This window comes from Erythranthe guttata, chromosome 10 (assembly GCF_056151865.1).
Source record: "Erythranthe guttata isolate IM_541 chromosome 10, IM_541, whole genome shotgun sequence".
Lineage (NCBI taxonomy): Eukaryota > Viridiplantae > Streptophyta > Magnoliopsida > Lamiales > Phrymaceae > Erythranthe > Erythranthe guttata.
In genome coordinates this window covers 16113995-16186083 of record NC_142542.1, presented here as the reverse complement: position 1 = coordinate 16186083, position 72089 = coordinate 16113995, and the positions used below count along the sequence as shown (strand labels likewise).

The window sequence follows — 72089 nt, the reverse complement described above, 5'->3', positions numbered from 1 at the left end:
AGAATAAAAACGAGACCCGTCGTAAATATCGTGACAAGGCACCTGCTGAGAATTAAAATCAGGGCTGTTGGGAAATTGCAGCCAATCAAGGTACAAGTCAACGGCATCTGAAAATACTAGTTCGAATTCCGGAAATTGATATTCTTCGGAAGACACATCGAACTTGGCAATGAATAGTTTGGGATCGAAACGATCGTCCTCGTTTAGAGGTGCCGCCACATCACCGCTAGTATTATCACCGCGCAAATCCAAGGCAGCTACTTCTTCGGGTTGTGGCTGCTCGTCTTTTTTATCGTTAGCTTCTTCAACAACAACAACAACTTCTTGCACAACAGCTTCCTTATTCGCACGACGAGCTTTACTCTTTTCCTTGACCGGATTGTCGGCCGGTTCACCCGTTTTTTCGTACACACGGCACAGCACAAAATCGTCCAACTGCAAACGAAAAAAAAACAAAATTAAATAAATAATTTTAAACATATCTAGTGAAGAAAATTAAATAAAATAAAAAATGAAATAAAACCCTCATGTCAAGTTTGTCGGTCCTAGGTCGAGCTCGAGAGGGTTCGTTAGATCGGTACTCGTGCATGATCCAATTAGTCTTGGTGCCAGCTGGCGGTTTTCCTTCGAAGAAGACTAGCGATTTCTTGTAACCAACAATTTCGCCGTTGGAAGAACAAATAGATTTATCGGAACCAGTTGCTTTCTAATAACCGGTGCCTGCAGATCGACTAGGGCGGGACCCGTTTTTGTACTTTCGGTCCCTCGGCGTAAAATAATACCACTCATTTTCTCCAAGTTTAGGATAGATAGCTATCCAAAAATAAAAAAATAAAAAGAAGGGAAAAAAATAGATATAATTAAATTTGCATGTGTTAAGTTAAATTCTTTAAGAATATTTCAGATATGTTCTTCACACATATAAAGTATCTATACTAAATTTGCATGTGTTAAGTTAAATTCTTTAAGAATATTTCAGATATGTTCTTCACACATATAAAGTATCTATACAAGATATTATGTGAATGAATGAACTCAATACCCACAGAATCTAAAATCTCAACTAAATAATACAAAATAATAATAATAGAAATAATAATAATAACTCAACACATGTTAAATTTTCAATGATATATTGACTGTATTTATAAATCTCCATTTAAAAAAAAATCAAATTTGTTGAATCTAAAATCTAAATCCTCAACCAAAAAAAATAAAAAATAAAAAATAAATATGAATTTTTACATGTGTTAAATCTTCATCTTCAATGACAAATCCGACTCTATTTTTACACACGTGTGAAACCTTAGTAACTCATCATGTAGAATCCACACAAAGAAAAAAAAACAAGACTCTAAATTTTGAATTTAAAAAAAACAAAAAAAAAAAAAAGAAAACAGTAGAAAATTTCAACATGTATTAAATATATCAAGAGTATATCGATTCTGCACATCGACGGATACTACGAAAAACAGTTGAAAAACCCTAAAAAAAAACACATCTAAATTTTCAACTTAAAAAAAAAAGAAAAAAAGGAAAACAGTAAGTACATTTCAGCACGTGTTAAATATATCAATATATCGATTTTTGCAATTCGTCACACAGACGGATACTACAAAAAAACAGTTGAAAACCCCTAAAAACAAAAAACACTAAAAAAGAGAGAAACAAACCTCCCAGTGTCTGATGATTGGCCTGGTAAAGATTGACGTTGCTGATTTCCGGTACGGGGATATACTCGTCTCGGATCCGCTTCAGCAGATAATCGACAATCAGCTCTGTGTCTTTCGGCGCGAACCGGTATCCAGGCGGGTAGGGTTTCGTTGCGTAATTACCATGCGGCCGCATCGGAATCACTACTTGAGTACTGTTAGTTTCAGCTGGGGATAATTCCGCCGCCGGAATATTCTGCTGCTGGTCATTCTCCATTGTTGTTGTATATATATGGAGCTGAGGGTTTAGTAGTTAAGAGCCGTGGTGGAGTTGAAAATAGTCCTATTAGGGTTTTATAGAGAGAGAATGAGTTAGAGAGAGAGATGTATTTGAATTAGTTTGAATCTCTTTGATTGTTATCGGATAGAGGGAGTTTGTTGTGATTCAGAATTCTATTTGGATTTGGATGAGGTTTCTACGTAAATTGAAATATCGTTTACTTTTATAAATAAATTATTAAATAAATACTTGAAAAGTTTATAACAACTTAGATGCACTATTACGATGCCGATACGCATCTCAAATATGTCTATATTGTGACACTTATAATCGTCTCCATAGGTCTTATTTATATGACAATTAATGTCGTATGTAAATGTAGATATAATGACCGCTTTGTTTGCCTCAATAAACTTAATTAGGTGACAAGCTAATATTCAATTTAATAATGTTTTTACAATTCACATATCCTTTACAGCTCAATATTATAAAATTATCAGATTATTAGTTTGGATAATAAATATCATAAATAACAACATAAATAATGTATTCACATCATATAAGAAACAATTGTTGTACATGTAGACGCATAAAATTAATTAATTGGTTAATTAAATTAGCCAATTAAATTGTGTCGAAATTAAATTATACCTTGTCTTGCAAGGCAAACCATGGGGATAATTATTAATTAATTATTGACCAATAGGATAATTTCTTCTCTTCCAAGTTATAAGAGATAAATATCAATTTAAAGAGAGCCAATCAAATCGCGCCACGTCATCAAGTAGACTTTAAGTAGGACTCTTATTCTACCACTATAAATAGAGACCCTCCCTACACAATTCAAAACACAACTCAAGAAGAAGAAAAACCGTAGGAGAAAATTCTCTCTACAATATTCAAGTCGTTCTTCATCAAATTCAAGGCGTTCTTCATCAAATCGAAGGAGTTCATCAAATCGAAGGTGTTCTTCATCAAATCAAGGCGTTAAAGCGTTTAATTCGAGATTACGGTGCTAAACCCTCGAATTAACGTTATTAACATCAAATCAAGATCGAAGGAAGATTGAAGGGCCAAATCCATCAAGAACTCCAAGATCTTCAAGTCAAAATCCGTCAAAGTTCAGCGTTCGATCCGAGATTCAAGTCGCAAGACCCTCGGAAGACGTTATTCAAATCCAAATCAAATCCGGAGAAGATCAAGTCAACGACTCGTCTCCGCAATTCAAAGTCAATCATATATTTTTCTTGAGAGAAGAATCAGAGGATTAAATTAGAGTTTGTAACCCGCAATATTTTATTTTAATTCAATAAATTATCTTTGTGCAAGTATTTTCTTGTTTGTCTAAATCGCAGATAAGAAATTTGTTGTTACAAATTTTGGCACGCCCGGTGGGACATCTCTACCTCTCATCTCTTCTCTCTCTCGAAAATCCTCGAAGTGTTGCAGTGACGGCTCTACGTTCACAATGAAGATTGCTACTTCGGATTCATCAAGTGTGGGCTTAGGTACAAGGAGTATGGCTAAGAAGCTGCAAGCATCCTCCGAGACTAACTCGACGCCTCAAACCATTCAGAAAGGCTTACCACCTCTTGTGAACACAAGCGCAGACGTGGAAGGTTCAAAACGAGAGATTTCACAGCCCACGCCTCGTTCAACATCAAGCTACTCAGAGGTGGCATCCGTCATGACAACAAACGCTACAACCATGGAGGAGCAAATTGCAAGTTTGACAAAGGCCATTGAGGGACTCGCAAAGCATGTTCAACAACGAGATTCTCAAATTGCCGAGTTGATCAACAAGATGGACAAAGCCGATGCTAGTCAAGCTGTAGAGAATCAGATAGAGGTTCAAGACGAAGTCGAGACATCCACAAAGCAACAACCAGTTGAAAACGAGAAGGCTCCAGCTCAAGAACTTCAAGTTTCTCCAGAAGGGATGATTCATGTAGATCAAGTGATGACGCTGATCAGTGGAACCATCAAAGACAAGTTGGAAGGAAGCTCGAAGTCTCCATCAACCTATGTCAAGCCATAGACGCAAAGGATTGATGATCTAAGGATGCCAATGGGCTATATACCTCCAAAGTTTCAACAATTTGACGGCAAAGGCAACCCCAAGCAACATGTGGCACACTTCGTCGAGACTTGCAATGATGCCGGGACGTGCGGAGATCACCTCGTCAAGCAATTCTTCCGGTCGCTCAAAGACAAAGCGTTTGATTGGTACATTGATTTGGGGGCAAACTCCATCGATAGTTGGAAGCACTTAGAGGAAGAATTTCTCAACCGCTTTTACAGCACTCGAAGAACAGTCAGCATGATTGAGCTCACCAATTCCCGCCAATGGAAGAAGGAACCGGTCATCGACTACATCAACCGTTGGAGAAACTTGAGTCTTAATTGCAAGGATCGACTGTCTGAGACATCAGCTATTGAACTGTGCATCCAAGGAATGCAATGGGGACTCCGATATATCCTTCAAGTAATTCAACCTAAAAGTTTTGAAGAGTTGGCCACTCGAGCACATGATATGGAGTTGAGCATACTTGCAAATCAAATTGAAGAATCACCATTCCAAAAGCCGTACCAGCTCAATGAAGAACATGTCGAAGAAGAACAAGAAGATCATGAGGATGGGGGCAAGTCTTTTGAAGAAGCAACACCCTATGCAATATGACAAGTCAAATCAAGTGAAACACTCCTTGACACGAGTTTAAAAGGTCTACATGTCCAAATCAAGTGAAGTACTCCTTGACACGAGTTTAAAAGGTCTACAAGTCCAAATCAAGTGAAACACTCCTTGACACGAGTTTAAAAGGTATACATGTCCAAATGAAATCAAGCACTCATTGCCACGAGTTTAAAAGGTATACATGTCCAAATCAAGTGAAACACTCCTTGACACAAGTTTAAAAGGTCTACATGTCCACATCAAATCAAGCACTCCTTGACACGAGTGTAAAAGGTCTACATGTCCACATCAAACGAAGTACTCATTGACACGAGTTTAAAAGGTCTACATGTCCAAATCAAACAAAGTACTCATTGACACGAGTTTAAAAGGTCTATATGTCCAAATCAAACGAAGTACTCCTTGACACGAGTTTCAAATGTCAACATATCCAAATCAAACCAAGGCTCCTTGATACGAGCATAAACTATCTATATATCCAAATCAAGTCAAGGCTCCTTGATAAGAGCATAAACTATCTACATATTCAAATAAAGTCAAGGCTCCTTGATACAAGCATAAACTATCTATATATCTAAATCAAGTCAAGGCTCCTTAATACGAGGATAAACTATCTATACATATCAAGTCAAGGCTCCTTGATACGAGCATAAACTATCTACAAATCCAAATCAAGTCAAGGCTCCTCGATACGAGCATAAACTATCTATATATTCAAATCAATTCAAGGCTCATTGATACGAGCATAAACTATCTACAAATTCAAGTCAAATGCTCCTTCAGCACGAGCTTAAACTGCAAATGTTTCTCCTTGTCCACATGAGTATAAACTGTGCATGACATCCCTCAAAAGGATATATTTTGAACTACGTTATGACTTGATCCATTTATAGGGTACGTAGGCAACTTAGAATCTCTCTAAGTTCAGTCATGATTTCAAAAGATATATGTGCTTTGCTAGATCAAGCTGCAATTCAAGTTGAGTAATTATCGAGACTCATCCACTCCAAGATGCATTGTCCGTGAACAAGTCTCGAGGGGGCATTTGTAGACGCATAAAATTAATTAATTGGTTAATTAAATTAGCCAATTAAATTGTGTCTAAATTAAATTATACCTTGTCTTGCCAGGCAAGCCATGGGGATAATTATTAATTAATTATTGACCAATAGGATAATTTCTTCTCTTCCAAGTTATAAGAGATAAATATCAATTTAAAGAGAGCCAATCAAATCGCGCCACGTCATCAAGTAGACTTTAAGTAGGACTCTTATTCTACCACTATAAATAGAGACCCTCCCTACACAATTCAAAACACAACTCAAGAAGAAGAAAAACCGTAGGAGAAAATTCTCTCTACAATATTCAAGTCGTTCTTCATCAAATTCAAGGCGTTCTTCATCAAATCGAAGGAGTTCATCAAATCGAAGGTGTTCTTCATCAAATCAAGACGTTAAAGCGTTTAATTCGAGATTACGGTGCTAAACCCTCGAATTAACGTTATTAACATCAAATCAAGATCGAAGGAAGATTGAAGGGCCAAATCCATCAAGAACTCCAAGATCTTCAAGTCAAAATCCGTCAAAGTTCAGCGTTCGATCCGAGATTCAAGTCGCAAGACCCTCGGAAGACGTTATTCAAATCCAAATCAAATCCGGAGAAGATCAAGTCAACGACTCGTCTCCGCAATTCAAAGTCAATCATATATTTTTCTTGAGAGAAGAATCAGAGGATTAAATTAGAGTTTGTAACCCGTAATATTTTATTTTAATTCAATAAATTATCTTTGTGCAAGTATTTTCTTGTTTGTCTAAATCGCAGATAAGAAATTTGTTGTTACAAATTTTGGCACGCCCGGTGGGACATCTCTACCTCTCATCTCTTCTCTCTCTCGAAAATCCTCGAAGTGTTGCAGTGACGGCTCTACGTTCACAATGAAGATTGCTACTTCGGATTCATCAAGTGTGGGCTTAGGTACAAGGAGTATGGCTAAGAAGCTGCAAGCATCCTCCGAGACTAACTCGACGCCTCAAACCATTCAGAAAGGCTTACCACCTCTTGTGAACACAAGCGCAGACGTGGAAGGTTCAAAACGAGAGATTTCACAGCCCACGCCTCGTTCAACATCAAGCTACTCAGAGGTGGCATCCGTCATGACAACAAACGCTACAACCATGGAGGAGCAAATTGCAAGTTTGACAAAGGCCATTGAGGGACTCGCAAAGCATGTTCAACAACGAGATTCTCAAATTGCCGAGTTGATCAACAAGATGGACAAAGCCGATGCTAGTCAAGCTGTAGAGAATCAGATAGAGGTTCAAGACGAAGTCGAGACATCCACAAAGCAACAACCAGTTGAAAACGAGAAGGCTCCAGCTCAAGAACTTCAAGTTTCTCCAGAAGGGATGATTCATGTAGATCAAGTGATGACGCTGATCAGTGGAACCATCAAAGACAAGTTGGAAGGAAGCTCGAAGTCTCCATCAACCTATGTCAAGCCATAGACGCAAAGGATTGATGATCTAAGGATGCCAATGGGCTATATACCTCCAAAGTTTCAACAATTTGACGGCAAAGGCAACCCCAAGCAACATGTGGCACACTTCGTCGAGACTTGCAATGATGCCGGGACGTGCGGAGATCACCTCGTCAAGCAATTCTTCCGGTCGCTCAAAGACAAAGCGTTTGATTGGTACATTGATTTGGGGGCAAACTCCATCGATAGTTGGAAGCACTTAGAGGAAGAATTTCTCAACCGCTTTTACAGCACTCGAAGAACAGTCAGCATGATTGAGCTCACCAATTCCCGCCAATGGAAGAAGGAACCGGTCATCGACTACATCAACCGTTGGAGAAACTTGAGTCTTAATTGCAAGGATCGACTGTCTGAGACATCAGCTATTGAACTGTGCATCCAAGGAATGCAATGGGGACTCCGATATATCCTTCAAGTAATTCAACCTAAAAGTTTTGAAGAGTTGGCCACTCGAGCACATGATATGGAGTTGAGCATACTTGCAAATCAAATTGAAGAATCACCATTCCAAAAGCCGTACCAGCTCAATGAAGAACATGTCGAAGAAGAACAAGAAGATCATGAGGATGGGGGCAAGTCTTTTGAAGAAGCAACACCCTATGCAATATGACAAGTCAAATCAAGTGAAACACTCCTTGACACGAGTTTAAAAGGTCTACATGTCCAAATCAAGTGAAGTACTCCTTGACACGAGTTTAAAAGGTCTACAAGTCCAAATCAAGTGAAACACTCCTTGACACGAGTTTAAAAGGTATACATGTCCAAATCAAATCAAGCACTCATTGCCACGAGTTTAAAAGGTATACATGTCCAAATCAAGTGAAACACTCCTTGACACAAGTTTAAAAGGTCTACATGTCCAAATCAAATCAAGCACTCCTTGACATGAGTTTAAAAGGTCTACATGTCCAAATCAAACGAAGTACTCATTGACACGAGTTTAAAAGGTCTACATGTCCAAATCAAACAAAGTACTCATTGACACGAGTTTAAAAGGTCTATATGTCCAAATCAAACGAAGTACTCCTTGACACGAGTTTCAAATGTCAACATATCCAAATCAAACCAAGGCTCCTTGATACGAGCATAAACTATCTATATATCAAAATCAAGTCAAGGCTCCTTGATAAGAGCATAAACTATCTACATATTCAAATAAAGTCAAGGCTCCTTGATACGAGCATAAACTATCTATATATCTAAATCAAGTCAAGGCTCCTTGATACGAGGATAAACTATCTATACATATCAAGTCAAGGCTCCTTGATACGAGCATAAACTATCTACAAATCCAAATCAAGTCAAGGCTCCTCGATACGAGCATAAACTATCTATATATTCAAATCAATTCAAGACTCATTGATACGAGCATAAACTATCTACAAATTCAAGTCAACTTGATGTTGTACTGAAGCCTTTTGGAAAGGAGAAGGTTTCACCGAGGGATACGGCTATTTGGCTCGCCAAAAGTCTCAAAGGAATGATTATAGACGAGACCTGTCGCAATTTGTGAATCACAGAATGTACACTGCTATTCGTTCCTTGATTTTTTTTTTTTTTTTTTTTTTAAATTTGTGTAATAATTTTCAGACATTGATACTGTATATAGTTTTATAATTCATTATGTTAAAGAAGAGAACAATTCAAGAGAACAATGTTAGCAACTTCATCATTTGAAAATTTTGTGACATTCAGAATCATGTTTAAAGATGCTGTTAAAAAAATAAAGTAAATATTTTTTTGAAATAGTAAAATAATATTTTAAAATATATTATTTTTAGTTTTTTTTCCTCAATAAATCCAATTTAAATACTAAGAAATACATGTGATTTTATTTTAAAAATAAATAATAAAATAGGACTTTTAAAACCGGGTGAAGTGTACTCATTCTTCTTGTTTTGGCCCAACATTTGACTTTGACCTCGAAATATATATTAATATAATAATCATAATATGTATAATTTTCAACTGATTTAATTCATGTCAAATTCTAGGTCGACCCCCTAGTGAATCGCACGTACAAGTACAACTAAAGTCCAACCCATATAAGGTAAAACAATTAAAATTTGTTTCGTCAATAAATAATGATATAACTAATTTTTTCTATAAATTATGGTGGTGAATTTAAGTCATTCTAGTACAAAATTAATTTTAATTCGTTGACGTAAACTGAGTCAATTGTACTAACTTAATCAACTCATTTAATTTAGTTGAACTTTAAATCGATTGAATCAACCAAAAGAGAAAGAAGAGAAAAATAGGAACATTATTAGAAAAAGAAAATAGTACGAGGGACTGTAATTAAATTAACAAATTATGTTTTCTTACTCCAAATAGTAAGAAGATATCTCAGGATTTTCCTCAAATTATAATTTAGAAGATTACAAATAAAGGTATATTTTCTGAATATGTATGTACTAGTAGTATATAACATTTTTGAAGATAAAGTTACTATTTTAGCCAGGTCACCCATTTATTTAATTATTATTATTATTATTTGTTTTGTTTGTTTAGGTCAATGAATTATGAATATCTCGATGGGAAACACCTATGTAAAGGTTCGAATTGAACTGAAGGAATTATTCCTTAGATTGCTTCGCCCTCAATAACAAAAAGATATCGATTAATGACGGCTTTGTTTGCCTGAATAAACTTAATTAGGTGACAAGCTAATATTCAATTTAATAATATTTTTACAATTTACATATCCTTTACAGCTCAATATTATAAAATTATCAGATTATTAGTTTGGATAATAAATATCATAAATAACAACATAAATAATGTACACATCACTAGTTTCATTCACAAAGAAATCATCTACTTACATAAGCTCTAATAAGTGTTCCTCTTGTTGAAGGTTTCAGTGAACAACACTTTACGTTCTCTTACCCAAACACGTGCAATATTGTAAGTGAATCATTCTTAATTCATTGAATTCCACTTCTTTACGATCTCTTCTCACCCAAACACCATGTAAATAAACTCCTTCTCTTCACATAAGCATCTTCTGAAAAAATAGATCAGATTACAATTAAAAATAAATTCATAACAAAAAGAAGTGGCAAAATATTTTCAGAATAGTAAACATTGTACTCCTATTTTTTGTATATATTAACCATAATTTTCATCTCATTTGAATGTGACTATGTTGATCATCAGTATAATAAGTTCGGTAAGTTGGAAAATTCTTAATTCTCCGGAAATTTGCATAATATTATGTCGTCCAACTCATATTTTAGCTATCAGCATGTTCCGTCATCCTGTTCAAATTAAACAATTGCAAATCAACACTAGTTCAGACATTAATCACTAGTAAGTACATTTCAGCACGTGTTAAATATATCAAGAATATATTGATTTCTGCGTTTTGTCACAGACGGATACTACAAATAACAGATGAAAAACCCTAAAAAAAAATCCTAAAAAAAAAACACTAAAAGAGAGAGAAACAAACCTCCCAGTGTCTGAGGATTGGCCTGGTAAAGATTGACGTCGCTGATTTCCGGTATGGGTATATGCTCGTCTCGGATCCGCTTCCTCAGATAATCGACAATCAGCTCTATGTCTTTCGGCGCGAACCGGTATCCAGGCGGGTAGGGTTTCGTTGCGTAATTACCATGCGGCCGCATCGGAATCACTACTTGAGTACTGTTAGTTTCAGCTGGGGATAATTCCGCCGCCGGAATATTCTCAATTGTTGTTGTAAACGTACTCTTAAAAACCACAATGTTTGTAAAAACCACAATTAACTTCATTCCATGTTTGTGAACTCTGTAAACATTGATTCATACATTCAAAACAATAAAGGAACGATAAAAGATAGCATAACCACGAAACCAAACCAACAATCGAATCCGAAAACTTCAAACATGAAAATTACTGTAAAATAAAATCAAACTAAACCCTAACAACAAGCTTATTCTCTCCAGTTTCCTAAACATTGGAGTTTGTTGTGATTCGGAATTCTATTTGGATGAGGCTTCTACGGTTAAATTGAAATATCGTTTACTTTTATAAATAAATAATTAAATAAATACTTGAAAAGTTTAAAAACTAAATAAAATGTGTAGAATTAAATATCTCTTTATATATAAAAGAAAGGTTTTGCCCCGAAACCCTAATCCTATTTTTGTGAAATATTTGCAACCTTAGGGTTATTTTTGTCCGTTTACTTGCAAGTCAATATATTTTGTTTTGTTTTTCTCCCGTCAATTTTCTATATATTCCCAGTTGATTCTTCCATAAATATTTGTGAAATTCTTCCCACAACTCCGCGCTTCATCGATCATCTGTCTCTTCTCTAATATAATGGCCATAGAGAATTCCCTTCCGTTTGTTGATAATTTTTTTTATGCATAATAACCTTCCCCATATGTGGAAATCGTGTTATTTGATTGGTTTGTCCATAAGCACTATTGTTTCATATGGTTTTGCAGATTTTGATCTTATCCAGCCTTAAGCACGATGACTTTGTTTAGCTACCAGGTTTCTTGGCTGATGTTTTGTATATATATATATATATATATATATATATATATATATATATATATATATATATATATATATATATACACATATATACTACTTACATATAATGATATATGTAAGTAGTTGTCAAGTAATTATATTTGCCTTTTTATGTGTTATGCTTCAGTACTTAACTAAATGATTATAATTCATTCGTTTTTATGTGAAAAGAAATTTGGAGTATCTTTACTTATTCTTTAAGATATATAAGCATTTAATTGTGGAGTAATTAATCTGTTTCTTTTGGGTGCAGTAAATAATTGCGATGAAGAAGACATACGACATATATGATGAAGAGAGTACGTAGAACCGCAGTGAGTAGTTCTTTACTACATCCATATATTAATCAGGAATTGTCTTGGGAGGTGAAAGTTCTTCAATTTAATGTCACTTTTTTTTATAGATTTGTATTCCTTGATAAATTAATTATATCTGCAGATAGATACTATGCATAGAGTGGGTGCATCAAAGTTATTTGGAATTGCTAGTTATTTGACAGGAATATTCTTAAGCAGCTGTGTTTTCATTCTTTCCCCAAAATAAAATTACCTTTCTAAATATTTTCAAAAACTTTCCCCAAAAAGAATTTAAAATTTTCTCTCTCTAACATACATGATTTGACTGCTACAGTGAAAATTGTCTTCACTAAATTACAAACTAAACAAATTTTTCTTTCAAAATACCCTTTTCCAACACCTTTTAGACATGATTTTACTTGCTACAGTATAAATTGTCTCCTCTCAAAACACAAACAAACTTTATTTTATTTTCAAATTCTTCTCCCAAAACATCTTTCTCCAGAATAAAATGGAAATGGAAGCCCAAAGGCTTGCCAAACACAACCAATGAGTTTTATGTTCTGTATAACATATCTACATCACTTATCGCTGGGGTGGTTTTATTTTCCATGATTATTTTATTATTGAGTTATGAATATTCTTTATAATATTTATTTTCTAACAAAAGTTTCCTCAATATGGTCTCATACAGTCATTTATTATTTGTGTTATTTATCTTACGCAGTTGTGTTAAGTGCATATGATTCATACACTACGTTTTGTTACTATGAAAGATTGTGTAGAATTTTAGACTGTGCTCGATAGAAACCAGGATTACGTTATGATCCATGTCCGAATAACTATTTGTTTATATAAGATTTGATGTGTTTTTCTTACTCTCATACAATGGTCTCAAATTCTATAGGTTTTACATTTTAATTGTTTTATGATTTTAATTGTCAGACATGCAACTGAATCAGTTTGTTATTTCTACAATAAATGAAAGATTTCGGCAGTGAAAAAAGTAATAAAAAATCTTGCACACAGTAAGATTTGCCCAAACAATACGCAATAGCACTTTACTTTGCTAATTTATTGTTTAATTTGCTAACTTATTGCCTTTTTTTTTCCTAATAGTTTCAAGCACTTAGTCTATGAATCTTGCCGTTCTCCTCAGGTGTCTCTACACCTTTCAAGTTTTCGTGTTTTCACTAATACTCGATTTTCAGTACTTTTTCATGTTTTCATTTCCGAATTTCTTTATTACCGCAGTTTACACATTCTTTATTTTTGAATTTTCAAATTTCTCTATTTCTTTATTTTTAATTTTTTTTTAAACATTCTTTGTTATTCAATTGTGTAATTTTTATTTCTCTTACATCTTTGTAACTATTTTTTTTTTTAATTATTAATTTTTCTTAACTCTATTTGTTATTCCCCTTTTTTTGTCAATGACGTCATTGTAAAAAAAAAATTAAACTTTTTATGTTTCTACGAAATCGGTGATGATATTTTTATAACTTTGTTTTCCTCTTCAAATCATACATGACTTTTCGCTTAATATTTTCTTCAAATATACTCATTTTAATGTCACGTGTTGAAGTTATTATTGTTTTTACTCTTTGCAATATCACCCCGTGCATCGCACAGGGATAAATACTAGTGGTTAGTAACAACTTAGATTCCACGGTATCTAGACCAAGAATCGGAGATTGTTTATAATATGTTAATAAGCGAATGCTTTATATACATTGGAAAAACGAGAGATTACAATTAAATCTCTACAAATTAATACAGTCGGGATTAACAAAATTCTATTTATTTAGTGAAATATTTTATTATCGAATTATTGATTTAGTAGGTTTTTACGGAGTCGGTATTAGAAGAAACTGTTATTTTAACGAGGTTATTAATTTATCGAGTATTAATATATCGAGTCGAGACTGGAAGAAACTGTTATTTTAACAAGGTTATTAATTTATCGAGTATTAATATATCGAACTTCTACTGTATTTAAATTTCATAACAATTTTCTTTGAGTTGGATGTTTTCGGTTTGCCACTAAACAAATTCATTTCAAAATAAGGTCATATTAAATTCAACATAAAATGTTAATGTTGAAATAGAACATACAAGTCAAATACAAACAAAAATGTATTGATTGCAAGAAATGTAAGAAAACAAAATTGAAAAAAATAATTAAAAGAATTTAGAAAATTTATAAAAATGAAAAATACGTAGGCATCTTATAAGAAATAATTTTTTAAACTTACACAATTTAGAATTTTTTTTTGATAAAAACGTACAAAGTCATAGTAATACATGGATTTTTGTTCATCCTTCGCCGAGATAATATCTCGGGGTTTGTAGCGATAACTTGGTATATCTATTGTACGCCCATTCACTAAAATATGTCTATGGTTGATTAATTGACGGGTTGCGGGAATAGTCGAAGCCAAACCCAACCGAAAAAGGTTGTTATCCAAACGCATTTCAAGTAATTGTAGTAAAACTTGACCTGTTGACCCCTTAGCTTCTACGGCGATATGAACGTATTAAGTAATTGTCGTTTTGTAAGACCATAGAAGATAAATAAATGATATATAAAAAGAGGAATAATCAATAGCCCCGAGTTCTTAGTAAATAATTAAGGGTAAAATACAGTTTGCACCCCTGTACTATCGAAAAGGTCGCATTTACCCCCTGTAGTATTAAAAACTACAAAAACCCCCCTCCGTTAGTGATTCTGTCAGTCAAGTCTAATATGGCACGTTGACCACATATATTTCACTATTCTGGACATTTTTACCCCTTCACTATATATATATATATATATATATATATATATATATATATATATATATATATATATATATATATATATATATATATATATATATATATATATATTTACTGTTTTATACAATTATAGAAACAATTAAAATACAAAACTTCAAGTTTCAATTATTGATTTATAAATAATTATAATTTTGAAAATTTTAAATTGCAAATTATAAATTTATTACAAAAAAAATAATAGGAATTACTAAATAATGAAATATTCTCTAATAATTTATAAAATGACAAAAAATATAAAAAAATACTTTGTTGTAGAAATTCAATAAATATTATAAAATAATATAAATATATGTACAAAAGTACAAGAATCCTCCTAGCCCCACCATCGGAATATAGAGAAAAAAAATTCTTCCCACCGTTCTTCAATCTGGACAAAAATTAAGCAACATTTATCTTCATCATCTTCTAAAAATCATCAAAATCCCATGCCACCACCAACAACTGTCCAAATCTCATCACACCACCATCAACAACATCCACCCATTCCAACCTAATCCCCGCTCGTAGTATAAGAACCCATCACCGGATTTCGTGAAATAGTGCTTATTTTTTTTTGTGTTTGAGGATTCGATGTGAAGGTAATCGCCTTATATGAATGGATTTTGTGGAGAGGGTCGTGATTCCCTGCGGAAGAACCCACCCTGGCTAGCCGGCGATGTCGTGGTGACGGGGAAGGGCCTCGGCATCGGAAGTCTGCAGCGGCGGTGGTCGAGGCAGAGGTGACGGCGTATTGAAGGGAGGGGATCGATGGTGGTGATGTACCGACGGCAGTGATGGCGTATCCTTTCGACATGAGGGGATCGATGGTGATGGGGGTGGTGAAATCATCGTCTCCGTACTTCTTGATTTTGGTGGTGGGTGACGGAGAAATTTTGGAGAAAGTAAAAGACAAAAAGAGAGGGTATAAGAGTAATTTCAATGCAAAATTGAACACCGTCAATTTTTTGTTGACTGGCTGTCAAAAATAGGGGGGTTTTTGTAGTTTTTAATACTACAGGGGGGTGAATGCGACCTTTTTGATAGTACAGGGGTGCAAATTGTATTTTACCCAATAATTAAAATAGAGAATTTATGCGAAGTATGATACCACTAAATATAACATACAACGGATTAATCGTAAAAACATCGAATTTAATATCCACAATCAAATACTTGCGAACTCCCTTCATAAATGTGAAATATACTTATATAAACAATATTATAAGGAAAAAAAAGAAAAAAAAAAGTAAATGATCTTCCCTATTATGATTGTATCTTACACAGATCCTTCGTACAATCAAGTCTAGCCTTCAACACAAACTAATTACAGGTTTTAAAAGTTATGTACTCGAGATGAGTTAATACAACAGACTCTACAAGAGATATTGAAATAACTCTAGTATATCTTTCTTTTCTCTCAACATGCTCTCATTTTCTCTTTTAAAATCCGTGAAAAAAACTTGCTTTGTGGACATGCATGTATTTATGGACTTCAGAACACATCAACTACCTGCATGTATATGTTAAGCGCATAAACAAGCACTAAGATAATAGGTTAGTGAGTTCGGTGGTGTTTGCAAATGCTTTTATAAATAGATTATGAACTTTTTTCTGCATATAATCTGTTTTTAGGTGTTTGCAAAACAAGCTTTTGCTTTTGCTTCTCTTAAAATAAGTTGCTTTAAACTATAATTTAAAAAGCACCCATGTACCTGCGTTTTCTTAACCATAAGAAAATAATTGTTATTACTCAAATTATAGTGTCTAATCATATTATTGTTTTTCTTATGTTTTACAGGAGTAGTTAATCGTTTGAGCTAAAATTTCATTGAAACCTTACATATATATTTAGGAGTTGTTTGATTTGATTTTTATTTCTTCTGCTTGGTTTGCATACATAGATTTGTTCATCCTATGTTATGAAATGTTATTGTTGAATTCAATTTAAAAATGACTTTGATAACTAGGGCGGTAAATAAAAGATTATTATAATCAATTTCATCATATTACATGTTATTGGCATGAATATAAGATATAAATATAATCTATGTACACCATATGTATGCGTTATCAGAGCTTGTACTTAATATTTTATTTATAATCAATTCTCATAGATGTAAAAACTTTGTTATGCACACAAGCAGTGCCAGAATTTTAAGTTCTCGAGGGTTTAATGCATTAAATTTTTTATAACGATGATAAAATGTTAATTATACACATTTTTTTTAAATCTCTACATAAAAAATAGAATTTCGAGAATTGTTGGAGGCCATGGCCCCTTCTGTCCATATGCTGGCTCTGCCACTAGTTATGCTTATTAGGATTGTAATTTATTGCGATGGCCGATTATAATTAAGTTAGTGTTCCGGTTGTAAACGTAATATTAACACTTGCTAAATTGGAAATTTACGATCTTTGAGATGCTACACCTGTTGAAATATACCTGGTAATTATTAATCATTGATATGGTGAAATAAATTCCCACTAACCTTACATACGAGTGTGTGTGATTGTGTGCAGATCAACGGTTAATAATCACCCGGTATATTTAACCTGATGTAGTATCAAACAAACCGGAATTTACTTCTTACAACATATAGGTGGAAGATGATGAAAATACAAATCAACTTTTTCTTTTTTTTTTCTTCTATTTTTTTTTTCTGATAATAATCTCCCAACCAATTTTTATCTCTGACATTTTTTTCTTTACATGCAATAAATTAATCATGTATCTATATTTATGAAATTCTATTCTTGTGTAGTAAACTCAACAAACATGCTTTGTGAAAAGAAAAACATTTGACTTATGGTTAAAACATAATTTATTTCAATTTGATCGGTAGTTTTACTCTTCCATAGTGTTAATATGTTTTACATTAATTATCCATAAATCTACATAATTAAATTGAGATTTTTAGGCAAGGAAAATAGAAATACAACATTGACAAAATTAATTACAGATAAAAAAAACAGTTGAAATAAAAATATAATATTACATATCTCCTTGTTCATGTAATTAATTCATTCTAAATCTCTAATTGATATTATATTCAATGTATATACTTAGTCCATTTGTCACAACTCTAAACATGGCTTTATACTTTGGTCAATTCTTTAACCCTATTCTTAACTATAAATATTGGCTTCAATTATTTGAGAAAATGTGCCAATTTTAGCTTCAATATATCAATATGAAGAAGTTTTATGGGATAATTGTGTTACTCATATTGGCGGTTTTCCTTCGTAGAAGACTAGCGATTTCTTGTAACCAGCAATTTTGCCGTCGGAAGAACAAATAGATTTATCGGAACCGGTTGCATTCCAATAACCGGTGCCTGCAGATCGACTAGGGCGGGACCCGTTTTTGTACTTTCGGTCTCTCGGTGTAAAATAATACCACTCATTTTCTCCAAGTTTAGGATAGATAGCCATCCAAAAATAAAAAAAATAAAAAGAAGGGAAAAAAAATAGATATAATTAAATTTGCATGTGTTAAGTTAAATCTTCAAGAATATTTCAGATGTGTTCTTCACACATATAAAGTATCTATACAAGATATTATGTGAATGAATGAACTCAATGCCCACAGAATCTAAAATCTCAACCAAATAATACCAAATAATAATAATAATAAAATAATAATAACTCAACACATGTTAAATCTTCAATGATAGACTTTATTTTCAAATCTCAATTTAAAAAAAAAATTCAAATTTGTTGAATCTAAAATCTAAAATCTCAACCAAAAAAATAAAAAATAAAAATTAAATATGAATTTTAACACGTGTTAATTCTTCATCTTCAATGATAAATCCGACTCTATTTTTACACACGTGTGAAACCATAGTAACTCATCATGTAGAATCCAGGTAAAGAAAAAAAAAACAAGACTCTAAATTTTTAATTTAAAAAAAAAGAAAAAAAAAGAAAACAGTAGAACATTTTAGCAAGTATTAAATATATCAAGAATATATCGATTTTGCGTTTCGTTACACTGACGGATACTACGAAAAACAGTTGAAAAACCCTAAAATAAAACACATCTAAATTTTCAACTTTAAAAAAGTAAAAGAAAAAAAGGAAACAAGTAAGTACATTTCTGCACGTGTTAAATATATCAAGAATATATCGATTTTTGCGTTTCGTCACACAGACGGATACTACAAAAAACAGTTGAAAAACCTTAAAAAAAAATCCTAAAAAAAAAAACACTAAAAAATAGAGAAACAAACCTCCCAGTGTCTGAGGATTGGCCTGGTAAAGATTGACGTCGTTGATTTCCGGTACGGGTATATGCTCGTCTCGAATCCGCTTCCTCAGATAATCGACAATCAGTTCTATGTCTTTCGGCGCGAACCGGTATCCAGGCGGGTAGGGTTTCGTTGCGTAGTTACCATGCGGCCGCATCGGAATCACTACTTGAGTACTGTTAGTTTTAGCTGGGGATAATTCCGCCGCCGGAATATTCTCAATTGTTGTTGTAAACGTACTCTTAAAAACCACAATGTTTGTAAAAACCACAATTAACTTCATTCCATGTTTGTGAACTCTGTAAACATTGATGCATACATTCAAAACAATAAAGGAACGATAAAAGATAGCATAACCACGAAACCAAACCAACAATCGAATCCGAAAACTTCAAACATGAAAATTACTGTAAAATAAAATCAAACTAAACCCTAACAACAAGCTTATTCTCTCTAGTTTCCTAAACAATAGAGTTTGTTCTGATTCGGAATTCTATTTGGATGAGACTTCTACGGTTAAATTGAAATATCGTTTACTTTTATAAATAAATAATTAAATAAATACTTGAAAAGTTTAAAAACTAAATAAAATCTGTAGATAAATATCTCTTTATATATAAAAGAAAGGTTTTGCCCCGAAACCCTAATCCTATTTTTGTGAAATATTTGCAACCTTAGGGTTATTTTTGTCCGTTTACTTGCAAGTCAATATATTTTGTTTTGTTTTTCTCCCGTCAGTTTTCTATATATTCCCAGTTGATTCTTCCATAAATATTTGTGAAATTCTTCCCACAACTCCGTGCTTCATCGATCATCTGTCTCTGCTCTAATATAATGGCCATAGAGATTTCCCTTCCGTTTGTTGATAATTTTTTTTTTACATAATAACCCACCCCATATGTGGAAATCGTGTTATTTGATTGGTTTTTCCATAAGCACTATTGTTTCATATGGTTTTGCAGATTTTGATCTTATCCAGCCTTAAGCACGATGACTTTGTTCAGCTACCAGGTCTCTCTCTCTCTCTCTCTCTCTCTCTCTCTCTATATATATATATATATATATATATATATATTATATATATATATATATATATATATATATATATATATATATACTACTTACATATAATGATATATGTAAGTGGTTGTCAAGTAATTATATTTGCCTTTTCATGTGTTATGCTTCAGTACTTAACCAAATGATTATAATTCATTCGTTTTTATGTGAAAAGAAATTTGGAGTATCTTTATTTATTCTTTAAGATGTATAAGCATTTAATTGTGGAAAAAATAATCTGTTTCTTTTGGGTGCAGTAAATAATTGCGATGAAGAAGACATACGACATATATTATGAAGAGAGTACGTAGAACCGCAGTGAGTAGTTCTTTACTACATCCATATATTAATCAGGAATTGTCCTGGGAGGTGAAAGTTCTCCAATTTTATGTCACTTTTTTTTATAGATTTGTATTCCTTGATAAATTAATTATATCTGCAGATAGATACTATGCATAGAGTGGGTTAATCAAAGTTATTTGGAATTGCTAGGTATTTGACATGAATATTCTTAAGCAGCTGTGTTTTCATTCTTTCCCCAAAATAAAATTACCTTTTTGAAATATTTTCAAAAACTTTCCCCTAAAAGAATTCAAAATTTTCTCTCTCTAACAGACATGAGTTGACTGCTATAGTGAAAACTATTTTCACTAAATTACAAACTAAAATCACTTCATCCTTCAAATTTTTCTTTCAAAATACCCTTTTCCAACACCCTTTAGGCATGATTTGACTTGCTACAGTATAAATTGTCTCCTCTCAAAACACAAACAAACTTTATTTTATTTTCAAATTCTTCTCCCAAAACATCTTTCTCCAGAATAAAATGGAAATGGAAGCCCAAAAGCTTACCAAACACAGCCAATGAGTTTTATGTTCTTTATAACATATCTACATCAGTTATCCCTGGGGTGGTTTTATTTTCCATGATTATTTTATTATTGAGTTATGAATATTCTTTCTAATATTTATTTTCTAACATAAGTTTCCTCAATATGGACTCATACAGTCATTTATTTTTTGTGTTATTTATCTTACGCAGTTTTATTTTGTGTTAAGTGCATATGATTCATACACTACGTTTTGTTACTATGAAAGATTGTGTAGAAGTTTGGACTGTGCTCGATAGTAACCAGGATTACGTTATGATCGATGTCCGAATAACTATTTGTTTATATAAGATTTGATGTGTTTTTCTTACTCTCATACAATGGTCTCAAATTCTATATAGGTTTTACATTTTAATTGTTTTATGATTTTAATTGTCAGAAATGCAACTGAATCAGTTTGTTATTTCTACAATAATTGAAAGATTTCGGCAGTGAAAAAAGTATTAAAAAATCTCGCACACAGTAAGATTTGCCCAAACAATACGCAATAGCACTTTACTTTGCTAATTTATTGTTTAATTTGCTAACTTATTGCCTTTTTTTTCCTAATAGTTTAAACGTGTTAACGATTTGTTAGACGACCCATACAATTTTGCCACAAAGAACATTTCAAGCACTTAGTCTATGAATCTTGCCGTTCTCCTCAGGTGTCTCTACACCTTTCAAGTTTTCGTGTTTTCACTAATACTCGATTTTCAGTACTTTTTCATGTTTTTATTTCCGAATTTCTTTATTACCGCAGTTTACACATTCTTTATTTTTGAATTTTCAAATTTCTCTATTTCTTTATTTTTAATTTTTTTTAAACATTCTTTGTTATTCAATTGTGTAATTTTTATTTCTCTTACATCTTTGAAACTATTTTTTTTTAATTATTAATTTTTCTTAACTCTATTTGTTATTCCCCTTTTTTTGTCAATGACGTCATTGTAAAAAAAAAATTAAACTTTTTATGTTTCTACGAAATCGGTGATGATATTTTTATAACTTTGTTTTCCTCTTCAAATCATACATGACTTTTCGCTTAATATTTTCTTCAAATATACTCATTTTAATGTCACGTGTTGAAGTTATTATTGTTTTTACTCTTTGCAATATCACCCCGTGCATCGCACATGGATAAATACTAGTGGTTAGTAACAACTTAGATTCCACGGTATCTGGACCAAGAATCGGAGATTGTTTATAATATGTTAATAAGCGAATGCTTTATATACATTGGAAAAACGAGAGATTACAATTAAATCTCTACAAATTAATACAGTCGGGATTAACAAAATTCTATTTATTTAGGGAAATATTTTAATTATCGAATTAATGATTTAGTAGGTTTTTACCGAGTCGGTATTAGAAGAAACTGTTATTTTAACGAGGTTATTAATTTATCGAGTATTAATATATCGAGTCGAGACTGGAAGAAACTGTTATTTTAACAAGGTTATTAATTTATCGAGTATTAATATATCGAACTTCTACTGTATTTAAATTTCATAACAATTTTCTTTGAGTTGGTTGTTTTCGGTTTGCCACTAAACAAATTCATTTCAAAATAAGGTCATATTAAATTCAACAGAAAATGTTAATGTTGAAATAGAACATACAAGTCAAATACAAACAAAAATGTATTGATTGCAAGAAATGTAAGAAAACAAAATTGAAAAAAATAATCAAAAGAATTTAGAAAATTTATAAAAACGAAAAATACGTAGGCATGTTATAAGAAAATTTTTTTTTTGATAAAAACGTACAAAGTCATAGTAATACATGGATTTTTGTTCATCCTTCGCCGAGATAATATCTCGGGGTTTGTAGCGATAACTTGGTATATCTACTGTACGCCCATTCACTAAAATATGTCTATGGTTGATTAATTGACGGGTTGCGGGAATAGTCGAAGCCATACCCAACCGAAAAAGGTTGTTATCCAAACGCATTTCAAGTAATTGTAGTAAAACTTGACCTGTTGACCCCTTAGCTTCTCCGGCGATATGAACGTATTAAGTAATTGTCGTTTTGTAAGACCATAGAAGATAAATAAATGATATATAAAAAGAGGAATAATCAATAGCCCCGAGTTCTTAGTAAATAATTAAAATAGAGAATTTATGCGAAGTATGATACCTTTAAATATAACATACAACGGATTAATCGTAAAAAACATCGAATTTAATATCCACAAGTAAATACTTGCGAACTCCCTTCATAAATGTGAAATATACTTATATAAACAATATTATAAGGAAAAAAAAAGAAAAAAAAGTAAATGATCTTCCCTATTATGAATGTATCTTACACAGATCCTTCGTACAATCAAGTCTAGCCTTCAACACAAAGTAATTACAGGTTTTAAAACTTATGTACTCGAGATGAGTTAATACAACAGACTCTACAAGAGATATTGAATTAACTCTAGTACATCTTTCTTTTCTCTCAAAATGCTCTCATTTTCTCTTTTAAAATCCGTGAAGAAAACTTGCTTTGTGGACATGCATGTATTTATAGACTTCAGAACACATCAACTACCTGCATGTATATGTTAAGCGCATAAACAAGCACTAAGATAATAGGTTAGTGAGTTCGGTGGTGTTTGCAAATGCTTTTATAAATAGATTATGAACTTTTTTCTGCATATAATTTGTTTTTAGCTGTTTGCAAAATAAGCTTTTGCACTTGCTTCTCTTAAAATAAGTTGCTTTAAACTATAATTTAAAAAGCACCCATGTACCTGCGTTTTCTTAACCATACGAAAAGAATTGTTATTACTCAAATTATAGTGTCTAATCATATTATAGTTTTTCTTATGTTTTACAGGAGTAGTTAATCGTTTGAGCTAAAATTTCATTGAAACCTTACATATATATTTAGGAGTTGTTGGATTTGATTTTTATTTCTTCTGCTTGATTTGCATACATAGATTTGTTCATCATATGTTATGAAATGTTATTGTTGAATTCAATTGAAAAATGGCTTTGATAACTAGGGCGGTAAATAAAAGATTATTATAATCAATTTCATCATATTACATGTCATTGGCATGAATATAAGATATAAATATAATCTATGTACACCATATGTATGCGTTATCAGAGCTTGTGCTTAATATTTTATTTATAATCAATTCTCATAGATGTAAAAACTTTGTTATGCACACAAGCAGAGCCAGAATTTTAAGTTCTCGAGGGTTTAATGCATTAAATTTTTTATAAGGATGATAAAATGTTAATTATACACAATTTTTTAAAATCTCTACATAAAAAAATAGAATTTCGAGAATTGTTCGAGGCCATGGCCCCTTCTGTCAATATGCTGGCTCTGCCACTAGTTATGCTTATTAGGATCGTAATTTATTGTGATGGCCGATTATAATTAAGTTAGTGTTCCGGTTGTAAACGTAATATTAACACTTGCTAAATTGGAAATTTACGATCTTTGAGATGCTACACCTGTTGAAATATACCGGGTAATTATATTAATCATTGATATGGTGAAATAAATTCCCACTAACCTTACATACGAGTGTGTGTGTGATTGTGTGCAGATTAACGGTTAATAATCACCCGGTATATTTCACCGGATGTAGTATCAAACAAACCGGAATTTACTTCTTACAACATATAGGTGGAAGATGATGAAAATACAAATCAACTTTTTTTTTTCTATTTTTTTTTTCTGATAATAATCTCCCAACAAATTTTTATTTCTGACATTTTTTTCTTTACATGCAATAAATTAAACATGTATCTATATTTATGAAATTCTAATCTTGTGTAGTAAACTCAACAAACATGCTTTGTGAAAAGAAAAACATTTGACTTATGGTTAAAACATAATTTATTACAATTTGATCGGTAGTTTTACTCTTCCATAGTGTTAATATGTTTTACATTAATTATCCATAAATCTACATAATTAAATTGAGATTTTTAGGCAAGGAAAATAGAAATACAACATTGACAAAATTAATTATAGATAAAAAAAAAAGTTGAAATAAAAATATAATATTACATATCTCCTTGTTCATGTAATTAATTCATTCTAAATCTCTAATTGATATTATATTCAATGTATATACTTAGTCCATTTGACACAACTCTAAACATGGCTTTATACTTTGGTCAATTCTTTAACCCTATTCTTAACTATAAATATTGGCTTCAATTATTTGAGAAAATGTGCCAATTTTAGCTTCAATATATCAATATGAAGAAGTTTTATGGGATAGTTGTGTTACTCGTATTGGCGGTTTTCCTTCGTAGAAGACTAGCGATTAATTCTTGTAACCAGCAATTTTGCCGTCGGAAGAACAAATAGATTTATCGGAACCGGTTGCTTTCCAATAACCGATGCTTGTAGATCGACTAGGGCGGGACCCGTTTTTGTACTTTCGGTCCCTCGGTGTAAAATAATACCACTCATTTTCTCCAAGTTTAGGATAGATAGCTATCCAAAAATAAAAAAAAATAAAAAGAAGGGAAAAAAATAGATATAATTAAATTTGCATGTGTTAAGTTAAATCTTCAAGAATATTTCAGATGTGTTCTTCACACATATAAAGTATCTATACAAGATATTATGTGAATGAATGAACTCAATACCCACATAATCTAAAATCTCAACCAAATAATACAAAATAATAATAATAATAAAATAATAATAACTCAACACATGTTAAATCTTCAATGATAGACTGTATTTTCAAATCTCAATTTTAAAAAAAAATTCAAATTTGTTGAATCTAAAATCTAAAATCTCAACCAAAAAAAAAATGAAAAATAAATATGAATTTTAACACGTGTTAAATCTTCATCTTCAATGATAAATTCGACTCTATTTTTACACACGTGTGAAACCATAGTAACTCATCATGTAGAATCCACGTAAAGAAAAACAACCAAGACTCTAAATTTTCAATTTAAAAAAAAAAAAAAAAAAAAACAGTAGAACATTTTAGCAAGTATTAAATATATCAAGAATATATCGATTTTGCATTTCGTTACACTGACAGATACTACGAAAAACAGTTGAAAAACCCTAAAAAAAAACACATCTAAATTTTCAACTTCAAAAAAGTAAAAGAAAAAAAGGAAAACAGTAAGTACATTTCAGCACGTGTTAAATATATCAAGAATATATCGATTTCTGCGTTTCGTCACACAGACGGATACTACAAAAAACAGTTGAAAAACCCTAAAAAAAATCCTAAAAAAAAAACACTAAAAAAGAGAGAAACAAACCTCCCAGTGTCTGAGGATTGGCCTGGTAAAGATTGACGTCGCTTATTTTCGGTACGGGTTTATGCTCGTCTCGGATCCGCTTCCTCAGATAATCGACAATCAGCTCTATGTCTTTCGGCGCGAACCGGTATCCAGGCGGGTAGGGTTTCGTTGCGTAATTACCATGTGGCCGCATCGGAATCACTACTTGAGTACTGTTAGTTTCAGCTGGGGATAATTCCGCCGCCGGAATATTCTCAATTGTTGTTGTAAACGTACTCATAAAATCCACAATGTTTGTAAAAACCACAATTAACTTCATTCCATGTTTGTGAACTCTGTAAACATTGATTCATACATTCAAAACAATAAAGGAACGATAAAAGATAGCATAACCACGAAACCAAACCAACAATCGAATCCAAAAACTTCAAACATGAAAATTACTGTAAAATAAAATCAAACTAAACCCTAACAACAAGCTTATTCTCTCCAGTTTCCTAAACATTGGAGTTTGTTGTGATTCGGAATTCTATTTGGATGAGGCTTCTACGGTTAAATTGAAATATCGTTTACTTTTATAAATAAATAATTAAATAAATACTTGAAATGTTTAAAAACTAAATAAAATGTGTAGAATTAAATACCTCTTTATATATAAAAGAAAGGTTTTGCCCCCGAAACCCTAATCCTATTTTTGTGAAATATTTGCAACCCTAGGGTTATTTTTGTCCGTTTATTTGCAAGTCAATATATTTTGTTTTGTTTTTCTCCCGTCAGTTTTCTATATATTCCCAGTTGATTTTTCCATAAATATTTGTGAAATTCTTCCCACAACTCCGTGCTTCATCGATCATCTGTCTCTGCTCTAATATAATGGCCATAGAGATTTCCCTTCCGCTTGTTGATAATTTTTTTTTTTGCATAATAACCCACCCCATATGTGGAAATCGTGTTATATGATTGGTTTGTCCATAAGCACTATTGTTTCATATGGTTTTGCACATTTTGATCTTATCCAGCCTTAAGCACGATGATTTTTTTTAGCTACCAGGTTTCTTGGCTGATGTTTTGTATATATATATATATATATATATATATATATATATATATATATATATATATATATATATATATATATATATATATATACACACACATATATACTACTTACATATAATGATATATGTAAGTAGTTGTCAAGTAATTATATTTGCCTTTTCATGTGTTATGCTTCAGTACTTAACCAAATGATTATAATTCATTCGTTTTTATGTGAAAAGAAATTTGGAGTATCTTTATTTATTCTTTAAGATGTATAAGCATTTAATTGTGGAGTTATTAATCTGTTTCTTTTGGGTGCATTAAATAATTGCGATGAAGAAGACATACGACATATATTATGAAGAGAGTACGTAGAACCGCAGTGAGTAGTTCTTTACTACATCCATATATTAATCAGGAATTGTCCTGGGAGGTGAAAGTTCTCCAATTTTATGTCACTTTTTTTTTTTTTATAGATTTGTATTCCTTGATAAATTAATTATATCTTCAGATAGATACTATGCATAGAGTGGGTTCATCAAAGTTATTTGGAATTGCTAGGTATTTGACAGGAATATTCTTAAGCAGTTGTGTTTTCATTCTTCCCCTAAAATAAAATTACCTTTCTGAAATATTTTCAAAAACTTTCCCCACAAATAATTCAAAATTTTCTCTCTCTAACAGATATGATTTGACTGCTACAGTGAAAACTGTCTTCACTAAATTACAAACTAAAATCACTTTATCCTTCAAATTTTTCTTTCAAAATACCCTTTTCCAACACCCTTTAGACATGATTTGACTTGCTACAGTATAAATTGTCTCCTGTGAAAACATAAACAAACTTTCTTTTATTTTCAAATTCTTCTACCAAAACATCTTTCTCCAGAATAAAATGGAAATGGAAGCCCAAAAGCTTACCAAACACAGCCAAAGAGTTTTATGTTCTGTATAACATATCTACATCACTTATCCCTGGGGTGGTTTTATTTTCCATGATTATTTTATTATGAGTTATGAATATTCTTTATAATATTTATTTTCTAACATAAGTTTCCTCAATATGGTCTCATACAGTCATTTATTTTTTGTGTTATTTATCTTACGCAGTTTTATTTTGTGTTAAGTGCATATGATTCATACACTACGTTTTGTTACTATGAAAGATTGTGTAGAAGTTTAGAATGTGCTCGATAGAAACCAGGATTACGTTATGATCGATGTCCGAATAACTATTTGTTTATATAAGATTTGATGTGTTTTTCTTACTCTCATACAATGGTCTCAAATTCTATACGTTTTACATTTTAATTGTTTTATGATTTTAATTGTCAGACATGCAACTGAATCAGTTTGTTATTTCTACAATAATTGAAAGATTTCGGCAGTGAAAAAAGTATTAAAAAATCTCGCACACAGTAAGATTTGCCCAAACAATACTCAATAGCACTTTACTTTGCTAATTTATTGTTTAATTTGCTAACTTATTGCCTTTTTTTTCCCTAATAGTTTAAACGTGTTAACGATTTGTTAGACGACCCATACAATTTTGCCACAAAGAACATTTCAAGCACTTAGTCTATGAATCTTGCCGTTCTCCTCAGGTGTCTCTACACCTTTCAAGTTTTCGTGTTTTCACTAATACTCGATTTTCAGTACTTTTTCATGTTTTCATTTCCGAATTTCTTTATTGCCGCAGTTTACACATTCTTTATTTTTTAATTTTCAAATTTCTCTATTTCTTTATTTTTAATTTTTTTTTAAACATTTTTTGATATTCAATTGTGTAATTTTTATTTCTCTTACATCTTTGTAACTAATTTTTTTTTAATTATTAAATTTTCATAACTCTATTTGTTATTCCTCTTTTTTTGTCAATGACGTCATTGTTAAAAAAAATTAAACTTTTTATGTTTCTACGAAATCGGTGATGATATTTTTGTAACTTTGTTTTCCTCTTCAAATCATACATGACTTTTCGCTTAATATTTTCTTCAAATATACTCATTTTAATGTCACGTGTTGAAGTTATTATTGTTTTTACTCTTTGCAATATCACCCCGTGCATCGCACGGGGATAAATACTAGTGGTTAGTAACAACTTAGATTCCACGGTATCTAGACCAAGAATCGGAGATTGTTTATAATATGTTAATAAGCGAATGCTTTATATACATTGGAAAAACGAGAGATTACAATTAAATCTCTACAAATTAATACAGTCGGGATTAACAGAATTCTATTTATTTAGTGAAATATTTAATTATCGAATTAATGATTTTGTAGGTTTTTACCGAGTCGGTATCAGAAGAAACTGTTATTTTAATGAGGTTATTAATTTATCGAGTATTAATATATCGAGTCGAGATTGGAAGAAACTGTTATTTTAACAAGATTATTAATTTATCGAGTATTAATATATCGAACTTCTACTGTATTTAAATTTCATAACAATGTTCTTTGAGTTGGTTGTTTTCGGTTTGCCACGAAACAAATTCATTTCAAAATAAGGTCATATTAAATTCAACAGAAAGTGTTAATGGTGAAATAGAACACACAAGTCAAATACAAACAAAAATGTATTGATTTCAAGAAATCTAAGAAAACAAAATTGAAAACAATAATTAAAAGAATTTAGAAAATTTATAAAAATGAAAAATACGTAGGCATCTTATAAGAAATAATTTTTTAAACTTACACAATTTAGAAAAAAAAAATTGATAAAAACGTACAAAGTCATAGTAATACATGGATTTTTGTTCATCCTTCGCCGAGATAATATCTCGGGGTTTGTAGCGATAACTTGGTATATCTACTGTACGCCCATTCACTAAAATATGTCTATGGTTGATTAATTGACGGGTGGCGGGAATAGTCGAAGCCATACCCAACCGAAAAAGGCTGTTATCCAAACGCATTTCAAGTAATTGTAGTAAAACTTGACCTGTTGACCCCTTAGCTTCTCCGGCGATATGAACGTATTAAGTAATTGTCGTTTTGTAAGACCATAGAAGATAAATAAATGATATATAAAAAGGGAATAATCAATAGCCCCGAGTTCTTAGTAAATAATTAAAATAGAGAATTTTTCCGAAGTATGATACCACTAAATATAACATACAACAGATTAAATGTAAAAACATCGAATTTAATATCCACAAGTAAATACTTGCGAACTCCCTTCATAAATGTGAAATATAATTATATAAACAATATTATAAGGAAAAAAAAGAAAAAAAAGTAAATGATCTTCCCTATTATGAATGTATCTTACACAGATCCTTCGTACAATCAAGTCTAGCCTTCAACACAAACTAATTACAGGTTTTAAAACTTATGTACTCGAAATGAGTTAATACAAAAGACTCTACAAGAGATATTGAAATAACTCTAGTATATCTTTCTTTTCTCTCATCATGCTCTCATTTTCTCTTTTAAAATCCGTGAAAAAAACTTGCTTTGTGGACATGCATGTATTTATAGACTTCAGAACACATCAACTAACTGCATGTATATGTTAAGTGCATAAACAAGCACTAAGATAATAGGTTAGTGAGTTCGGTGGTGTTTTGCAAATGCTTTTATAAATAGATTATGAACTTTTTTCTGCATATAATCTGTTTTTAGGTGTTTGCAAAATAAGCTTTTGCTTTTGCTTCTCTTAAAATAAGTTGCTTTAAACTATAATTTAAAAAGCACCCATGTACCTGCGTTTTCTTAACCATATGAAAATAATTGTTATTACTCAAATTATAGTGTCTAATCATATTATAGTTTTTCTTATGTTTTACAGGAGTAGTTAATCGTTTGAGCTAAAATTTCATTGAAACCTTACATATATATTTAGGAGTTGTTGGATTTGATTTTTATTTCTTCTGCTTGGTTTGCACACATAGATTTGTTCATCCTATGTTATGAAATGTTATTGTTGAATTCAATTGAAAAATGGCTTTGATAACTAGGGCGGTAAATAAAAGATTATTATAATCAATTTCATCATATTACATGTTATTGGCTTGAATATAAGATATAAATATAATCTATGTACACCATATGTATGCGTTATCAGAGCTTGTGCTTAATATTTTATTTATAATCAATTCTCATAGATGTAAAAACTTTGTTATGCACACAAGCAGAGCCAGAATTTTAAGTTCTCGAGGGTTTAATGCATTAATTTTTTTATAAGGATGATAAAATGTTAATTATACACAATTTTTTTAAATCTCTACTGTTGGGTGCTAAATACCAACACGCAAGTGTACGTATCGCAAACAAGTACCAACTCGTGAGAGTCGGATGTCGATCCCACAGGGAATACGCAATTTACCTAATCCTAAGTACCAAATCTTAACAATTATGATTTTTATCCAGCCTACGCAGGGTTGTCAAATTAATTAACTAAATAAATTAAACTAATTAAGAAAGCAATTAAACACGAGAAAATATCAATATAAAACGGATCTAGGATTTTATCTTCCCCCTATGCGATAATTCTTCACCCAATTAATCTCCTATCATGCAAGTTACGATTCCCGATTATTAACCCAAGACACGAAATTACTCATAACCAGCTGTCGCTGTATTATAAGCCTATTATTCATAAAAGATTCACTATATGTCTATGCAAACCTAGTATAAATAAAGCATTAAATAACAAGTCTCGTATACGGCTACCTAAGGTATTATCTGTATGTCTACGATAATACATGCAATTAACACACTCATCCGGTGAAAACTACTCGAAGGCTCTTCTATCCCTGTTCTAATTATTAAGACGATCTGTCAATCAATTTTAACAATAACTAATAGCAACATAAATTAGCTACGTTCATGCGCTAAATAAGATCAAGATAGAAGAAATAATCGAAGAATTAAACTTGCATAAAAGTAGAAAAATAGGTTCGAATTACCACATAGGGTTCCAATAAAATCCTAGAATAAAAACTTAGCTACTCGTGTTCGCTACGGAAAACATAATAAAAATACGAAAGTTCATGAAAATCGAAAAATAAAAATAAAGGGAGAACTATGAAGAAGATTCGTCAAGTCTTCGTCTTCGTTGCTCCGTTCCTAAATTGCGTGTAGAAAGATGAAAGATAAAAACTAAAGATCAAAGATAAATCTAATTGTGTGCTTTTGGCCTTTAAATAGGGTGCAAAAATATAATAGGGCGGGTTTCCTTGTGTAATTAAACTTCCTTCACTGCGCCACCTCGACCACCCGGACGGCCGTGCGAGAATAAGCTTTAAAATCCGGACGGCCGTCCGGTCTTCAATTCTTCAGAGTTTCGATATTTTCACTTTTGGCCCACTTTTTCTCCGAATTTGCAGTTTTCACCCCATAAGTTGCCAATTCTTCAATTTGCACCTAAAATACAAATAATAACCATTTTAAGCACCAATTATCGTCAAAACACACCAAAAGCTCCAATTAAAAGGTACAATTAAGTGTAAAAATATACACTTAACACACCCCCAAACTTGAACTTTTGCTTGTCCTCAAGTAAAATCAATTAATGAGCACAAAAACGACTATACATCTCATTACATAGATCGATTGGTCAACTTCGCGTTTTCAGAACTTGCAATTATGATGATAATTCCTAAGTATTCGCAAGCTTAACATTCAACGGCACTTAGTCACTCACTATTACAAAAAACCACAAATCATACAATTGCTTCAAGTATCCAATATTTGCAAGTTAAAGATAGAAAGAATTTATACTTACATGCATATATTTGACTCCAAATACTCACCAAATTATTCTACTCAACTAATATTGAATATTAAGCTATTGGGATCATTGGGACTTTGTGGCTTTCAATTGTTAGGCTCTTTGGTCCGAGGTAGGTAATATGGGTATGTGTGGCTAATTTTCTTGAATTGAGGTGATTACGCCAAAATTTGAAAGATAGGCGTTTGAAACACTGAATTCACCTCTAAGGACTTAAATAAACTCGATTCTCAACATTTCAAACATCTACACTTTTGCCTTTTTTTTCTTCTTTTTATCGAAGGATTTAGATATATATATAAAGATGCACATATATATCTATATGTTTTTTTTTTTTTTTTTTTTTTTTTATCGAAGAAGAAGAAAGATCTTATAAGAATTTTCGATCGACCTCCAAGGGATAATTATTCAAAAATCTCCACTTTTCTACCTTCTACATATTGGCTAAAAGAAAGAACACCTTTTCTCCGAGGCTCAAATCAAGGTTCTAAGGATAAATTCGACAAAAAGGGTAGGCTTGAAAGGCTCAAACGGTTCAAAGAAGGCCCAAATCATATCCTAAATCACTTACTACCCAACACTTCGTATCATAAATGTCCTAAGGTGAGATTTAAAACCGAACAAAACATGATTTAGCACAAATAAACTCCAAATTTAAAATGCAAAATCTTCAACCAAAGCAATGCATAAGGTGTGATTCCTAGCAATAATTCACTTCTACGTTCCGTTGAATCGAAAGCTAAACAAATATCTATTCCTTATCAACATAAAACAAGTAATCTCATCATCAAACATTGACCATCTCCCATCATCATAATTCATCGATGCATCGAACAATATTTTTTTTTTTTTTTCCGAAGCAAATAATAAAACGGAAATAATAAAACGACAACTAAAACAAAAACTAAAGCATGCGAACTAAAAAAAAATAAAACACAAAAAGTAGGCGCACATAAAAGAAAACAGTTAACCACCCCCAAACTTAAAATTCACATTGCCCTCAATGTGATTCGCCCGAAGTTTAAGGATAGAAAACACCTGTTTTTAAGCGTCGGGACCATCGTCGGGTTGCTCACCAACTCCACCTTGCGCATGAGCATCACCATCCTCCTCGTCATCCGAAAGCTCGGGTACCGGCTCATGAATCGGTGCGGGCAACGGAGCCGGTTTGGCGCACTCGGGATTGCCGCATGCCAAATGGCGCACAATGGCTTGGAGCATCTTTCCTGACCACCGTTGGAGGGATTCGATCGTGCTCACCTTGTGCTCCACCGTGGCAAGCCGATTTCTCATGATCACCAACTCTCGCTCCATTCTTCTTTGAAAAAGGCGGTCCGAACTTGTGCTTGGACCCTCGGGTGGAGCTATTGGTTGGTTATCGACGGGTTGCTCGCCATCTTGGATGGGTGCTTTGTATTTTCGGGCCGCAAGGTTACTCATCGGCTTCCGAATCGGTGTGAGAATGTCCGTCGTTTTGATTGGGACCTTCGCCTTTTTGCATAAGCCGGTAACTAGGCAAGGGAAATAAAACCCCTTGGAGTTGTTGACCATGGAGGTCCAAAATCGGTTGGATATGATTTCGCCTATGTTGATCGGTGTGCCCTTGAGAATGTAGTAGGCAAGAGCGCACCGTTCGGGATCCACGTGAGTCCACGAGCGGGTGGGAATGAGGTTGGCACAAATGAACGTAAGGCACGCCTTGCCTATTTGGTGGATGCATTTCCACTCCAACTCGTATGCCTCTTCGGTTGAGAGGTCGGACCAAATTGGGGGTCCATTGCACAACACCTCGGCGATTTGATCTCTTGTAACCGCGAGTTGCATTTGCTCCCAATTGAATGGTGCTGGCGGAGGTGATAGAAGGAGTTGATTGCTTGGGCACACCAATCGACCCGCTTGCCTCGAACCGTGCTCGATTTCCGATCCGTTGTTAGGAGGATACGGGTGTTGGCGTAGAACTCGCGGACTAACGATAAGTTGATCGACCCTTCCATTTCCAATAATGCTTGCCACCCTCGTCGTAGGAATTCTTGGTGCAACGGTGCAAATTGTGGAAGGGTGATCTCATAGGCACGCTCCGTCACAAGTTTCTTCACTTTTTGCTTCTCAAAACGAGCACTGGCCCCTTCGACACAAAAAGCATCGTCGTCGGGTGTTGGAATTTGATCGGTTTTCTTGCCCTTCCCCTTGCTCTTTGAAGTGCTTTCGCCTTGTGAGGTGCCCTCCCCGTCACGTCCTCGTTTCCCCATGATTTGAGAATGCGTGTGGAAGGGATTAGATGTGAATTGATGTGCAAAATTCCCCCCAAACTTGACTTGGGCAATTCGTCGAACACCTTGTGGGCGTTCGTGGTGGAGTGGGTTTGTGGAGAAATTTGCAACTTTCTTGAATCCTCCCTGCGCAAATCAACAACAAACCACCAAGATTAAGTATTATGTGTGTGTAGTTGGTGAATTTCTGGTGAAATTTGTCAAAGAAAATCGAAAATTTTGAAAAGAGAGAGCTAGGGTTCGAAGTATGAGAGAGAGGGGTTTTGGATTCGTGAAGATTGGGGTGTGAAAAATTCTATTTAAAGCTGCCCCTTTTTTTTTCGGACGGCCGTGCGGGATTTAAGCCTGAAATCCGCACGGCCGCGCCAATTACCGGTTTTGGGCAGTAGCCCTTTGGACTCTCGGACGGCCGTGCGAGATTTAAGCCTTAAATCCGCACGGCCGCGCCAAATTGCGATTTTGGGCAGTAGCTTCCCCGAAATCTCACACGGCCGTGTGAGATTCCTGCCTTTTTCTTGCACGGCCGTGTGCATAATTGCAATTAGGCCCCTAAAAAATAAAAACTTCTTATTAGTGCCCCTGAAACTTTTTTTTTTTTTTTTTTTTTATGAAAAAAAACAAAAACTAAAAAAAATTAAAATAACATAAAAAAATAAAACAAGAAAAAAGAAATCTTGGGTTGCCTCCCGAGAAGCGCTAAGTTTACAGTCTTCAGCCGGACTTTGTCTGCTTCTTTGTTCAAGCTAACGTGACCGAAGTCACTTGGCGATTCAATTCCCCTCCATGATAATGCTTGAGGCGTTGTCCATTGACCATGAACGATTTTTCGCTCTCGGGATCCAATAATTCGACTGCGCCGTGCGGAAATACTTCGAGTATGGTAAACGGTCCGGACCATCTTGACTTGAGTTTTCCCGGAAACAACTTTAGACGGGAGTTGTAGAGGAGAACCAATTGCCCCTTTTGAAATTCTCGATGCAATATCTTATTATCGTGCCAACGCTTGGTTTTCTCTTTGTATACACGATTGCTTTCATACGCATTCAATCTCAATTCATCGAGCTCGTTGAGTTGCAGCATTTGTTTCTCCTTGCACGCTTCAATATCGAAATTCAGCTTCTTAATTGCCCAAAACGCATTGTGCTCCAATTCAACTGGTAGATGACACGCCTTGCCATAAATCAATCGAAACGGTGTCATCCCAAGTGGGGTTTTGTAAGCTGTACGATATGCCCAAAGTGCATCATCTAATTTTCTCGACCAATCCTTCCGGGTAGGACTCACAACCTTTTCGAGGATGTTTTTGATTTCACGATTTGTGACCTCGGCTTGCCCGTTCGTCTGAGGGTGGTAGGCCAATGCGACTTTGTGCTTTACACCATACTTGGCCAAGAGTGCTTCGAATTGTTTATTACAAAAGTGAGTGCCTCCATCACTAATAATTGCTCGTGGCATTCCAAAGCGAGTGAAAATCTATCTTTTTAAGAAAGCACAAACCACTGCAAAATCATTAGTAGGAAAGGCGGCCGCCTCAACCCATTTAGATATATAATCGACGGCCACTAAGATGTATAGGTTATTGAATGATGGGACACAGGGCCCCATAAAACTATTTCCCATACATCGAAAGGCTCTACTTCGATCATTGTATTTAATGGGAGTTCGTGCCTCCTAGAAATATTACCATCTCGCTGGCATCTATCACAACTTGAAACAAAATTATAGCAATCTTTAAACAAAGTTGGCCAAAAGAAACCTGATTGAAGCACCTTTCTCGCCGTGCGCTCACCTCCATAATGCCCCGCATAATCCGAGCCATGGCAGTGAAAAAGTATATCTCCTTGCTCGCTTTCCGGTACACATCTTTGAATGACTAAATCGCTGCATTGTCTAAACAAAAAGGGTTCTTCCCAAAAGTAGAAATTCACATCGTGTAAAAACTTTTTTCGTTGATGAAAAGTAAGCTCGGGTGGAAGTACATGGTTAACTAAATAATTCACAAAATCCGCATACCATGGCACTTCTTGATTATTAATAACAAGCAATTGTTCATCCGGAAAATTTTCATTAATGCAAATTGGATCTTTGAATTCCGTTTCTAGCCTAGATAAATGATCGGCTACTTGGTTCTCGCTACCCTTACGATCACGAATTTCCAAATCGAACTCTTGCAACAATAACACCCACATAATAAGTCTAGGTTTTGCCTCTTTCTTTTCTATCAAATATTTTAAAGCCGTGTGATCCGTGAAGACAATGACTTTGGTGCCTATAAGATATGATCTAAATTTTTCGAATGCAAAAACAACTGCTAGCAACTCTTTTTCAGTCGTGGTATAATTCAACTGTGCATCGTTTAGGGTTTTACTAGCATAGTAAATTGAATGAAAAATTTTATTCTTTCTTTGACCCAACACGGCACCTACCGCAAAATCGCTGGCATCACACATAAGCTCAAAAGGTTCATTCCAATCGGGCACAACAATAATAGGAGAAGTTACTAACCTTGTTTTCAAGTCGTCGAAGGCTTTGAGGCATTCGTCATTGAAGTCAAATTTGACGTCCTTCTCCAACAAATTGCACAATGGTTTTGCAACCTTGGAAAAATCCTTGATGAACCGCTTATAGAATCCCGCATGTCCTAAGAAACTTCGAATCCCCTTTACGGAAATTGGTGGCGGTAATTTCTCGATTGTCTCGATTTTTGCTCGATCGACTTCTAACCCCTTCTTTGACACCTTGTGTCCTAGCACGATCCCCTCTTGCACCATAAAGTGGCACTTTTCCCAGTTGAGCACCAAATTTGTCTCTTCACACATGCGAAGAACCTTAGCCAGTATTTCGAGACAAGTGTCATACGTATCACCGAACACAGAAAAATCATCCATAAAAATTTCAAGACCACATTCAACCATGTCCGTAAAAATAGCCATCATACAACGTTGAAAAGTAGCAGGAGCATTGCATAAAGCAAAAGGCATACGTCTAAAAGCAAAAGTACCAAAAGGACAAGTAAAAGTGATTTTGTCTTGATCCTCGGGAGCTATGGCAATTTGGTTATAACCGGAATACCCATTAAAAAGCAATAAAATTCTTGACAAGCTAGCCTATCAAGCATTTGATCAATAAAGGGCAACGGGAAGTGATCTTTTCGAGTGGCTTTATTCAATTTTCTATAATCCATGAAAATTCGCCAACCCGTTACTGTCCTAGAAGGGATTAATTCATTTTTTTCGTTTTTTATAACAGTCATTCCCCCCTTCTTGGGTACACATTGTACCGGACTAACCCACGCACTATCGGAAATAGGAAAAATAATACCTGCGTCTAACCACTTGATGATTTCTTTCTTCACAACTTCCTTCATGATGGGGTTCAATCGCCTCTGTTATTCCACCGAAGATTTATGGCTCTCCTCCAATATGATATTGTGAATGCAAAAAGTTGGACTTATGCCCTTGATATCGGCAATTGTCCATCCTAGTGCTAGCTTGTGTTCTCGCAAGACCTCCAAAAGTCTCTTTTCCTGTAGACCTGTCAAAGATGAAGAAATAATAACATGTAAGGTCTCATGAGCTCCAAGATACATATATTTTAAATGAGATGGTAAAACTTTAAGCTCAAGTTTCGGAGGTTCGATCACTGAAGGCTTAAAAGTGACAGATAACGGGATCTCCGTTTCCAAACTCTCAAAGCGTGGTCTTGACAGCGGCTTTGCCGAATCCAACCAACATAATTGTTCCGTCACTGCTTCTTCCTCAACTGATGTTCCTACACTCAAAGATGCTTCCAACGGATCCGCAATTAAAGGTTCAACAAAATCAAAATTCAATTGATCTAACACATCAAAAGCAAAGCATTCATCACCCTCTTGAGGGTGTTTCATTGTACGGAAAACATCAAATTTAATCGTTTCATCCCCCAAAGACATAGATAAAATTCCATTATACACATCAATTATAGTTCTACCCGTTCTCAAAAAAGGTCTTCCCAAAATCAAGGGAATTTCTTTATCTTCTTCCATATCAAGAACTACAAAATCTGCAGGAAACATGAATTTATCTACTTTAACTAAAACATCCTCTACTATTCCTTTTGGGTATATGAGCGATCTATCGGCTAACTGTAAAGTCACAGATACCAATTTTATATCTCCTAATCCCAAATCTTGAAAAACCGAGAAAGGCATGAGATTAATGCTCCCACCTAAATCTATGAGAGATCTTGCAAAGAACTTACCTCCGATAGCGGCTGGAATCGTAAAGTTACCCGGGTCTCCAAGCTTTGGTGGAATTGGGCGAGTAAGAATGGCACTGCATTGCTCGAAAATGATGAAGATCATATTGATCTTGGACGTGATCCAAGAACATACAATGAGGCCGTATCGGATGCGGACATGGGACATTGGCTAACTGCCATGAAATCCGAAATGGACTCCATGTACTCCAACAAGGTGTGGACCTTGGTAGATCCACCTAAAGGAATTGTTCCTATTGGCTGCAAGTGGATCTAGAAGAAGAAAATTGGAGTGGATGGAAAGGTGTCGACCTATAAAGCTAGATTGGTAGCGAAAGGATACACTCAAAGGCAAGGTGTTGACTATGAGGAAACCTTTTCGCCAGTCACGATGCTGAAGTCCATTAGGATTTTGCTGGCCATAGCTGCGTGGTACGACTACGACATATGGCAAATGGATGTGAAGACCGCCTTCCTTAATGGAGATATTGAGGAAGAAATTTACATGGCGCAGCCGGAAGGCTTCATATCTTCTGGAAGTGAGCAAAAGGTTTGCAAGCTCCAACGATCCATTTATGGATTGAAACAAGCATCCCAAAGTTGGAACATTAGGTTCGACTCTGTTGGCACGAGATTTCTGTTAGTGAAGATTGAAGAAATCCGCCATACGTGGAAATTAAAGATTGGCAAAGATTTGTTTTCCATGTTTACTTTGGAATTAATTAGAGTCCTATTTTTGTAATATTGTTATTAGGACTTAGATTTATTTCCATGTATTGTATTCTAGTTAGGTATCTTTTGTATTTATCTAGAATAGAAGTAGAAATCGACTAGGATTCTATTACCTAGTTAATCGATTTCTTAGGGCTCAAGTTAGGTTTAGGGTGGTGGATTTCGTGCCTATATAAGGCCCTCAACCTCATATGAGTCCGATGGAGCTTTACAAAGAAAAATCCCAGCATAAAGGCTTTGAAGGGTGCAGCCCGTGCTGCAGCCCTGTCTGCACGGCAGGTGTGGCAACATAACAGGTTTCTTCTACCAGGCCATAAAGAAGATCGGCGTTTCGGGAGAAGTGCTTAAAAGATCTCGGGAGAGGTCGATCCGCCGTTTGAAGGGAGTTCAACATTGGAGGAAGTCCAAGAGTGCGGAGGAGGAATTGCTTTGATTATCAACAAGTTTGAGTCGTGTGCAAGAACGGCGTATCACATAAAGAGGGAGTCTTTAGTGTTTTATTAAGTCTTATTAATGTACACATAAATCTGAACTAGTTTTGCAAGTCCTCGTGGATGTAGGGTACGTTTGTATCCGAACCACATTAAATTCTTGTGTTTTTTATTCTGCTTTTAGTAGGTTAATTACTGTGATAACACAAGAATACTGTTGCCACTCCTAATGTCGTAACACGTAGTCTGTCTCAACAGAAGAGTAGATATCCATAGGCATTCAAAATTCAACAATTGGCATCAGAGCGGGTCACTAGATATACTTAGTGTCCGATTTTGGGTTTTGATTTATTTGCTTTGTTTATTGGATGACGTGTGTCCACAAGGAAGGTTGAGACGGAAGTCTGTCACGGCATTCACCCAATTCCGCTGCGCTGTAACATGCCCCGTGATGGGACACTCTGATAGAAGATAAAGATGGGTGAAGAAACGTGGTATCTATATTGCAGGGGGAGTACATCTCATCGGCCGATTGTTTCGGTAGCTTTTTCCTTCTCTTTTTCTTCCGTTTTTCTAACTATTACGTGTCTAGTGCCACGTGTTTAGTATATCAAAGTATACGAGGTGAAATTCGAGAGGAGGAAGACCGAAGATCGAAGAATCGAGGAGCAGCGCACGAGCCGAAGCCGCACGCTGCCCCACGCGCCGCCCCGGAAGACCGCGCGTGAGATTCACGCGCCGCCGTGGCCGTCTCACCGCCGCTGCCGCTGCACCGCTGCTGCCCCGATTGTACGGATTGGTTTCCGTAGCAATCTCGACTTGCTTAGCGCTCCTGCCTCACGCTTCAAAAGGTAAACACACGAACTCGAAGTTTTTGTTTCGTTTAAACGCTATATATATTCATGTTTGCTTTCGTATGATTTTATGTGATTATGTGTAATCGTTTTAAATCATTGCAAGCATGTTATTTGGTTTAAACGCGAGAATGTTAATTGATTTAAATTCGGTTAAATTAATTAGCATATATGTTGTTATTTAATTTCGCTGGAAGCGCAAAGGTACGCAATTAATTGATTTTAATTTGTCGGGCATGTGCTTATGTGATTTAAACTCGTTTAATTCGCATAAAATTTTTGTTTTCCGCTGCGTACGCGTGCCCGAAACCCAACATTTTTTGTCCGTTTACTTGCAAGTCAATATATTTTGTTTTGTTTTTCTCCCGTCAGTTTCTACATATTCCCAGTTGATTCTTCCATAAATATTTGTGAAATTCTTCCCACAACTCCGTGCTTCATCGATCATCTGTCTCTGCTCTAATATAATGGCCATACAGATTTCCCTTCCGTTTGTTGATAATTTTTTTTTTGCAATGCCTGCTATACGCCTCATGTTTATCTATGGTATATTTTGGTAAATTTTCTAATTTGATGACATTTATGCACTGAGTTATTGGGTTTTTGTTGTTTCGATGCATTACAATCCTCTTGAATGTTTACTTTCTTTGTTGTTTATCTATGGTATATTTTGGTAATTAGAATTGCCAAAGTTTCATCTTTTTTTTTTTTTTTTTTTTTTTTTTTTTTGGTATTTAAAAGTCATACCTACAAAACTATCATATTAAGTGATAATTGATCTTACATATAATGATATATGTAAGTAGTTGTCAAGTAATTATATTTGCCTTTTCATGTGTTATGCTTCAGTTAACCAAATGATTATAATTCATTCGTTTTTATGTGAAAAGAAATTTGGAGTATCTTTATTTATTCTTTAAGATGTATAAGCATTTAATTGTGGAGTAATTAATCCGTTTCTTTTGGGTACAGTAAATAATCTTAAAGCAGGTGTTGCTATATAATCTTAAAGTATGGCTCTTATTAACTTCATATTACTTGTTAGGTATTTGACAGGAATATTCTTAAGCAGCTGTGTTTTCATTCTTTCCCCAAAATAAAATTACCTTTCTGAAATAGTTTCAAAAACTTTCCCCAAAAAGAATTCAAAATTTTCTCTCTCTAACAGACATGATTTGACTGCTACAGTGAAAGCTGCCTTCACTAAATTACAAACTAAAATCACTTTATCCTTCAAATTTTTCTTTCAAAATACCCTTTTCCAACACCTTTTAGACATGATTTGACTTGCTAGTCTCCTCTCAAAACACAAACAAACTTTATTTTATTTTCAAATTCTTCTCCCAAAACATCTTTCTCCACAATAAAATGGAAATGGAAGCCCAAAAGCTTACCAAACACAACCAATGTGTTTTATGTTATGTATAACATATCTACATCACTTATCCCTGGGGTGGTTTTATTTTCCATGATTATTTTATTATTGAGTTATGAATATTCTTTCTAATATTTGTTTTCTAACATAAATTTCCTCAATATGGTCTCATACGGTCATTTATTTTTCGTGTTATTTATCTTACACAGTTTTATTTTGTGTTAAGTGCATATGATTCATACACTACGTTTTGTTACTATGAAAGATTGTGTAGAAGTTTAGACTCTGCTCGATAGAAACCAGGATTACGTTATGATCGATGTCCGAATAACTATTTGTTTATATAAGATTTGATGTGTTTTTCTTACTCTCATACAATGGTCTCAAATTCTATAGGTTTTACATTTTAATTGTTTTATGATTTTAATTGTCAGACATGCAACTGAATCAGTTTGTTATTTCTACAATAATTGAAAGATTTCGGCAGTGAAAAAAGCATTAAAAAATCTCGCACACAGTAAGATTTGCCCAAACAATACGCAATAGCACTTTACTTTGCTAATTTATTGTTTAATTTGCTAACTTATTGCCTTTTTTTTTTCCTAATAGTTTAAACGTGTTAACGATTTTTTAGACGACCCATACAATTTTGCCACAAAGAACATTTCAAGCACTTAGTCTATGAATCTTGCCGTTCTCCTCAGGTGTCTCTACACCTTTTAAGTTTTCGTGTTTTCACTAATACTCGATTTTCAGTACTTTTTCATGTTTTCATTTCCGAATTTCTTTATTACCGCAGTTTACACATTCTTTATTTTTGAATTTTCAAATTTCTCTATTTCTTTATTTTTAATTTTTTTTAAACATTCTTTGTTATTCAATTGTAATTTTTATTTCTCTTACATCTTTGTAACTATTTTTTTTAATTATTAATTTTTCTTAACTCTATTTGTTATTCCCCTTTTTTTGTCAATGACGTCGTTGTAAAAAAAAAAATTAAACTTTTTATGTTTCTACGAAATCGGTGATGATATTTTTGTAACTTTGTTTTCCTCTTCAAATCATACATGACTTTTCGCTTAATATTTTCTTCAAATATACTCATTTTAATGTCACGTGTTGAAGTTATTATTGTTTTTACTCTTTGCAATATCACCTCGTGCATCGCACGTGGAGAAATACTAGTGGTTAGTAACAACTTAGATTCCACGGTATCTTGACCAAGAATCGGAGATTTTATAATAAGTTAATAAGCGAATGCTTTATATACATTAGAAAAACGAGATTACAGTTAAATCTCTAATTAATACAGTCGGGATTAACAGAATTCTATTTATTTAGCGAAATATTTAATTATCGAATTAATGATTTAGTAGGCTTTTATCGAGTCGATATCAGAAGAAACTGTTACTTTAACGAGGTTATTAATTTATCGAGTATTAATATATCGAGTCGAGACTGGAAGAAACTATAATTTTAACGAGGTTATTAATTTATCGAGTATTAATATATCGAGCTTCTACTGTATTTAAATTTCATAGCAATTTTCTTTGAGTTGGTCGTTTTCGGTTTGCCACTAAACAAATTCATTTCAAAATAAGGTCATATTAAATTCAACAGAAAATGTTAATGTTGAAATACAACATAGAAGTCAAATACAAACAAAAATGTATTGATTGCAAGAAATGTAAGAAAATAAAATTGAAAAAAATAATTAAAAGAATTTAGAAAATTTATAAAAATGAAAATACGTAGGCATCTTATAAGAAATAATTTTTTAAACTTACACAATTTAGAAAAAAAATTGATAAAAAAGTACAAAGATATAGTAATACATGGATTTTTGTTCATCCTTCGCCGAGATAATATCACGGGGTTTGCAGCGATAACTTGGTATATCTATTATACGCCCATTCACTAAAATATGTCTATGGTTAATTAATTGGCGGGTTTCGGGAATAGTCGAAGCCGTACCCAACTAGAAAAGGATGTTACCCAAACGCATTTCAAGTAATTGTAGTAAAACTTGACCTGTTGACCCCTTGACTTCTTCGGCGATATGAACGTATTTAAGTAATTGTCGTTTTGTAAGACCATAGAATAAATAAATGATATATAAAAAAAGGAATAATCAATAGCCCTGAATTCTTAGTAAATAATTAAAATAGAGAATTTATGTGAAGTATGATACCTCTAAACATAACATACAACGGAGTAATCGTAAAACATCGGATTTAATATCCACAAGTAAATACTTGTGAACTCCTTTAAAATGTGAAATATACATATATAAACAATATTATTAGGATAAAAAAAATAAAATAAAAATAAAATAAATGATCTTACCTTTTATGAATGTATCTTACACATATTCTTCGTACAATCAAGTCTAGCCTTCAGCACAAATTAACGGATTTTATAAGTTATGTACTCGAGATGAGTTCATACAACATACTCTAAAAGAGATATTGAAATAACTCTAGTATATCTTTTTTTTTTTGCTCTCATTTTCTCTTTTAAAATCTGTGATAAAAACTTGCTTTGTGGACATGCATGTATTTATAGACTTCAGAACACGTCAACTACCTGCATGCCATATGTTAATTAAGCGCATAAACAATTGCACTAAGATATATGTTCACTACAAGAAAATGTAAAATAGGCAACGATTTCTATATCGACGAAATTAGTTTCGTTGCCAATGGTTATATTTTAGCAACGAAATATAGTATTTGTGGCTAAAGATTAACATTTTTGCAACAAGATGTTTTTGTTGCATTTGAATTTCATAGGCAACGAAATATATTGTTGTGAACAGTATTATATATATTTCACAACGAATTTCATGTAAGACAACAACTTGTTTTGTTGCAAAAGAGTATTTCTTTTCGCTACGATATATATTGTAGTAAATACATTTACAACGGCAACAAACTTATTTTGTCATTCAACATGTTATCAGAGTCAGACCAATTGAATATACGAGTTTATGTTATATAATAGCAGTAGACTATAGATAAAAAAAAAAAAAAATTATTTTAATTGTGATCATATATACATGTCACTGTTTGAACAAACAAATACAGACGAAAAGCCACATACGCCAGTTTTTTGTGTTTTACTAATTTTCTAGCCTTACTTTTTCTGTTCACTTTTACAGGGCAAAATAAATAAACAAAAAAAGAGAGAGAGAGAGAGAGAGAGAGAGGGGTGGTGGAATGGTCCATATATACAGTTATAACTATAATTGCCTATGTGTATGAAGAATTTAAGTTAGATTCAAAACTTTAATCTCCTCTGATATAGGGATGTGTGGTCCAATGTACTATATATGTGTAAGAAGATAGACAGATTATTAAAATATGTTTTATCTTTTTATATTTTTGACATATTTTCTAAATTTTGATATACAAAGCAAATAATGTTGTGACAACACTATTAGATCGAGCTTTCTTCCTCGGATGATAATCAGTGTTGTAAGTTGTCGAACCAACCCCCGGCGGGGGAACAAAGTTGTTGCCCCCGCTGCTTGAGTGACCATGTTGAATATTTTTCCCGTTTAGGTTTTCTCCGTAAATATTCGGCAACTGAGGGGCAACATTCCTCGTATTATGCGCATGCATGCCAAAGTTATGCCCCCCATGTTGTCGAAAATAGTAAGCAGCAGAAGCCGCCCGATGATCGTTTGGCATGTAATAGGGATTTTGATTGCTGCCCGGATTCTGAATATTTGGCATGCTGCCCGGATTCTGAATATTTGGCATGCTGTCCGGATTCGGAATATTTTGCATGCTGCCCGGATTTTGAATATTTTGCATGCTGCCCTGATTCCAATTGTTTTGCATGCTGCCCGGATTCCAATTGTTTTGCATGCTGCCCGGATTCCAATTATTTTGCATGCAACCCAGATTCCAATTATTTTGCATGATGCCCGGAATCCCATTGTTTTGCATGCTCCCCGGATTCCAATTATTTTGCATGATGCCCGGAATTCCATTGTTTTGCATGCTCTCCGGAATTCCATTGTTTTGCATGTTGCCCGGATTCCAATTATTTTGCATGATGCCCGGATTTCCATTGTTTTGCATGCTCTCCGGAATTCCATTGTTTTGCATGCTGTCCAAATTCCGCTTATTTGGCATGCTCCGATTAAAAGTAGAGCTCAAATCACTGCCAAAAGAATAAAAACGAGACCCGTCGTAAATATCGTGACAAGGCAACTGCTGAGAATTAAAATCAGGGCTGTTAGGAAGTTGCAGCCAATCAAGGTTCAAGTCAACCTCATCTGAAAATACTAGTTCGAATTCCGGAAATTGATATTCTTTGGAAGACACATCGAAATTGGCAATGAATAGTTCGGGATCGAAACGATAGTTCTCGTTTAGAGGTGCCGCCGCATCACCGCTAGTATTATCAACGCGCAAATCCGAGGCAGCTACTTCTTCGGGTTGTGGCTGCTCGTCTTTTTTATCGTTAGCTTCTTCAACAACAACTTCTTGCGCAACAGCTTCTTTATTCGCACGACGAGCTTTACTCTTTTCCTTGACCGGATTGTCGGCCGATTCACCCGTTTTTTCGTACACACGGCACAGCACAAAATCGTCCAACTGCACACCAAAAAATAAATAAAATTAAATAAATGATTTTAAATATATATAGTGAAGAAAATTGAAAAAAAAAAAGAAAATAAAATAAAACCCTCATGTCAAGTTTGTCGGTTCTAGGTCGAGCTCGAGAGGGTTCGTTAGATCTGTATTCATGCATGATCCAATTAGTCTTGGTGCCAGCTGGCGGTTTTCCTTCGTAGAAGACTAGCGATTTCTTGTAACCAGCAATTTTGTCGTCGGAAGAACAAATAGATTTATCGGAACCGGTTGCTTTCCAATAACCGGTGCCTGCAGATCGACTAGGGCGGGACCCGTTTTTGTACTTTCGGTCCCTCGGTGTAAAATAATACCACTCATTTTCTCCAAGTTTAGGATAGATAGCTATCCAAAACGAAAAAAAATAAAAAGAAGGGAAAAAAATAGATATAATTAAATTTGCATGTGTTAAGTTAAATCTTTAAGAATATTTCAGATGTGTTCTTCACACATATAAAGTATCTATACAAGATATCATGTGAATGAACTCAATACCCACAGAATCTAAAATCTCAACCAAATAATACAAAATAATAATAATAATAAAACAACACATGTTAAATCTTCAATGATAGACTGTATTTTCAAATCTCAATTTAAAAAATAAATTCAAATTTGTTGAATCTAAAATCTAAAATCTCAACCAAAAAAAATAAAAAATAAAAAATAAATATGAATTTTAACACGTGTTAAATCTTCATCTTCAATGATAAATCCGACTCTATTTTTACACACGTGTGAAACCATAGTAACTCATCATGTAGAATCCACGTAAAGAAAAAAAAAAACAAGACTCTAAATTTTCAATAGAAAAAAAAAGAAAAAAAAAGAAAACAGTTGAACATTTTAGCAAGTATTAAATATATCAAGAATATATCGATTCTGCGTTTCGTCACACTGATGGATACTACGAAAAACAGTTGAAAAACCCAAAAAAAAAACACATCTAAATTTTCAACTTTAAAAAAGTAAAAGAAAAAAAGGAAAACAGTAAGTACATTTCAGCACGTGTTAAATATATCAAGAATATATCGATTTCTGCGTTTCGTCACACACACGGATACTACAAAAAACAGTTGAAAAACCCTAAAAAAAATCCTAAAAAAAAAAACACTAAAAAAGAGAGAAACAAACCTCCTACTGTCTGAGGATTGGCCTGATAAAGATTGACGTCGCTGATTTCCGGTACGGGTATATGCTCGTCTCGAATCCGCTTCCTCAGATAATCGACAATCAGCTCTACGTCTTTCGGCGCGAACCGGTATCCAGGAGGGTACGGTTTCGTTGCGTAATTACCATGCGGCCGCATCGGAATCACTACTTGGGTACTGTTAGTTTCAGCTGGGGATAATTCCGCCGCCGGAATATTCTCAATTGTTGTTGTAAACCTACTATTAAAAACCACAATGTTTGTAAAAACCACAATTAACTTCATTCCATGTTTGTGAACTCTGTAAACATTGATTCATACATTTAACAATAAAGGAACGATAAAAGATAGCATAACCACAAAACTAAACCAACAATCGAATTACTGTAAAATAAAACCAAACTAAACCCTAACAACAAGCTTATTCTTTCCCGTTTCCTAAACATTGGAGTTTGTTGTGATTCAGAATTCTATTTGGATGAGGCTTCTACGGTTAAATTGAAATATCGTTTACTTTTATAAATAAATAATTAAATAAATACTTGAAAAGTTTAAAAATTAAATAAAATGTGTGGAATTAGATATCTTTATATATAAAAAAAAAAGGTTTTGCCCCGAAACCCTAATCCTATTTTTGTGAAATATTTGCAACCCTAGGGTTATTTTTGTTAGAGTAGGTGACCAACAAGCCAACGTGTGGCTGTGGTCTTTCATATTTATTAATGTAATAAACAAACCTTTATTCGTATCAATGATAAAACACCTTGGGATTCTATATCTTTGTCCCTTTGTCACAAGCATAGATATAGTCCTTACAGTTATTACAAGTACTAGTAATTGATCATTAGGATCGTGAGATATTTACTTAAGTATTATAACTGTTAAACGTGTTCCTAGTCGAAGGGTTACGCCACTAATGAGGATATCGGCCTTTCCCATTAAGACTAGCACTTAGTGTATGTGTAGTGCATCTCATCAGTAAACGGTATTGTGATATCGGCATACATAAGTGGGTTCTCGTAAGTTGACGAGTTGACTGAACTCCCTCACCCTAGAAATCTCTAAGTGGTTCTCAATAATCGAGTAGAGATATCTATGGTATAGTTGTACACCATTAGTCCTTATGACCTAGACATCACCGTGACTTCACTAGAGGACCAGCTGTATCGTGACCTGTCCCTGAGTTCCACCGAGGACCATCCCAAGGGCCAGTGTTCGTGCAGTCCGAAATCTAGTGGGAGGTCTGTGCATTGTAGTCGGGGATTCGATCGCTAGAATAGTCTTGGATGTCCTGTGTGTTCTGAAATTTTGTAATCATTCTAAGTCTCTGGCCAGAGCTGACTAAGTGATGATTAGAGAATTCGATTCTCTAAGTCATGCACGTAAGGATTACAACACTTAGAACGATCGCACCGTCATTGAACATATAAAGAGGTCTCGATGGACCAATGCCTCTAGTTCGATCGGGACATATGAATCGAAGGGACCGTACTGTACGTTAACTATATCTGAAGGTTCTTGCAGGCACTTCATTTGTATCTAGGGAATCATGACGCGTAGTTGCTAGACGCCAATCTTGATTCGTTGGGTGATTAAGGTGAAACGAGTTTCATCTTAATCGAAACTCTAAGGAACGAGTTTTGACCACAAAGGGTTGTGGGCCCACGGCTAGCTTACACCTGAACCATCGAGGGTCACACTGCTCGTGCACATGAGATCTTTGAATAAACGGTCAGAGATAAAATAGTTTATCTTTGCATGATTGGAAGTCAATACGATTGAGTCCAACATTCGTAATTTGGAATTATGAATGAGAATAAGAAAAGGAAAAGAATAGGCAAACGTGTTAGTGAACTTTCTAAATCGGGAAGTTTCCAAATTTAGAAAGTGCACTGAACTAGGGTTTCCACTTTTGGAAAGTTGGAAAATGAAAGATGGCACTCGTAATGACGAGGATATTATAATGATTCCGAAAATGTAATTGTTGCAATTTTCCGATCATTGAATTGAGAGAGACGAGCAAGTAAAGAAACTAACGAGCTTAAGTTGTTGGGCCCGGTCCAACTTAAGCCCGTTAGGGTTTTATGCAAGGGACTATAAATACTTGATTTATAGGCCTTGCACAAACACACAAGACCTAACCCTAACCCTAGCCGTCCACCTCTCTCTCTCGGCCTCTCTCTCCCGCGGCCACCTCCGCCGTCAACGCCGCCGTTTCGCCGTTCGTCGGCCGTTCGTCGGCCGATTGTTTCGGTAGCTTTTTCCTTCTCTTTTTTCTTCCGTTTTTCTAACTATTACGTGTCTAGTGCCACGTGTTTAGTAGATCGAAGTATACGAGGTGAAATCCGAGAGGAGGAAGACCGAAGATCGAAGAATCGAGGAGCAGCGCACGAGCCGAAGCCGCACGCTGCCCCACGCGCCGCCCCGGAAGACCGCGCGTGAGATTCACGCGCCGCCGTGGCCGTCTCACCGCCGCTGCCGCTGCACCGCTGCTGCCCCGATTGTACGGATTGGTTTCCGTAGCAATCTCGACTTGCTTAGCGCTCCTGCCTCACGCTTCAAGAGGTAAACACACGACTCGAAGTTCTTGTTTCGTTTAAACGCTATATATATTCATGTTTGCTTTCGTATGATTTTATGTGATTATGTGTAATCGTTTTAAATCATTGCAAGCATGTTATTTGGTTTAAACGCGAACATGTTAATTGATTTAAATTCGGTTAAATTAATTAGCATATATGTTGTTATTTAATTTCGCTGGAAGCGCAAACGTACGCAATTAATTGATTTTAATTTGTCGGGCATGTGCTTATGTGATTTAAACTCGTTTAATTCGCATAAAATTTTTGTTTTCCGCTGCGTACGCGTGCCCGAAACCCAACAGTGGTATCAGAGCTCGTTGCGCAATTAATTGCGTCGTTTAATATGCTATGATTTTATGCATGTTCGATTTATTAAAGTAGCGATTGTTGTATTATGTAATTGGGAGTTTTCGTAAGTTTAAAATATTTTTGAAATATTGTTTAGAATTTTTTCCAGCTTTAAAATTGTTTAAAATTGGAAAATCGGATCTGAAATTATCTTTAAAACGTCGGTTTTTAATTGTTCAAATCGAACCGGTCCGACCGGCCGGTTCGATGGTTGTGCACGATCCAATCGACCGAATCCAAGTGGATTCGGGTCGGTCAGACCGGTTCTCGGTCTGACTGACCCGGCCCACTGATTTGGGTCAATTGGACCGGGCAGAACCGGACCGTTTCGGTCCGAACCGGTCAGACCGGTCGGCCGAACCGGTTCACTGAAAATAAAAAAAAAAAAAAATTATTTCAGATTTCTAAAATTAAACTTAAAACAAATTGATTTTAATTTTTGGAAAATTATTTTCAATTAATCCCAATTAGATAATTGGATCAACAATCATCTATTTTAGTAAATAGGTGTTAGATTAATTAATTAATTTAAATTGTTAAATTGATTTCAATTAATAGAACACATATAGAATATTGATTATAAATTCAAATTAATTAGTAGTACCTCAACATTATTTGAATGATTTATGCTAGTTGAGGTTCTATAATTATTTTGAAAACTCGATAATTAATTAATGTAATTGATTATGAAATTAGGTTGTATGTTCCTCTTAGGACAATATGCGCTTCCATATACCTTTAGAGAACATAGATGTAGGAATCACATAGACCAATCCAAAACCTTCTGATGAGATAAAACATTTTAATAAAAATCCCTCATTCTTAATTTAATTAAGAATCATTTCAAGCTATAAAGAAAAACCCAATCTGTTGAGTTATTTCTTTCCTTCTGCCAACGGTTGGATTATGTGTAGCCCTTTACTATAGTGCAGTAAGCCGTGTTAGCGGGGAGTGCTATGGTAGAGTAAGCTGTAATTATATTGACATAGTGATGAAGGTAGCCATAGAAAAGGGTTATGTTGAATTAACGTGGTCGGCTAGATTAACTAGGGACTGCATTAGTTTGGCATAATCGAGTTCTATGAGCATCTTTGATTGGTAGGTTAGACTTGACACACGACGATTTTGATATTCGCGAGATTAACTTAGGTCATTATCAAGTGTGAGGAAAATTAATTTAGGGTCATATTGTGGATATGATTGATTGTGATCTACCTTTGGGCAAATATAATCGGGCTAGATTAACTACGGGTTATATTTGTCTATTGGACCTAAAGCCCATTAAGAAAAATCAGTTTTCTCGTTTGTCTACTAGAGGGAAGTGGAACTCGATAAAATTAGTGGGAGAACAATTAAATAACATAAGTCCAAACATTTAATTGTAACAATCATTTAACGCGAATCTCTAATAATCCTCTTCTCTATATGTCTCAGATAATCATGTCTAAGAATCCCATAATGTCAATCCTCGACAATAAACTCAATGGCCCAAATTACCTAGATTGGTTGCGTAGTCTTAAGCTTGTACTAACCGTTGAGGGGCGTCTCTATGTTTTGAACGAGAGACTTCCTGCCACTATACCTGACACAGCGACTGATGCTGAGAAGGAAACTTATGAAGTTTGGAAGAAAGATGACACTCATGCTAGGTGCTATATGATAGCCGCCATGGAGCCCGCACTTGCGAGGAAATATGAGTCTCACTTGCATGCTTTCGATATAAAGGCTCATCTCGATTGCATGTATAGTGAGAATATTAGGGCATCGAGGTACGCTGCTACAAATGAGTTGATCACAGCGAGACTGCGCGAAGGGACTTCGGTCCACGAGCACTGTCTCAAAATGATCACTCTCCTTGAAAAGCTAGTGAATCTTGATGTCACCCTCCCGGCCGAGCTCTCATTGGATTTGATCCTGTTGTCCCTTCCTAGTTCCTATGAATCGTTCATAGTGAACTTCAACATGAACAAACTAGATCCTCCCTTGGATGAGTTAATGAACATGTTAGTCAGCTTCGAGTCCACCATTAAGAAAGAGAAATCTGTTCTCATTGCTGCTACTTCTGGAAAGAAGAGTTCTTTCCAAAAGAAGAGAAAGGAAAGAGTTCCCTTCCCAAACAGCAAGTTCGAAGTGGGAGAAGGTAGTGGGGGCCCCAAAGCAAAGGTTAGCAAACAAGTTGATGATGCTTGCCATCACTGTGGAAAGAAAGGACATTGGCGCCGCAACTGCAAGGCTTACCTGAAGCAGAAAGGTTCTGAAAAGGGTACGTATTTCATTGACGTAAATTTGTCTGTCAACTCTTCTTCTTGGGTATTGGATACGGGCTGTGGCTCACATTTGTGCAATGATTTGCAGCGAATGACAAGAAATCGAAGACTTAGAGCGGGTGAGACCTTCCTAAGGATGGGGAATGGAGCAAGAGTTGCTGCTGAAGCCATTGGCACAATTTACTTAAATGTTTTGGATTCTAGTTTTCCTATTGTTTTGAACGATTGTTTATTTGTTCAGTCCCTCATTAGAAACCTTATTTCTATTCATGTATTAGATATTGAAGGTTTTACTTTTGTTTTTGGAAATTTGATTTGCATTATACAAAAGAATGAGAATTTGATTTGCAAAGGACGACTATTAAACAACTTGTATGAACTAAATCCAAGTGAAATACCTATTAATGTTATATCAGCAAAACGTAAGGAGATAGATCAAAACCCCGCACAACTTTGGCACGCTAGATTAGGTCATGTCTCTTTAAGAAGGATAAACCATTTTGTCAGTGAAGGATTGTTCTCTTTGGAGGACGTGAAATCACTGCAAACTTGTGAATCTTGCCTTAAAGGGAAAATGACCAAATCACCCTACAAAGGGAAAATGGAACGAGCCGAGGGTCTTTTGGATTTGATCCATACAGACGTATGTGGTCCACTAAGTGTTAGTGCGAAGGGTGGATATAACTACTTCGCTACCTTTACCGACGATTATTCTAGGTATGGGTATGTGTACTTGATGAAGTACAAGTCCGAAACATTTGAAAGGTTCAAAGATTTTAGACACGAAGTGGAAAAGCAACTCGGACGAAGTATTAAGAAGCTGCGATCCGATCGTGGTGGAGAATACTTGAGCATCGAGTTCATTGACTATCTAAAAGAAAACGGGATACAGTCCCAATGGACTCCACCGGGAACTCCTCAACTTAATGGAGTATCCAAACGTCGGAATCGAACTTTATTAGATATGGTTCGATCAATGATGGGGTTCACAAACTTACCGGCATACTTGTGGGGTCATGCACTTCGTACTGCCGCGTATTTGCTGAATAGAGTTAACACCAAAGCAGTTAAATCCACACCGTATGAACTTTGGCATTCCCGGAAACCCAACTACAAACATATTAGGATATGGGGTTGTCCCGCTTATGTGAAGGGGCTAGTGGGAGATAAGTTGGATAGTAAATCCGACTTGTGCTATTTTGTGGGGTATCCCGAAGACTCAATGGGATACGAGTTCTATTATGTCAAAGAAGCAAAGACGTTTGTTTCAAGAAATGCCACCTTTTTGGAAATGGAGTTTCTATCCGATAGAAAGGGCAGCATGATAGAACTTGAAGTAGTTCAAGAACCACAAAATGAAGTTCAAACGCAAGAACAAGTAATCGAACCAATACAACAAACCACTAATATACCTCCTGAACCTACGGTACGTAGATCCGAAAGAGTTCGGAAAATGCCGGATAGGTTATTCCTCCTCGAAAATGATGAAGATCATATTGATCTTGGACGAGATCCAAGAACATACAATGAGGCTGTATCGGATGCGGACATGGGACATTGGCTAACTGCCATGAAATCCGAAATGGACTCCATGTACTCCAACAAGGTGTGGACCTTGGTAGATCCACCTAAAGGAATTGTTCCTATTGGCTGCAAGTGGATCTAGAAGAAGAAAATTGGAGTGGATGGAAAGGTGTCGACCTATAAAGCTAGATTGGTAGCGAAAGGATACACTCAAAAGCAAGGTGTTGACTATGAGGAAATGGATGTTTTCGGTTTGCCACTAAAATTCATTTCAAAATAAGGTCAAATTAAATTCAACAGAAAGTGTTAATGTTGAAATAGAACATAGAAAATAGTCAAATACAAACAAAAATGCATTGATTGCAAGAAATTTAAGGAACCAAAATTGTAAAAAATAATTAATTAAAGAATTTAGAAAATCTTTTGAAATGAAAAATACGTAGGCATCTTATAAGGATACAAAAAGAAAAAAAAAAAGGTAAATGATCTTACTGTTAGGATGTGAAGCCCAGGATTCAATGAAAATTCGCAAGAGGTTCTAGATTAGCCGGTTTTAATTTTATTAACATGCTTTGATTAGATTCGTTTAAAGCGGAATAAATCTAATCTAGCAACTCACAGCTTTCGCGAGCAGATTCGTTTCTATCTTCGGCGCACAAACGAGGATCCATGTCAAGCCTTCAACCTTCGTAAAAGCTGTTGTCCAGAAATTTCCAGTCCTCTTCCTTCACCGATATCTCCGGGAAACTCTTCGGACAGATTGTAGATCCAAGGGTTATAAAGCTACTGTATAAATTTCGAGCCTATCCGACTAACGGTTGATTTATGGTGATTTTCTTCGCAGGACTGCTCAGAAAATTCGGGAATTATAGTTTGCTCTAAAAACCTATAATCATCTATTGTATATGCCGGATTAATAATTCTTCTACAAGGGTGGACTTGTACTTGAAGAAATTTAAACCTATAATCGAGAAACTTAGGGAGAAAAGAAGAAGAGAAAAATATATTCTCTTCCCCAACGTGAATAGGCGTGTGTCGGAGTTCTTTTTCTCATCAACCTAATCTCTATTATATATAGCACAAGGAATTAGAGTCACACACAAATTCCACTCCTTCTATAACTCTATATAGTCGAAAATTGCAGTCCAATGGGGACTTAATTCTCGGCTATATTAATTCCAATATATAATATTAGTTGAACTTTATTTTCTCGATTAATTAGAAAATCCATCCGACTACAATAGGGACTAAAGGAGAAAATATAAATCGGGCAACTAATCAAACACCTTCTTAGTCAGATATAATAAATAATCAAATACTAATCCATTATTAATAATCAATAAATCAATAATCTAATTTAGGTTTAAGAAAGTTAAAATATGTTGACTAATTAGTTCATCCACTACTTTAAAAAGTAATTGAAAATTTTAATATTACACAAAGTATAAAAATATTACTTGAATTTTATGAAGCATTCATTATAACAAGAAGATAACAAACACTTGCAAAAGGGAGATTTACGAAGACTGAATGGTGATTTCGAACACTAGATCCAAATTCTTCGCGTTCTTCCTCTATATATGTTGATTAAGTTTCTTCGTTTATTCGATTACTAGTTTATATTTTTTCTTAAATTTAACTCACTACAAGTAAAAAATGGCAGAAGTGACATCCGAATGCGATAATTAATATTAAAAATTGTTATTTTCGTTGTCATTAATACTTATTTTTGTTGTGACTTAATCCTTTTTTATTATTACTATATAAAGTTGTGACAACTAGCACATCGACAATATTTTCTGCCTAACCATATGAAAATAAGTGTTATTAATTACTCAAATTATAGTGTCTAATCATATTATAGTTTTTCTTATGTTTTACAGGAGTAAATAATTATTTGAGCTAAAATTTCATTGAAACATTATATATATAGGAGTTGTTGGATTGAATCTATAGTTATACTTATATATGCTAGTTCTATGATTTGATTTTATTTCTTCTACTTGATTTGTTGAATTCAATTGAAAAATGGCTTTGATAATTAGGGCGGTGGATAAAAGATTATTAGAATCAATTTCAACGTACTACATGTTATTAGAATATAAGATATAAATATAATCTATATATGTACACCATATGTATGCATTATCAGAGCTTGTGCTTAATATTTTATTTATAATTAATTCTCATAGACGTAAAAATATTGTTATGCACACTAGTGGAAAAAAATTAAGTTCTCGAGGACCTAATGCATTAAAATGTTTTATAAGGCCGATAATTAAATGTTAATTATATACAATTTTTTTTTAAATCTCTACATAAGAAAATTGGAATTCGAGAATTGTTAGAGGCCATGACCCCTTCTGCCGCTATGCTGGCTCCGTCATCAGTTGTGCTTATTAGAATTGTAATTTATTGCGATGGCCGATTATAATTAAGTTAGTGTTCCGGATGTAAACGTAATATTAACACTTGCTAAATTGGAAATTTACGATTTTTGAGATGGTACACCTGGTGAAGTACACCGGGTAATTATTAATCATTGATGTGGTGAATAATTTCCCACTAAGCATATATACATACACGAATATGTGTGTGATTGTGTGCAGATCAACGGTTAATAATCACCTGATATCAAATAAACCGGAATTTACTTCTTACAACATATAGGTGGAAGATATGATGATAAAAATACAAATCTAACTTTTTCCTTTTTTTCTTTTTTCTGACAACAATCTCCCAACCAATTTTTATCTCTGACATTTTTTTCTTAATATTTTTTTCTTTACATGCAATAAATTAAACATGTAACTATATTTATGAAATTCTAATCATGTGTAGTAAACTCAACAAACATGCTTTGTGAAAAGAAAAAAAACATTTGACTTATGGTTAAAAGCAGGTTGAAGGCATAAACATAATTTATTTCAATTTGATCGGTAGTTTTACTCTTCCACAGTGTTAATATGTTTTACATTAATTATCCATAAATCTACATAATTAAATTGAGATTTTTAGGCAAGGAAAATAGAAATAAAACATTGACAAAATTAATTATAGATAAAAAACAGTTGAAATAAAAATATAATATTACATAACTCCTTGTTCATGTAATTAATTAAACCTCATCATCCAACTTTTACTTATTTGCTGCATGTCAAGCACACATGCATGAAATGCTTTTCATTATCTATATATATATATATATATATATATATATATATCTTGGTAATGAAGGAACTCGTACCGAACTATGTAGTTGTACTAGATAAACCTTCTCTCGTATAATATTTTGAAAATTTACGAGAGACGACGTAAACCACACTTGTATAAGTGTAGTGGATAAACCTACTCTCGTATAACTGTTTGCAAACTGTACGAGAGACGACGTAAACCACACAGACAATGTGTGACAAACTCGACATAATTTATTGGAGATACTAATATTAAATGATATATTTACTAACAGCTTAAACTTTTGGTTGAGGTGGTCATTCAACATGTTATCAGAGCCAAACTAATATTGAAATGAATATATGAGTTTATGTTAAATGATAGTACATTTTAATTCATTAACAGCTGTGACAAAATTTTGATGAAAGAAACGTATGGCAACCTAAGAAACCCTAATGGTATTTCTGTAATTATTTATTTTTAATATTTTTTCTGTACTTTCCAACTTATATTTTTCAACAAATCAAAATTGACACTGAACGTGAAGAATCCTTCCGACTTCAAGCTTCTATTTTATCATGAATATATCTCAACATTCAAATTTTATCTTTTAAAAGATAAAGATAGAAATTCGATTTGTTAAATCTTAACTTATTTGTTTGGATTATAAATTTTACTACGTAAAAAAAACTAATGTCATATAAAATTAAAATATAAATAGTACCCTTTTCTTAAATTTTACTATATTAGTGTATTATATTTTTTTATGTATTAAATTGATCATTTTTTTATCACTTTTAAAGTACGATGTCGTGCATTGCACGGGGGAAAGATGCTAGTGTTATATAATAGTAGCAGCATTATAGTTAAAAAAAATAGAAACTTATTTTAATTCTGATTCTCATATATATGTCACTGTTTGAACAAACAAATAGAGACGAAAAGCCACAGGCGCCAATGCCCAGTTTTTTGTGTTTTACTAATTTTCTGGCCTTACTTTTTCTGTTCACTTTTACAGGCAAAAAGAATAAACAAAAAAAGGAATAAGATGTAGAAGCAGAATTTACGTGCACAAAAATACACACACACGACACATGTACAATATTCACGAGATCGAAAACAGACGCCGGCCTTTTTTTGTGATATGCCTAATTGGGCCAACCCAATGGGCCTACAACTTATTTACCTACTGGGCCACGAGCCCAATATCGAAGACCATTATCACCGAGGCCCAATCACCTTCAAGTAAGGTTCGGGCCCGGCAATCTCAACTAAGCTATAAATAAAGGTTTGAACTCATTCCTTAAGGTACGTCCTATTAACTGAGTAATACTATCAACTGTATTCTCTGGACTATTTCCACCATCAGCACGTCTGACTTGAGCGTCGGAGGGGTTTCCGCCGGATCAACCCCCGGCGTAGTTCACGTGTGCTCATTTCGCAGGTACCTCAGGATCATCAAGTTGTCAAGCTACTGATCCGCTTTGCTCTCCCAGTTCATTTTATACATTACCCCAGATGATCTACATTTTAGCATCATCATTTTGGCGCCGTCTGTGGGAACGATGCAAACCAGATCACGTAGCCAACAAGATCCTCCTGAGGCGTTTGCTCGGAGAAAAAATGACACAGCTAACGACCTCCCACCTCGTGGAGGCTCTGGCTTACCACCTCCTCCACGTCCAATGGATCCGCCTCGCGAGGTTCAGGTGATCCCCCCTCGGGACCCACCACTCGCCGATCCACCACTCCCTGCTCCTCGAATGGTTCAAATAACCGAGGATGCGTTCCAACGCATGATAGCAGAAGTTTCAACTCGCGCTGCCACAGAGGCCGTGACCCAATATATCGCCACGATGGGAGCAAATGCTCCCAACGCGATACCAACACCTGCTCCACATGTGGAGCCACCTATGGCACCACCGCCATCGACTCCCTGGGGGCTTACAACTGCCCCCAAAATATTTCACTCGCCAAGGGTTATCGACTACATCTGCCCCCAAAATATTTCGTTCGCCAAGGGTTATCGACTCCCTGGGGGCTTACATCTGCCCCTAAAATATCTCGCTCGCCAAGGGTTATCGACTCCCTGGGGGTATACAGTGCCCCCAAAACATTTCGCTCGCGAAGGGTTATCGACTCCCTCGGGGCTTACATCTGCCCCCAAAATATTTCGTTCGCCAAGGGTTATTGACTCCCTGGGGGTTTATAGTGCCCCCAAAATATTTTGTTCGCCATGGGTCATCGACTCTCAGGGGGCCTACTTCCCCCCCCCCCCCCCCCCCCCGAACAGTTCAGATAACCGAAGAGGACCTTCAGCGTATGATCGCCGAAACTTCAACAATATCAACTTCTACTTGCTCCTCTAACGGTTCAGATAACCGATAAGGACCTCCAGCATACGACAGCGAAAACTTCAACTCGTGTTGTCACTGAAGCAAACGACACAACCGTGTGCATCCACCTCAGACCATAGGCCTCGAGCGCCTCATCCTACAGTGGGTAGTTAACCCATCACAAGGTTGGGCATCACCCTTACCTTTCAACCCCAAGTGGGTTCACATCACATCTCAAGAGACGAGTATAATCTCCCTACTAAAAAAATATAACATCCCAATGGGTGAACATCAACCACCAGAGTAAAAAAAGAAGGGGGTAAAATCGCGCACGCGAGACCCCAGAGGAAGATGAAAAAAAAAAAAGATGAAAAAACAGAAGAAGAAAGAAAAAGAAAAAAGAAGAAGATGAAAAAATAGAAGAAAAAAGAAGAAGAATTAGAAGAAGAAAGAAAGAAGAAAGATGGAAAAAAAAAAAAAAAAATTAAACAGCGCACACACCAGGCGCGCGTGCCTGCCACGCCCCCATGGGCAGCACCGGCGTGGCCGGCCAGGAGAAAAAACAAAAAAAAAAAAAAAAAAAAAAAAAAAAAAAAAAGAAGAGCGCGTGAGCAGCACGCGCGCGTGACTGCCACGCGCCCATCGTGCAGGGCGCGCGGGCCCGCCAAAAAAGAAAAAAGAAAAATAATATAAAAAAAAGGAAAGAAAAAGGAAGTAAGAGGGGAGATCACGTGCCTACCCCCTCTCTCTCCTGCAGCATTTATTGCACTACTCTTTCTCTCTCTTCAGTAATTATTGCGCGCGCTTCCCCATGAATTTATTTGACCGCTCTGCACTCTCTCTCCTGCGGCTTCCAAAGGCTGCCACCGCGCGCGCGATCCCAAGCGCGCGTGCTCTTCCATACGCCGCCTCTGATACGAACCCGCAGCGAGACAACTCCCACGAGGAGATTACTCGCTCGGTACTACAACCCGCAGCGAGACAACTCCCACGAGGAGCCAACTCGCTCGGCACTACAAATTCGTTGCAAGGCAACTCCCACGTGCAGCCACCTCGCTCGATAAAAAGACTCGCTGCGAGACAACTCCCACGAGGAGACAACTCGCTATGAGCGACCTCAATCCGCACGCTCCTTAGACGCGCGTCATCCAATGCTCCTACAACTTCGCTGCAAGATAACTCCTATGAGGAGACTGCTCGCCCAAAATTCACTATATAATCGCAAGCTCAAGTTAGCACGATTACAATCCTAGAAGCACTTAGAGATATTATGAGAATCTATATAGTTGGCCAACTTGATCACTCAAATTTATCTACCTGTTTTCGATGGGTCATTCATTAAAACGTGGCCACGGTCCAAACATACTTAAGACTCACGAGGTCTAACAAGGGGCACGACCCCCATAAAAAAAATCTTGAGAGTCTGATCCCCTCCTCAAGTACTTCACGCACAAGGCTATATGTAAACACATATAAGCAACGCGTCAAAACATTGACAATGTCGAAAAATAACAACTCCCACGAGGAGAATACTAGCTCCGTGCTACTATATTATCGTGAGACAACTTCCACGAGGACATAACTCGATCAACTCTATTACCCCAGAGACAACTCCCACGAGGAGATTACTTGATCCGTGCTACTACATTATCGCGAGACAACTCCTACGAGGAGATAACTCGATCAACACTATTACCCCGCGACGAGACAACTCCCATGAGGAGATAATTCGCTACTACATCGTCGCGGGACAAAACCGACGACTCAATTAACTTACATCGCGACAACTTGGTCGCGCTATGCGCCAACGCGCATTCACGCCCCTCCGACACACGCTCCAATACATTTTCGCACACCATCGTGCCATATGCCAAAGAACGAACACTACAATTTTTACTCTCAACACGATTGAAAACCCATTTCGACATGGCCCCCACATCGACTCGAGAGTGGGGGGCTTAATGATATGCCTAATTGGGCCAACCCAATGGGCCTACAATTTATTTACCTACTGGGCCACGAGCCCAATATCGAAGACCATTATCACCGTGGCCCAATCACCTTCAAGTAAGGTTCGGGCCCGGCAATCTCAACTAAGGTATAAATAAAGGTTTGAACTCATTCCTTAAGGTACGTCCTATTAACTGAGTAATACTATCAACTGTATTCTCTGGACTATTTCCACTGTCAGGATCATCAAGTTGTCAAGCTACTGATCCGCTTTGCTCTCCCAGTTCATTTTATACATTACTCAAGATGATCTACATTTTAGCATCATCATTTTGCATGTGAAGTTGACACCAGCGCATTTTATGCAACACCCCTCAGGCTTTTGCTAACGTGCGCTGATGGTAGATGGAGTTGCCTTATTAATGTCCTAAAAGGGGAGAGTGGGGTCACGCGTGGATTATTAGGTACGACGACTAGTAATGTTCCCTTTGTAATGAATTCAAGAAAATACAAGAAACTGCCGCCGAGAGATTCGGCCATGGGGCGATGAATTTCGCCTTTTGGTACAAGAAATTGCCACAAATCCCACTAATTAGTTAGATTAATTTATTTTAGGATAAAATGCACTTAACCCTCTATAATTTTTTCATTTTTTGCACTCTCTTCTCTAAATATTCAAAAAAGGGATAAACCCCCCCTCTAAGTATTGTTTTGATTTCATTTTACCCTAGAAGACAATTTTCGGTGGGTATCGTGCAATAAAAGTAATATTTTAAGGGGTCATGTGCAGAAAAATAGTCTTTTGAATGGGTAACACACAACAAAAAATAACATCTAAACGGGTTCGTGCAACAAAAACACTCAATTATATTCCCATTATGAATATAATTCATCGGAATTTTGCTATTGGCGTAATGTGCAATAAGAATAACATTTTGAAGTGGGTCATTCACTTTTTTAAAATTTTAATTAGGAGGTAAAGTGCGAATATTAGAAATTTATAACGGGTGATGTGTAATTTGCCCTTTATTTGAGGTTTTTTTTCGTTGAATAAACATTTCCACAATAAATTTATGGAAAAATGAACCTTTTATTTTATAATGAATATACATAAACATGATGAGAAATTATATCTATTGGTCATGGACTTATTTTCCTTTCTTACACAGTGTAAGAAAATAAAAAAAGAAATATAGGAAAATTTATTAAATAATCAAATTAAAGAGTACTAACCTCCATTGAGCCAAAGAACAATGTATGTATACAAGTGATCTGTACACCTTTTAACTATTACATATTAATTCTCTTCTTAAAGTCTGGTCTGAAAAAAAAAAAATGTGGACCTTATTCTTTCCCATCACTGGGGTGTGTGGGTGTGTGTGTGTGTGTGTGTGTGAGAGAGAGAGAGAGAGAGAGAGAGAGAGAGAGAGAGAGAGAGAGAGAGAGAGAGAGAGAGAGAGAGAGAGAGAGAGAGAGAGGGTCCATATATACAGTTATAACTATAAGTGCATATGTGTATGAAGAATTGATTCAAAACTTTAATCTCCTCTGATATATGGGATGTGTGGTCCAATGTACTATATATGTGTAAGAACTAAGAAGATAGACATATAATTAAAATATGTTTTATCTTTTTATATTTTTGACATGTTTTCTAATTTTTGATATATATAAAACAAATAATGTTGTGACAACACTATGATGCACGGAAACTTCTGTACAAATGTGTTATTTGCGCTTTGGATACGTTCAGGGGCCGTTTTTCTAATTACTTAAAAGTTTTGAGGGCGTTTCTGATAGTAATGGAAAAAAATGTATTCGAAACGCAAAAACATGTTTGTATAATAATGAAAAAATATAATTGCATTTCCACCCAAAAAAAAATCTAGAACCTCTTTCACAAAAAGAGTTGGAATTGTGCTTGGAAAATTTTATTTCTCTTTAATTCTCACTTCTAGTGGTGTTCTAATATTTTTTATAAATGCCAATTCTACAGTAAAACAAATTTATCTGCACCAGCTATAATTTGTTGAATGATAATATGCATTGAAACTTGTAAATTATTAATAATTTGTGGATGCAATATGTAATTGACGTTAAGCATAAATGCAAGGTTATATCATCTTTTAGAATTTAGGGACACACCCCCTATATTTTTAATATTTCTATGCTTTCCCATGTTTTCATAGCCATTTTTTCACAAAAATAGGATTTTTCCCGTGTTCGTTTCCCCATTTCGCCGTGTCCACGTCCCCATGTCATTTTTTTTGTACCTTACCATTGACGGAGAAAACTCGAAACTCAAATAAGAGATCGTCGGAGATTGAGAAAACTCGAAAGCTGGAGATAAGTCATAGAGTAAAAGCTTCTATCCAAAAAGACATATTTTTTCCCGAAAATTAAAATTAAAAACCCAACTTCAATGTATACGAAAAAAAATCGACATTCTAAAAATTACAAATATGAAATTCAAAACTTTAAGAACTAATATAATATAATTTATGAATTATTTATTATATATATATTCTTGAAAATATTAATCACCAAGGTAAATGGTATTTGTCCCTCCCCCACAATATGGGGAGCATGGGGTTCGAGCTTTGCTCGAACCTCCCCGTTACATCACATATACCAACAACAACATGTTGTCACAAACTTCAGAAAGAAAAAAAAGTATCGAAAACGAAAAAACGAAAACCCTAACTACTAGTTCCTAAAGCACTGCCTCAATTCCAAACCACTATTATATCGAGCTTTTTTCCTCGGATGATAATCAGTGTTGTAAGTAGTCGAACCAACCCCCGGCGGGGGAACAAAGTTGTTGCCCCTGCTGCTTGAGTGACCATGTTGAATATTTTTCCCCTCTACGTTTTCTCCGTAAATATTCGACAACTGAGGGGCAAAATTCCCCGTATTCTGCGCATGCATGCCAAAGTTATGCCCCTGATGTTATCGAAAATGGTAAGTAGCAGAAACCGCCCGGTGATCGTTTGGCATGTAATTATATGGATTTTGCTTGCTGCCCGGATTCCGGATATTTTGCATGCTGCGCGGATTCGGAATATTTTGCATGCTGCCCTGATTCCAATTGTTTTGCATGCTGCCCGGATTCGGAATATTTTGCATGCTGCCCTGATTCCAATTGTTTTGCATGCTGCCCGGATTCCAATTGTTTTGCATGCTGCCCGGATTCCAATTATTTTGCATGCTGCCCGGATTTCCATTGTTTTTCAAGCTCTCCGGCATCCCATTGTTTTGCATGCTCCCCGGATTCCAATTATTTTGCATGATGCCCGGAATTCCATTGTTTTGCATGCTCTCCGGAATTCCATTGTTTTGCATGCTGCCCGGATTCCAATTATTTTGCATGATGCCCGGATTTCCATTGTTTTGCATGCTCTCCGGAATTCCATTGTTTTGCATGCTGTCCAAATTCCGCTTATTTGGCATGCTCCGATTAAAAGTATAGCTCAAATCACTGCCAAAAGAATAAAAACGAGACCCGTCGTAAATATCGTCACAAGGCACCTGCTGAGAATTAAAATCAGGGCTGTTAGGAAGTTGCAGCCAATCAAGGTTCAAGTCAACCTCATCTGAAAATACTAGTTCGAATTCCGGAAATTGATATTCTTTGGAAGACACATCGAAATTGGCAATGAATAGTTCGGGATCGAAACGATCGTTCTCGTTTAGAGGTGCCGCCGCATCACCGCTAGTATTATCACCGCGCAAATCCGAGGCAGCTACTTCTTCGGGTTGTGGCTGCTCGTCTTTTTTATCGTTAGCTTCTTCGACAACAACTTCTTGCGCAACAGCTTCTTTATTCGCACGACGAGCTTTACTCTTTTCCTTGACCGGATTGTCGGCCGATTCACCCTTTTTTTCGTACACACGGCACAGCACAAAATCGTCCAACTGCACACCAAAAAATAAATAAAATTAAATAAATGATTTTAAATATATATAGTGAAGAAAATTGAAAAAAAAAAGAAAATAAAATAAAACCCTCATGTCAAGTTTGTCGGTTCTAGGTCGAGCTCGAGAGGGTTCGTTAGATCTGTATTCATGCATGATCCAATTAGTCTTGGTGCCAGCTGGCGGTTTTCCTTGGTAGAAGACTAGCGATTTCTTGTAACCAGCAATTTTGTCGTCGGAAGAACAAATAGATTTATCGGAACCGGTTGCTTTCCAATAACCGGTGCCTGCAGATCGACTAGGGCGGGACCCGTTTTTGTACTTTCGGTCCCTCGGTGTAAAATAATACCACTCATTTTCTCCAAGTTTAGGATAGATAGCTATCCAAAACTAAAAAAAATAAAAAAAAGGGAAAAAAATAGATATAATTAAATTTGCATGTGTTAAGTTAAATCTTTAAGAATATTTCAGATGTGTTCTTCACACATATAAAGTATCTATACAAGATATCATGTGAATGAACTCAATACCCACAAAATCTAAAATCTCAACCAAATAATACAAAATAATAATAATAATAAAACAACACATGTTAAATCTTCAATGATAGACTGTATTTTCAAATCTCAATTTAAAAAAGAAATTCAAATTTGTTGAATCTAAAATCTAAAATCTCAACCAAAAAAAATAAAAAATAAAAAATAAATATGAATTTTAACACGTGTTAAATCTTCATCTTCAATGATAAATCCGACTCTATTTTTACACACGTGTGAAACCATAGTAACTCATCATGTAGAATCCACGTAAAGAAAAAAAAAACAAGACTCTAAATTTTCAATTTAAAAAAAAAAGAAAAAAAAAGAAAACAGTTGAACATTTTAGCAAGTATTAAATATATCAAGAATATATCGATTCTGCGTTTCGTCACACTGATGGATACTACGAAAAACAGTTGAAAAACCCAAAAAAAAACACATCTAAATTTTCAACTTTAAAAAAGTAAAAGAAAATAAGGAAAACAGTAAGTACATTTCAGCACGTGTTAAATATATCAAGAATATATCGATTGCTGCGTTTCGTCACACACACGGATACTACAAAAAACAGTTGAAAAACCCTAAAAAAAATCCTAAAAAAAAACACTAAAAAAGAGAGAAACAAACCTCCTAGTGTCTGAGGATTGGCCTGATAAAGATTGACGTCGCTGATTTCCGGTACGGGTATATGCTCGTCTCGAATCCGCTTCCTCAGATAATCGACAATCAGCTCTACGTCTTTCGGCGCGAACCGGTATCCAGGAGGGTAGGGTTTCGTTGCGTATTTACCATGCGGCCGCATCGGAATCACTACTTGAGTACTGTAAGTTTCAGCTGGGGATAATTCCGCCGCCGGAATATTCTCAATTGTTGTTGTAAACCTACTATTAAAAACCACAATGTTTGTAAAAACCACAATTAACTTCATTCCATGTTTGTGAACTCTGTAAACATTGATTCATACATTTAACAATAAAGGAACGATAAAAGATAGCATAACCACAAAACTAAACCAACAATCGAATTACTGTAAAATAAAACCAAACTAAACCCTAACAACAAGCTTATTCTTTCCCGTTTCCTAAACATTGGAGTTTGTTGTGATTCAGAATTCTATTTGGATGAGGCTTCTACGGTTAAATTGAAATATCGTTTACTTTTATAAATAAATAATTAAATAAATACTTGAAAAGTTTAAAAATTAAATAAAATGTGTGGAATTAGATATCTTTATATATAAAAAAAAAAGGTTTTGCCCCGAAACCCTAATCCTATTTTTGTGAAATATTTGCAACCCTAGGGTTATTTTTGTTAGAGTAGGTGACCAACAAGCCAACGTGTGGCTGTGGTCTTTCATATTTATTAATGTAATAAACAAACCTTTATTCGTATCAATGATAAAACACATTGGGATTCTATATCTTTGTCCCTTTGTCACAAGCATAGATATAGTCCTTACAGTTATTACAAGTACTAGTAATTGATCGTTAGGATCGTGAGATATTTACTTAAGTATTATAACTGTTAAACGTGTTCCTAGTCGAAGGGTTACGCCACTAATGAGGATATCGGCCTTTCCCATTAAGACTAGCACTTAGTGTATGTGTACTGCATCTCATCAGTAAACGGTATTGTGATATCGGCATACATAAGTGGGTTCTCGTAAGTTGACGAGTTGACTGAACTCCCTCACCCTAGAAATCTCTAAGTGGTTCTCAATAATCGAGTAGAGATATCTATGGTATAGTTGTACACCATTAGTCCTTATGACCTAGACATCACCGTGACTTCACTAGAGGACCAGCTGTATCGTGACCTGTCCCTGAGTTCCACCGAGGACCATCCCAAGGGCCAGTGTTCGTGCAGTCCGAAATCTAGTGGGAGGTCTGTGCATTGTAGTCGGGGATTCGATCGCTAGAATAGTCTTGGATGTCCTGTGTGTTCTGAAATTTTGTAATCATTCTAAGTCTCTGGCCAGAGCTGACTAAGTGATGATTAGAGAATTCGATTCTCTAAGTCATGCACGTAAGGATTACAACACTTAGAACGATCGCACCGTCATTGAACATATAAAGAGGTCTCGATGAACCAATGCCTCTAGTTCGATCGGGACATATGAATCGAAGGGACCGTACTGTACGTTAACTATATCTGAAGGTTCTTGCAGGCACTTCATTTGTATCTAGGGAATCATGACGCGTAGTTGCTAGACGCCAATCTTGATTCGTTGGGTGATTAAGGTGAAACGATTTTCATCTTAATCGTAACTCTAAGGGACGAGTTTTGACCACAAAGGGTTGTGGGCCCACGGCTAGCTTACACCTGAACCATCGAGGGTCACACTGCTCGTGCACATGAGATCTTTGAATAAACGGTCAGAGATAAAATAGTTTATCTTTGCATGATTGGAAGTCAATACGATTGAGTCCAACATTCGTAATTTGGAATTATGAATGAGAATAAGAAAAGGAAAAGAATAGGTAAACGTGTTAGTGAACTTTCTAAATCGGGAAGTTTCCAAATTTAGAAAGTGCACTGAACTAGGGTTTCCAATTTTGGAAAGTTGGAAAATGAAAGATGGCACTCGTAATGACGAGGATATTATAATGATTCCAAAAATGTAATTGTTGCAATTTTCCGATCATTGAATTGAGAGAGACGAGCAAGTAAAGAAACTAACGAGCTTAAGCTGTTGGGCCCGGTCCAACTTAAGCCCGTTAGGGTTTTATGCAAGGGACTATAATTACTTGATTTATAGGCCTTGCACAAACACACAAGACCTAACCCTAACCCTAGCCGTCCACCTCTCTCTCTCGGCCTCTCTCTCCCGCGGCCACCTCCGCCGTCAACGCCGCCGTTTCGCCGGAATCGGCCGTTCGTCGGCCGATTGTTTCGGTAGCTTTTCCTTCTCTTTTTCTTCCGTTTTTCTAACTATTACGTGTCTAGTGCCACGTGTTTAGTAGATCGAAGTATACGAGGTGAAATCCGAGAGGAGGAAGACCGAAGATCGAAGAATCGAGGAGCAGCGCACGAGCCAAAGCCGCACGCTGCCCCACGCGCCGCCCCGGAAGACCGCGCGTGAGATTCACGCGCCGCCGTGGCCGTCTCACCGCCGCTGCCGCTGCACCGCTGCTGCCCCGATTGTACGGATTGGTTTCCGTAGCAATCTCGACTTGCTTAGCGCTCCTGCCTCACGCTTCAAGAGGTAAACACACGAACTCGAAGTTCTTGTTTCGTTTAAACGCTATATATATTCATGTTTGCTTTCGTATGATTTTATGTGATTATGTGTAATCGTTTTAAATCATTGCAAGCATGTTATTTGGTTTAAACGCGAGCATGTTAATTGATTTAAATTCGGTTAAATTAATTAGCATATATGTTGTTATTTAATTTCGCTGGAAGCGCAAAGGTACGCAATTAATTGATTTTAATTTGTCGGGCATGTGCTTATGTGATTTAAACTCGTTTAATTCGCATAAAATTTTTGTTTTCCGCTGCGTACGCGTGCCCGAAACCCAACAGTGGTATCAGAGCTCGTTGCGCAATTAATTGCGTCGTTTAATATGCTATGATTTTATGCATGTTCGATTTATTAAAGTAGCGATTGTTGTATTATGTAATTGGGAGTTTTCGTAAGTTTAAAATATTTTTGAAATATTGTTTAGAATTTTTTCCAGCTTTAAAATTGTTTAAAATTGGAAAATCGGATCTGAAATTATCTTTAAAACGTCGGTTTTTAATTGTTCGGATCGAACCGGTCCGACCGGCCGGTTCGATGGTTGTGCACGATCCAATCGACCGAATCCAAGTGGATTCGGGTCGGTCAGACCGGTTCTCGGTCCGACTGACCCGGCCCACTGATTTGGGTCAATTGGACCGGGCAGAACCGGACCGTTTCGGTCCGAACCGGTCAAACCGGTCGGCCGAACCGGTTCTGTGACACCCCTCTCTCGAATACCCTTATTATATGCAATCTCAGCGGAAGACTTTTGAAAACATGATCTTTTTGTGGATATAAAATTTACGTAAAAATTTTTCTTTTTAAATCAGAGGGAGAGAGGGCACAGCTTGCTAAACCCTAATCAAATCTTAACACAAAGGCATACTACATGCAAGACTAGAAATTAACTAGGCATGATGAACCTAATGCAAATGCGGACAGATTCACTGCAGAAGCTTTAAAAATTAATTCCTCTTAAAATACTCATGAAAATGACCCCAACATTATACCATACCATCTAATACGGGTTTAGATCACTCAGTTAAAACAGTTTTGAAATATGCATGGCCATTTGAGAGAAATAAATAAAATGGCACAGTCACTCGGTTTAAAATCCAGAACAGGGGAGGGAGTTTTGAAAATTAACAATAAATTCCTCACTGACCCAAAAACTACCAAATTTTACACCAAGGCAGAAAAATAAGTTTAAAACATTTTCCAATTGGAAACAAGGCATTTGGGTGAGTGAAACTCCGGTTAGACCAGAAAACACCCGAATGGCCCTGTTTCAATGCAGTAGTGAGAAATAAATCATAACTAAATGAATACTTACCCAAATCATGTACATGACCTATCAAAATGATTAGAAGAGAGAGATGCAGAGACTCCTAAAATTTCATGATTTTCTAAGCAGAGAACCTATATGAAAATAATTTTAGAACATGGAGACAAAACAAGAAGAAACTACTAGTCGAAAGCATGCATGCATATAAATAGTGAAAATTTGCTTTCGCTTACAAAAGGCTACGGATTACCGA

The 72089-nt window shown here is 35.0% G+C and overlaps 1 protein-coding gene, 1 long non-coding RNA gene and 1 pseudogene across 2 annotated transcripts in view; all 3 read right to left on the bottom strand.

The window, feature by feature from the left end:
- Positions 1–25275: 25275 nt before the first annotated feature.
- On the bottom strand, positions 25276–26417 carry LOC148767702 (NAC transcription factor 47-like). The gene is made up of 2 exons (XM_088824758.1): positions 26243–26417; positions 25276–25448 (listed from the first exon to the last, which is right to left on the bottom strand). Exons 1-2 carry the CDS (start codon positions 26415–26417, stop codon positions 25276–25278), a joined length of 348 nt encoding a protein of 115 aa, XP_088680884.1.
- Positions 26418–36834: 10417 nt separating this feature from the next.
- LOC148767701 (uncharacterized) lies at positions 36835–48978 on the bottom strand (annotated as a pseudogene).
- Positions 48979–72035: 23057 nt separating this feature from the next.
- LOC148767700 (uncharacterized) overlaps positions 72036–72089 on the bottom strand; it is a 2419-nt gene continuing 2365 nt past the window's right edge. Inside the window, exon 3 of the long non-coding RNA XR_016033875.1 lies at positions 72036–72089. This exon is cut by the window's right edge and continues 251 nt beyond it. This is a non-coding gene — a long non-coding RNA (uncharacterized LOC148767700).

Coding starts and splice junctions, on each gene's coding strand:
- LOC148767702 (XM_088824758.1), bottom strand. CDS start 26,417: ATGCGGCCACATGGTAATTACGCAACGAAACCCTACCCGCCTGGATAC. Junction 25,449..26,242: donor CAATCCTCAGACACTGGGAG/GTTTGTTTCTCT, acceptor ATTTTTGGATAG/CTATCTATCCTAAACTTGGA.